Here is a 72,089-nt window from a genome sequence, read left to right on the forward strand (position 1 = left end):
CCGTGTTATTAAACACAAACGTCCCTCGCGGAGTACGTACAGGCGAGGCCAATAAAGTGCTGATAGAAACAAATATAACACATAAAAAATATGAAAAATATACATTAAACAAGGGATTCCATCCTTAACAGGGGGACACCCAGATTTTCCATTCAGGGCATCCTCAAATCCTTGAGATGTTCACATGGACATGTAGAATTTTTCAAAAATGTCCATACTGTTACTATACACGGTGATTATTGTTATAATTATTGTCACAAGACTTGATCCGGAACATAACCGCAGGAGGTAAAGAGGTCAGGGGTAGATCTTCTTTTAAGTAGAAATAGGAACAGGAGTTGCCAAAATCTCACAAAGATGATATTAATGCTAATAAAACATATGAAAAAGAAGAAAATTAAAAACACACAGAAACACACATTCTAAAAAACAGGGATTACAGAAATGGTACAAAACTGATTTTTTCGTTTAATCCATCTGGAGACATGGTTCCCAACTCAACAATCCACTTGGATTCCATTTGGGCTAAGGTTTGTTTGGTGTTGCCTCCCCTAATGCCACAATGAAGCCTATCAATACCAATGACTTTGAAACCTCTTGGATCAGAGTTATGAAAAACTCTGAAGTGTTTCGGTATGGTCTTCAAAACTGAAAGGTCATCCACCTCTCCTGCCGCAACAATATCTCTCACATGCTCTCTGGTCCGGATACGCAGCTCTCTTGATGTTAATCCGATATAGACCTTATGGCAAGGGCGGATTGCGTGATATATGACATAGGTCGTACTACATGATATATAGCTGGTGACCGCAAAGGATCGAGTCCCATCAAACGAAGAGAAGGAATTCCCTCTCACTATATTGCCCCTGTTGCATGCAAGGCAATCGCCACATGGAAAACATCCCCATCTTTGTTTCCCTGCCCCAAATGGATTTTTAGGTTTAACGGTGTAATGGCTCCTAACCAAATGGTCTTTTAAATATTTGCTCCGTCTAGCTGTCATCAGAGGAGCTGGTGAGATCTCTTTTTGTAACACTGGGTCGGTCATCAGAACTGGCCAATGCTTGGTGAGAATTTTTCGGACAGAATGCCAACGACAATTGAAGGCTGAGATGAATCTGGTCTTAAAATCCTCCTCTTTCACCTTCCTAGCTGTAACTAGAAGTTTCTCCCTAGAGGTATTTTTGGCTCTGTGATATCCGTGCTTAATCATCCTGTGACTATAACCTCTGTCTAAGAATCTTTCCTTTAGGGGAAGAGCATGTGCTTCAAATTTACCTTCAGTAGAGCACGTGCGTTTTGCCCTTAAGTACTGACCGATAGGGATTGCTTTTTTCGTTGCCTGTGTATGAGAAGATGATGCATGTAAGGCTACGTTCACATTAGCGTCATGCGACGCAGCGTCGCCGACGCACGGCAACGCATGCGTCATGCGCCCCTATCTTTATCATTGGGGACGCATGCGTTGCGTTGTCGTGCGTTTTTGGTAAAACGCACGACGCATGCGTCGTTTCACCGCACCTGGGTGGCGTCGGAGACGCTACATGTAGCATTTTTGAAGCGTCGAAAAAACGCGCGCGTCGCACTTGCGTCGCTCGTGCGTCGTCAATGCGTTACAATTTCCCATTGAAACGTATTGACGACGCACTTGCGTCGCGGGTGTGCGTTTGGCGTGCGTTGTGCGACGCATGCGTCGTTAGATAAAAAAAAACAAAAAAGTGTCTAGACAGTGCAAACAGTGAGAAAAACATCCCCCATATATAAAGAAAATGTTGGATTGTTTGTCACTTCTGCTGCAGGCTACACTACAGAGTACATCTACTCCTACTACAGTCTTTTCATCCGCTGTCCTGAGATGTAAGTATAGAATGATTCTCTGCATTTTCAACATGTTTTTTAAAATTATTTTTGCAAGTTGTGTTTTATATTCTGCATTGTGGTTAAAGATATTGTGGTATTTTTAGTCTGGTTGTGATGTATGGCGTTGTATAGGATGGCGTTTCATTGTCTGCGGCCTTGATTATTGTTCTTTCCAGGATAGATTTTTCGTTTCCATTTTTTGGTTTGGTGGTGTTTTTTGAATTCAGTTGTGATGTTTTCTTGCGTTATATGATGGCGTTTAATAGTCTCCGGCCCTGTCGGTTTTATATTAAAGTATGGTAGTATAGAATGCGCCCTTTTATTACATTTATTAATTTTTTATTGCAAGATGTGTATTATGTTCAGCACTGTGGTTGTGTAAAGACATCGTTGTATGTTTATGGTTGTGATGTATGGCGTTGTATGCCCTTTTATTGTCTCCGGCCCTGTCTGTTTTATTGTAAAGTACGGTGTGTTATTAATGTTTATGCCCTTAATTTTTGGGTGTTGTTACTTCCAAAAAAAATATTGTGTTTTTTGTGTTGCTCCGTGCATTCTGTACTTTTTAAAAAAAAACAAAAAAAACCTTTTTTTGTGATTACTACATTGGGTCTGTTTTCTTATCTTTAGGCTTTTGTACTCTGCCATTGGGTTGTCTCTGCCATTGTTTCTTTAATCTAATCAATGTGGCAGTGTTGTTTGCTCAGCGTTAGTTCAGTTGGAGTGCAATGTTCATTGTGGTTTAAATGACTTTTTTTTTTTTTTAAATTTATTGCTGGAGTGTGCATAGGAGGATAGTATCAATGTTATTTTGTTCTTTATTTCAGATTTGCATTATTAGTCATGGCCAGCGGCAGTGATTCCAGCAATACCCCACCGCTGAGGAGTCCGGTGAGTCCATGATCTACTATTGCTTACTATATTCGCTGTCATTTGTAGATGGGTCACTCAACTTTTTGGTAAACTATTTTGCAGGCTTCTTCAAGTGAGGAGGAGGACCAGGAGGAAGAGAGGGAGCAGCAGCAGGGACCACGGGGCCAAGCTGTGGTTGCAGGACGGAGCGTAAGTATTTCTTTCAAACCTATTATTTTTTTATTTTTTGCGGGTATGGGGGGTGGTGGGAGGTTGTGGTGTTGTGTGTAGTAGGTGGCGGTGGAGGAGGTAGGGACAATTTTTTTTACCTTTCAAACATTAATATTTTCTATTTTTTTTTAGGTTTCACAACGGGCCCTGGATGAGCCACTTAATATCGACCTTATGGTGGCATCAATAGAAGCACGGGGCCCGTTGTGGGACAGCCGTGACCCCCAGCACGCGGACCAGGGCATATTGCGGCGTCTGTGGTTGGAGGTGGCACAAACGCTGTGGGATGGCTTCGACAACGCTTCCTCCAAGGCTAAAGCTAGTTTCCGTAAGTATTTCCAAAATGCTGCTGTGACCCATCATGCCAGGATTACACAACCGTCTGTGATGTCTTCTATTGGGATTGCACACAGTTGCGTAATCGTTTTCAATATATTATCTAAAACCTTTTTTATTTTTTATTTTTAATACACAGTTAAACAATTGAAGACCAGATGGCGCTCCATGAAGGACCGCTTCCGGAGGGGCCTGAAAAAGGAGGGACAGACTCGTAGTGGTGCTGCCGCTTCAAGGACCTCGGTGTACAAGTATAACCGTATACTGCAGTTCTTGCGACCGGTCCTTGAAAGCAGAGAGTAAGTATAGTACCTATGCACACACCTAGTTTTTACAACATGCATATTCACATACTACATTCCAGCCACGTTGCTTATTGCCCAGCCATTTATTTTGGCAAGTCCCAAGTATAGAAATGAAGAAAAAAAGGCAAGTTCACCGAGGTGTGAAAAGTCAAAAATACATACTTTTATCCACTTCAATCATAAGCAGAGGATGAAACATCAGCACAATACAATAGACACTATCTACGCGTTTCAGGTGACAGGGAACATCAGACCTGAAACGCGTAGATAGTGTTTTTATTGTATTGTGCAGATGTTTCATCCTCTGCTTTTGATTAAAGTGAATTTTGTTTTTACTTTTCACACCTCGTTGACCTTGAATTTGTAATTCATTTCTGGTCTTCTCACACTTGACACAGCGGCTCCCTTCTGGGATTACAACAATGGTGAGCTTGACTTTTAGCAATTTCACTAAAATCTGAAGTATACATAAAAATAGTAGATTGGCCAAGCCCAGCCAATATTTAATAGTGGAGTAGTATAATGGCTATACATGTGTATCCACGATTTTTTATACACAAAAAAGTAAAATATAATAGATACGGCATACCTTCTACTGCAAAGCAGGTTCCCATGGTTGCTCAGCTCGCAGGACCTGTGATGACGTCTCGGTCACATGACCGCGACGTCATGGCAGTTCCAACGTAAGCATAATTGTCTGGCGTTGCAAACCACAACCATGGGTGACTATTTAGAAATAAATAAATACCTTTTTTTTAATATTGATGGTGCATATGCAGTGTCAATATTAAAATTAGTTTAATATTCATGGCGGCAATGGATACCTGGCGGTAAAGTTTAATGACGCATGTGAAATGTGATATTTTGTATACTAATGGTTTCCTTATGTTTTCACAGAACACACAGCAGCACCCGCGAGACTGTCCGACCCTCAAGAGCGGTCCTTTGTGAAGCGCCATCTGAACAGTCGCAGCCATCCCACAGCGAGAGCAGGTCTGCACCAACACAATCTGGCGAACCGGCAGCCGGTCCATCAGATGTTCCCCTGGCCAAGGCCTCTGTCGCTCCTTCCTTCGGGTCTTCCCGACAGCGTCAGCGGGCCTCGGACAGGGCGCCCATGTCCGAATTTTTACATCTGAGCACCGTATTTCAGAATAGTTTCAAGGCGCTGTGCGATAAAATGTGCAATATCGAACGGCGTCTTGAAAACATCGAAACGGATCTCTCGAGGCCGGCCAAACATTTTTTTACTGCCATTCACAACGGCATGGTTGAACATCTTACGCCGGAACTCCAGATTTCGTTCATGCAGGGCTGCAACAATTTATATGTCAGTGCTCTGCAGCAGGCTCGGGTCATGCAGTCAGCGACAAATATGCCCGCAGTACCATCGCTGGCTGCCATGACTCCGACTCCTGCTGCAGAGCACCACCACAGAGCTCCGCGTGCCGAGGGCCACCACCACCGCCACCGCCACCACAGAACAGAGCCCCAAAGTTCTGAGCCTGACAGGCCTTCAAGGGGACACAGACGGGAAGCCGACCCCCACCCAGAGGGAGAGAGGAGGAAAAAGAAGAAGAAGACGACGACGACGACAACAAGCACTACGTCCTTGGCTATGGCTGCTCCCAAAAGTACCACCCGAAAACACCCCGGGTCGACCCGGAGCACACCAAGTACCCAGGCTGGGTCTACACGGAGTACACCCAGTACCCAGCCTGGGTCAACGAGGAGTACACCATCAACACAGCCTGGGTCGACCCGGAGCCGGAGTAGCCAGCCAAGGACACTGGTCGTCCCTCCTCCTCCCTCACCTGCTACTTTCCACGTCTCGCCACCATCCACTGACTGGATTGATGTCGGCATCCCGTCTAGTGTCATAGAGTATGCTGCTTCCTCCCCCTCGTCCTCCTCCTCGGTCTCCTTTACACCCCAAAAAACTGTGGGATATGAATCCCCTTTTGTTGCGAATATTGGTACCCCATAAAAACATTTTCCCCAATTTTATTTTTGGACCTTAAATAAATTTGTTATATTTTTTCAAAAAAAATTTGGTTTTTATTGTCTCAAATAAAGTTTGCACCAAATCACACCTTGCGCCGTACACACAAATCTTGTCTTTGTAACACCTGATGTGCAATGTGTGACAATATTGTATCAATTTTTTTTTTCCTTTTTTTATAGGGCTGTCGCTCATTGTACTCAGATGTTACAAACACAAACAGCATTGCTCAATATGTCAAGTTTACAATGTACCATCACACAACGATTTCAGTATAGATAAAGTTGTTTTTTTATGTGTAACCAACGTTATCTTTTCTGAAATCGTAAAACGATTGAGCCCCTGCTGTGAGTTTTTTGGTGTCAGCGAATGATTTGGAATTTTTTTTGGGTAACTGATCAGACGCTGTCATTGTTGGATCGGCGAGTTAGACACCGATCCAGCGATGTCTTTGTTTTAAACAAGGGAATATTGGGTTTACTAGTGCACTGTTTTAAACACTCAAATAAAAAGTTAACAATACCCCACAAATATTAAAAGGTGTCTACCACGTCCCTCGCCGTCATCTTTCCGCACTGACACTGTGATTACTGCCCGTAAAGCTGAGCACACCGTTGACTTAATAATAAACGCTGTGCTGTGCTTTAGGGCTGCCACAGTACGGGAAGTTGACGGCGATGGACGTTTCACACACCGGAGTGTAAGGTTTTTTTGTAATTTTTAAAATAACATTTACAATGGTAAACATCGTGAGTGTGGCAAAGCGCTTTTACCCAGATTACACGGGACTTGCTCTTTTTTGGTCGCTGGAGAGCTGTCTGTGTGACAGCTCTCCAGCAACCACGCGACAACTAAACAACGATCTCGATCCAGTCGTATCACTGGTCGGTATCGTTGTATAATACTTTTATTAATGTACCTTAAGATTATTGGTCAGGTGAGGTGGAAGCAATGTTCACAGTGTCGCCACTATTTTACTCTGGACAAATTCTAGCATCCTGAGTACAATAGTGTTAACTCTGTAGAGTTTTGCAAACATGATCGTCTCCCTCCTTGTCAAGCCAGGTTCCATATGCAAATAGTCTGCAGGATTAAAAATGGTTGACAAGGTGGGAGCCGATTATGTTATTATACGTCAAAACTATGGAACACACAAATTTTGTGTGACACACATTACTTTCAATATTGGATTTTACAATTCTATTACTATGAAAAAACGTATGGGAGATTTGTTTGGTGAAAACGGAAAGGCACAAGAACTTTATTTCAAAAAACAACGCATTAGAAAATCAGGGGACATTATAACAATAACCAAACATAGGATGGTTAAATGACATGGACTACACGGTGTTTACATGACATCATAACACGAAGAATTAAACCATTTGATCTTGCCATGAAACACGGCCAACATCAGAAACAAAGTATGCAGCAAATTGGTCCCTCATATGAGCAATCTCCAAAGTTGTCCGCAGAGGATGAGCTTGGTAATCAGGCAATGGATTTGGTATGGGTTCATCAAGTTCCACGTTGACTCTCTCTTTATCAATAATAAAATTGTGGAGAACCACACACGCCTTCACCACCTCATCCACTGTCTCAATTTTCAAATTTATGGCGGATCCTAAGATACGCCATTTGGAGACCAGGATGCCAAAGGCGCACTCCACAGTTCTTCTGGCCCTGGACAGTCTGTAATTAAATATAGTTTTGGTGCGGTCCAACCCACGACTTGAGTAAGGTTTAAGTAGGTTGCCACTCATTTGAAAAGCCTCATCACCAACAACAACAAATGGCGGGGCCGGGCCGTCGGTGTTGGGAAGAGGTCGTGGCTGGGGGAAATTAAAATTGTTATTGTACAATCTTCGGCCCATATCAGACTCCTTAAATGTCCGTGAATCATTTGCACGACCAAAAGCTCCAATGTCCACAGCGAGAAACCTGCAGTCCGCACCTGCAATTGCCATCAGCACGGTGGAAAAGTATTTTTTATAATTATAAAAAAGAGATCCACTTCTTGAAGGCTTGGTAATCCTAATGTGCTTCCCATCCACGGCTCCAATACAGTTAGGGAAAGAACACACTTGTTCAAATTTTTGGGCGTTGGCAAGCCATATTTCTCTTGTAGGGATGGGTAAAAATTCCTCCCGGAGGTTGTCCCACAATGCGCGGCAAGTGTCGGCAATAATACCCGACAGTGTTGAGACTCCAATCCGAAACTGGAAATGCAGTGATCTCAATGTCTCTCCGGTAGCCAGGAAACTGACAAGAAGATAAATAAATAAATATAATTAATTAAATTGGTATGAAAGAATTTTTCATTTTTAATTACAATCCCCCACCCCACAAAAACAAAACACGTTACTTTAAAAAATGGCAAGAACATATAAATCCTTCACATTCCATTACGTACCGTAGAGTCACCAGCAGACGTTCCTCGGGGGAAATCGATTTACGGAGCTGCGTGTCCTGCCTGGAAATGGTTCCTTCCACCAGACGCAGCAGATATCGGAAGCTGTCTTTTGACATCCTGGTGTATTCGAAGTATTTGTCCTGGTTCTCATTTAATTCGCCAAACAGACAATGGTAGGCTCCACGACTCTCTCGGACTTCCACTATAGGGTGTAGCCAAAAACACCGACGACTCCTTCTCCGTAGTTTGTCTCTTCTCCTCTGTTCATGACAGGCAAAAGCATAAGCTATAGCAAGGGCTAATTCCAGCTGAAAAGTGAGGTAGATACTCTCCATGGGACGATCCATCTTGATGCTCTATGGTTGGAAATAATGTATGCCGGGGTATATATACCACTATTACATTAATACCCACCCCCATCTACCCATTGGTGGCATTATCGATTGTCTAGACACTAAACCCACCCTCTTCTATTCATTGGTGGTGTTATCTAGTGTCTAGACACTAAATTGTGTGTAAAGATCTAATCAGTGTTTGACAACGCATGCGTCGTAAAAAAATGCGTTTTTTGTAAAAACGCAACAAAAGCGCACCAAAAACGCTGCGTTTTACGACGCATCCGTCCGACGCTTGCGTCAAAAAAGGTGCGTTTTTGCGTGCGTTTCCAATGCGTCGTGCGTTGCGTCGGCGACGCTGTGTCGCATGACGCTAATGTGAACGTAGCCTAACACCGAGTTCACCGATGTCTTTTTGCGGAAAATATCCGTTTGGATGGTCCCATCATGGTCTACGGATATTAAGATGTCCAAAAAATCTATAACGCTTTTTTCGATTTTGTATGTTAATTTGATATTATATGGATTCTGATTTAATTCAACGAAGAAATTTTCTAGTTCAGTTTTGGGCCCATTCCAAAAAATTAAAAGATCGTCAATATAACGGAGCCAGCACTGCACATGGTCAGCTGCACACGCGCCGTCACAATGCACAACCTCCCTCTCCCAATATCCGAGAAAGAGGTTGGCATACGACGGCGCGCATGCCACACCCATGGCAGTGCCGCGCTCCTGCAAATAAAAACGATCCTTAAAAGTAAAAAAAATATGTTTTAAAACAAAATCCAATAAATCCAAAATCAACTCAATTAATAACCTATCCAGGTTGCTCAATTCGAGGAAAAAGCGGACAGCTCTTATTCCGTCCTCATGTCCAATAGAGGTATATAGGGACTCGACGTCTGCGGTCACCAGCCATACATCAGGTTCCAGGGTGATTCCATCCAGTCTCACCAGGACGTCCGAAGAGTCCCTGACATAAGAGGGCAGGGTCTCAACCAACGGTTTTAGGTAATAATCAATAAATTTACAGGCCCACCACGCAGTTTAAAAATACCACCCAGGATAGATCCTACATACTACACCACACAGGAGAGCTGACAGATCCTCTATATACTACACCACACAGGAGAGCTGACAGATCCTATATATACTACACCACACAGGAGAGCTGACAGATCCTCTATATACTACACCACACAGGAGAGCTGACAGATCCTCTATATACTACACCACACAGGGGAGCTGACAGATCTTCTATATACACCACACAAGAGAGCTGACAGATCCTCTATATACTACACCACACAGGAGAGCTGACAGATCCTCTATATACTACACCACACAGGAGAGCTGACAGATCCTCTATATACTACACCACACAGGAGAGCTGACAGATCCTCTATATACTACACCACACGGGAGAGCTGACAGATCCTCTATATACTACACTACACAGGAGAGCTGACAGATCCTCTATATACTACACCACACAGGAGAGATGACAGATCCTCTATATACTACACCACACAGGAGAGCTGACAGATCCTCTATATAATACACCACACAGGAGAGCTGACAGATCCTCTATATACTACACCACACAGGAGAGCTGACAGATCCTCTATATACTACACCACACGGGAGAGCTGACAGATCCTCTATACACCACACCACACAAGAGAGCTGACAGATCCTCTATATACACCACACAGGAGAGCTGACAAATCCTCTATATACTACACCACAGAGGAGAGCTGACAGATCCTCTATATACTACACCACACAGGAGAGCTGACAGATCCTCTATATACTACACCACACAGGAGAGCTGACAGATCCTCTATATACTACACCTCACAGGAGAGCTGACAGATCCTCCATATACTAAACCACACACGAGAGCTGACAGATCCTCTATATACTACACCACACAGGAGAGCTGACAGATCCTCTATATACTACACCACACAGGAGAGCTGACAGATCCTCTATATACTACACCACACAGGAGAGCTGACAGATCCTCTATATACTACACCATACAAGAGAGCTGACAGATCCTCTATATACTACACCACACAGGAGAGCTGACAGATCCTCTATATACTACACCATACAGGAGAGCTGAGAGATCCCCTATATACTACACCACACGGGAGAGCTGACAGATCCTCTATATACTACACTACACAGGAGAGCTGACAGATCCTCTATATACTACACCACACAAGAGAGCTGACAGATCCTCTATATACTACACCACACGGGAGAGCTGACAGATCCTCTACATACTACAACACACGGGAGAGCCGACAGATCCTCTATATGCTACACCACACAGGAGAGCTGACAGATCCTCTATATACTACAACACACAGGAGAGCTGACAGATCCTCTATATACTACACCACACAGGAGAACTGACAGATCCTCTATATACTACACCACACAGGAGAGCCGACAGATCCTCTATATACTACACCACACGGGAGAGCCGACAGATCCTCTATACACTATACCACACGGGAGAGCCGACAGATCCTCTATATACTACACCACACGGGAGAGCTGACAGATCCTCTATATACTACACCACACAGGAGAGCTGACAGATCCTCTATATACTACACCACACGAGAGAGCTGACAGATCTTCTATATACTACACCACACGGGAGAGCTGACAGATTCTCTATATACTACACCACACAGGAGAGCTGACAGATCCTCTATATACTACACCACACAGGAGAGCTGACAGATCCTCTATATACTACACCACACAGGAGAGCTGACAGATCCTTTATATACTACACCACACCACACGGGAGAGCCGACAGATCCTCTATATACTACACCACAACACGGGAGAGCCGACAGATCCTCTATATACTACACCACACAGGAGAGCTGACAGATCCCCTATATACTACACCACACAGGAGAACTGACAGATCCTATATATACTACACCACACCACACAGGAGAGCTGACAGATCCCCTATATACTACACCACACAGGAGAGCTGACAGATCCCCTATATACTACACCACACGGGAGAGCTGACATCCTCTATATACTACACCACACAGGAGAGCTGACAGATACTCTATATACTACACCACACAGGAGAGCTGACAGATCCTCTATATACTACACCACACGGGAGAGCTGACAGATCCTCTATATACTACACTACACAGGAGAGCTGACAGATCCTCTATATACTACACCACACAGGAGAGCAGAGAGATCCTCTATATACTACACCTCACAGGAGAGCTGACAGATCCTCTATGTACTACACCACACAGGAGAGCTGTCAGATCCTCTATATATACCACACAAGAGAGCTGACAGATCCTCTATATACTACACCACACAGGAGAGCAGACAGATCCTCTATATACTACACCTCACAGGAGAGCTGACAGATCCTCTATATACTACACCACACGGGAGAGCTGACAGATCCTCTATATACTACACCACACGGGAGAGCTGACAGATTCTCTATATACTACACCACACAGGAGAGCTGACAGATCCTCTATATACTACACCACACAGGAGAGCTGACAGATCCTCTATATACTACACCACACAGGAGAGCTGACAGATCCTTTATATACTACACCACACCACACGGGAGAGCCGACAGATCCTCTATATACTACACCACAACACGGGAGAGCCGACAGATCCTCTATATACTACACCACACAGGAGAGCTGACAGATCCCCTATATACTACACCACACAGGAGAACTGACAGATCCTATATATACTACACCACACCACACAGGAGAGCTGACAGATCCCCTATATACTACACCACACAGGAGAGCTGACAGATCCCCTATATACTACACCACACGGGAGAGCTGACATCCTCTATATACTACACCACACAGGAGAGCTGACAGATACTCTATATACTACACCACACAGGAGAGCTGACAGATCCTCTATATACTACACCACACGGGAGAGCTGACAGATCCTCTATATACTACACTACAAAGGAGAGCTGACAGATCCTCTATATACTACACCACACAGGAGAGCAGAGAGATCCTCTATATACTACACCTCACAGGAGAGCTGACAGATCCTCTATGTACTACACCACACAGGAGAGCTGTCAGATCCTCTATATATACCACACAAGAGAGCTGACAGATCCTCTATATACTACACCACACAGGAGAGCAGACAGATCCTCTATATACTACACCTCACAGGAGAGCTGACAGATCCTCTATATACTACACCACACGGGAGAGCTGACAGATCCTCTATATACTACACCACACGGGAGAGCTGACAGATCCTGTATATACTACACCACACAGGAGAGCTGACAGATCCTCTATATACTACACCACATAGGAGAGCTGACAGATCCTCTATATACACCACACAGGAGAGCTGACAGATCCTCTATATACTACACCACACAGGAGAGCAGACAGATCCTCTATATACTACACCACACAGGAGAGCTGACAGATCCTCTATATACTACACCTCACAGGAGAGCTGACAGATCCTCTATATACTACACCACACAGGCGAGCTGACAGATCCTCTATATACTACACCACACAGGAGAGCTGACAGATCCTCTATATACTACACCACACAGGAGAGCTGACAGATCCTCTATATACTACAAAACACAGGAGAGCTGACAGATCCTCTATATACTACACCACACAGGAGAGCTGACAGATCCTCTATATACTACACCACACGGGAGAGCTGACAGATCCTCTATATACTACACCACACGAGAGAGCTGAGAGATCCTCTATATACTACACCACACAGGAGAGCTGACAGATCCTCTATATACTACACCACACGGGAGAGCTGACAGATCCTCTATATACTACACCACACAGGAGAGCTGACAGATCCTCTATATACTACACCACACGGGAGAGCTGACAGATCCTCTATATACTACACCACACGGGAGAGCTGACAGATCCTCTATATACTACACCACACAGGAGAGCTGACAGATCCTCTATATACTACACCACACGGGAGAGCTGACAGATCCTCTATATACTACACCACACGGGAGAGCTGACAGATCCTCTATATACTACACCTCACAGGAGAGCTGACAGATCCTCTATATACTACACCACACGGGAGAGCTGACAGATCCTCTATATACTACACCACACAGGAGAGCTGACAGATCCTCTGTATACACCACACAAGAGAGCAGACAGATCCTCTATATACTACACCACACGGGAGAGCTGACAGATTCTCTATATACTATACCACACAGGAGAGCTGACAGATCCTCTATATACTACACCTCACAGGAGAGCTGACAGATCCTCTATGTACTACACCACACAGGAGAGCTGTCAGATCCTCTATATATACCACACAAGAGAGCTGACAGATCCTCTATATACTACACCACACAGGAGAGCAGACAGATCCTCTATATATTACACCACACAGGAGAGCTGACAGATCCTCTATATACTACACCACACGGGAGAGCTGACAGATCCTCTATATACTACACCACACGGGAGAGCTGACAGATCCTGTATATACTACACCACACAGGAGAGATGACAGATCCTCTATATACTACACCACACGGGAGAGCTGATAGATACTCTATATACTACACCACACAGGAGAGCTGACAGATCCTCTATATACTACACTACACAGGAGAGCTGACAGATCCTCTATATACTACACCACACAAGAGAGCTGACAGATCCTCTATATACTACACCACACGGGAGAGCTGACAGATCCTCTACATACTACACCACACGGGAGAGCCGACAGATCCTCTATATGCTACACCACACAGGAGAGCTGACAGATCCTCTATATACTACACCACACAGGAGAGCTGACAGATCCTCTATATACTACACCACACAGGAGAACTGACAGATTCTCTATATACTACACCACACAGGAGAGCCGACAGATCCTCTATATACTACACCACACGGGAGAGCCGACAGATCCTCTATATACTATACCACACGGGAGAGCCGACAGATCCTCTATATACTACACCACACGGGAGAGCTGACAGATCCTCTATATACTACACCACACAGGAGAGCTGACAGATCCTCTATATACTACACCACACGAGAGAGCTGATAGATCTTCTATATACTACACCACACGGGAGAGCTGACAGATTCTCTATATACTACACCACACAGGAGAGCTGACAGATCCTCTATATACTACACCACACAGGAGAGCTGACAGACCCTCTATATACTACACCACACAGGAGAGCTGACAGATCCTTTATATACTACACCACACCACACGGGAGAGCCGACAGATCCTCTATATACTACACCACAACACGGGAGAGCCGACAGATCCTCTATATACTACACCACACAGGAGAGCTGACAGATCCCCTATATACTACACCACACAGGAGAACTGACAGATCCTATATATACTACACCACACCACACAGGAGAGCTGACAGATCCCCTATATACTACACCACACAGGAGAGCTGACAGATCCCCTATATACTACACCACACGGGAGAGCTGACATCCTCTATATACTACACCACACAGGAGAGCTGACAGATACTCTATATACTACACCACACAGGAGAGCTGACAGATCCTCTATATACTACACCACACGGGAGAGCTGACAGATCCTCTATATACTACACTACACAGGAGAGCTGACAGATCCTCTATATACTACACCACACAGGAGAGCAGAGAGATCCTCTATATACTACACCTCACAGGAGAGCTGACAGATCCTCTATGTACTACACCACACAGGAGAGCTGTCAGATCCTCTATATATACCACACAAGAGAGCTGACAGATCCTCTATATACTACACCACACAGGAGAGCAGACAGATCCTCTATATACTACACCACACGGGAGAGCTGACAGATCCTCTATATACTACACCACACGGGAGAGCTGACAGATCCTGTATATACTACACCACACAGGAGAGCTGACAGATCCTCTATATACTACACCACATAGGAGAGCTGACAGATCCTCTATATACACCACACAGGAGAGCTGACAGATCCTCTATATACTACACCACACAGGAGAGCTGACAGATCCTCTATATACTACACCACACAGGAGAGCTGACAGATCCTCTATATACTACACCTCACAGGAGAGCTGACAGATCCTCTACATACTACACCACACAGGCGAGCTGACAGATCCTCTATATACTACACCACACAGGAGAGCTGACAGATCCTCTATATACTACACCACACAGGAGAGCTGACAGATCCTCTATATACTACAAAACACAGGAGAGCTGACAGATCCTCTATATACTACACCACACAGGAGAGCTGACAGATCCTCTATATACTACACCACACGGGAGAGCTGAAAGATCCTCTATATACTACACCACACGAGAGAGCTGAGGGATCCTCTATATACTACACCACACAGGAGAGCTGACAGATCCTCTATATACTACACCACACGGGAGAGCTGACAGATCCTCTATATACTACACCACACAGGAGAGCTGACAGATCCTCTATATACTACACCACACAGGAGAGCTGACAGATCCTCTATATACTACACCACACGGGAGAGCTGACAGATCCTCTATATACTACACCACACAGGAGAGCTGACAGATCCTCTATATACTACACCACACGGGAGAGCTGACAGATCCTCTATATACTACACCACACGGGAGAGCTGACAGATCCTCTATATACTACACCTCACAGGAGAGCTGACAGATCCTCTATATACTACACCACACGGGAGAGCTGACAGATCCTCTATATACTACACCACACAGGAGAGCTGACAGATCCTCTGTATACTACACCACACAGGAGAGCTGACAGATCCTCTATATACACCACACAAGAGAGCTGACAGATCCTCTATATACTACACCACACGGGAGAGCTGACAGAATCTCTATATACTATACCACACAGGAGAGCTGATAGATCCTCTATATACTACACCTCACAGGAGAGCTGACAGATCCTCTATGTACTACACCACACAGGAGAGCTGTCAGATCCTCTATATATACCACACAAGAGAGCTGACAGATCCTCTATATACTACACCACACAGGAGAGCAGACAGATCCTCTATATATTACACCACACAGGAGAGCTGACAGATCCTCTATATACTACACCACACGGGAGAGCTGACAGATCCTCTATTTACTACACCACACGGGAGAGCTGACAGATCCTGTATATACTACACCACACAGGAGAGATGACAGATCCTCTATATACTACACCACACGGGAGAGCTGATAGATACTCTATATACTACACCACACAGGAGAGCTGACAGATCCTCTATATACTACACCTCACAGGAGAGCTGACAGATCCTCTATATACTACACCACACAGGAGAGCTGACAGATCCTCTACATACTACACCACACAGGAGAGCTGACAGATCCTCTATATACTACACCTCACAGGAGAGCTGACAGATCCTCTATATACTACACCACACACGAGAGCTGACAGATCCTCTATATACTACACCACACAGGAGAGCTGACAGATCCTCTATATACTACACCACACAGGAGAGCTGACAGATCCTCTATATACTACACCACACAGGAGAGCTGACAGATCCTCTATATAATACACCACACAGGAGAGCTGACAGATCCTCTATATACTACACTACACAGGAGAGCTGACAGATCCTCTATATACTACACCACACAAGAGAGCTGACAGATCCTCTATATACTACACCACACGGGAGAGCTGACAGATCCTCTACATACTACACCACACGGGAGAGCCGACAGATCCTCTATATGCTACACCACACAGGAGAGCTGACAGATCCTCTATATACTACACCACACAGGAGAGCTGACAGATCCTCTATATACTACACCACACAGGAGAGCAGACAGATGCTCTATATACTACACCACACAGGAGAGCTGACAGATCCTCTTTATACTACACCACACGAGAGAGCTGACAGATCTTCCATATATTACACCACACAGGAGAGCTGACAGATCCTCTATATACTACACCTCACAGGAGAGCTGACAGATCCTCTATATACTACACCACACTGGAGAGCTGACAGATCCTCTATATACTACACCACACGGGAGAGCTGACAGATCCTCTATATACTACACCACACAGGAGAGCTGACAGATCCTCTATATACTACACCACACAGGAGAGCTGACAGATCCTCTATATACTACACCTCACAGGAGAGCTGACAGATCCTCTATATACTACACCACACACGAGAGCTGACAGATCCTCTATATACTACACCACACAGGAGAGCTGACAGATCCTCTATATACTACACCACACAGGAGAGCTGACAGATCCTCTATATAATACACCACACAGGAGAGCTGACAGATCCTCTATATACTACACTACACAGGAGAGCTGACAGATCCTCTATATACTACACCACACAAGAGAGCTGACAGATCCTCTATATACTACACCACACGGGAGAGCTGACAGATCCTCTACATACTACACCACACGGGAGAGCCGACAGATCCTCTATATACTACACCACACAGGAGAGCTGACAGATCCTCTATATTCTACACCACATGGGAGAGCTGACAGATCCTCTATATACTACACTACACAGGAGAGCTGACAGATCCTCTATATACTAGACCACACAGGAGAGCTGACATCCTCTATATAGTACACCACACAGGAGAACTGACAGATCCTCTGTACACTACGCCACACAGGAGAGCTGACAGATCCTCTATATACTACACCACACAGGAGAACTGACAGATCCTCTATATACTACACCACACAGGAGAGCTGACAGATCCTCTATATACTACACCACACGGGAGAGCCGACAGATCCTCTATATACACCACACAAGAGAGCTGACAAATCCTCTATATACTACACAACATGGGAGAGCTGACAGATCCTCTATATACTACACCTCACAGGAGAGCTGACAGATCCTCTATGTACTATACCACACAGGAGAGCTGTCAGATCCTCTATATATACCACACAAGACAGCTGACAGATCCTCTATATACTACACCACACAGGAGAGCAGACAGACCCTCTATATACTACACCACACAGGAGAGCTGACAGATCCTCTATATACTACACCACACGGGAGAGCTGACAGATCCTCTATATACTACACCACACAGGAGAGCAGACAGATCCTCTATATACTACACCACACAGGAGAGCTGACAGATCCTCTATATACTACACCACATGGGAAAGCTGACAGATCCTCTATATACTACACCACACAGGAGAGCTGACAGATCCTCTATATACTACACCACATGGGAAAGCTGACAGATCCTCTATATACTACACCACACAGGAGAGCTGACAGATCCTGTATATACTACACCACACAGGAGAGCTGACAGATCCTGTATATACTACACCACACAGGAGAGCTGACAGATCCTCTATATACTACACCACACAGGAGAGCTGACAGATCCTCTATATACTACACCTCACAGGAGAGCTGACAGATCCTCGATATACGACACCACACAGGAGAGCTGACAGATCCTCTATATACTACACCACACAGGAGAGCTGACAGATCCTCTATATAATACACCACACGGGAGAGCTGACAGATCCTCTATATACTACACCACACGGGAGAGCTGACAGATCCTCTATATACTACACCACACAGGAGAGCTGACAGATCCTCCATATACTACACCACACCACACGGGAGAGCAGACAGATCCTCTATATACTACACCACACGGGAGAGCCGACAGATCCTCTATATACTACACCACACAGGAGAGCTGACAGATCCTCCATATACTACACCACACGGGAGAGCCGACAGATCCTCTATATACTACACCACACAGGAGAGCTGACAGATCCTCTATATACTACACCACACAGGAGAGCTGAAAGATCCTCTATATACTACACCACACGGGAGAGCTGACAGATCCTCTATATACTGCACCACACAGGAGAGTCGACAGATCCTCTATATACTACACCACACAGGAGAGCTGACAGATCCTCTATATACTACACCACACAGGAGAACTGACAGATCCTCTGTATACTACACCACACAGGAGAGCTGACAGATCCTCTATATACTACACCACACAGGAGAGCTGACAGATCCTCTATATACTACACCACACAGGAGAGCTGAAAGATCCTCTATATACTACACCACACAGGATAGATCCTCTATATACTACACCACACAGGAGAGCTGACAGATACTCTATATACTACACCACACAGGAGAGCTGACAGATCATCTATATACTACACCACACAGGAGAGCTGACAGATCCTCTATATACTACACCACACAGGAGAGCTGACAGATCCTCTATATAATATACCACACAGGAGAGCTGACAGATCCTCTATATACTACACCACACAGGAGAGCTGACAGATCCTCTATATACTACACCACACAGGATAGATCCTCTATATACTACACCACACAGGAGAGCTGACAGATCCTCTATATACTACACCACACAGGAGAGCTGACAGATCCTCTATATACTACACCACACAGGATAGATCCTCTATATACTACACCACACAGGAGAGCTGACAGATCCTCTATATACTACACCACACAGGAGAGCAGACAGATCCTCTATATACTACATCACACAGGAGAGCTGACAGATCCTCTATATACTACACCACACGAGAGAGCTGACAGATCTTCCATATACTACACCACACAGGAGAGCTGACAGATCCTCTATATACTACACCTCACAGGAGAGCTGACAGATCCTCTATATACTACACCACACTGGAGAGCTGACAGATCCTCTATATACTACACCACACGGGAGAGCTGACAGATCCTCTATATACTACACCACACAGGAGAGCTGACAGATCCTCTATATACTACACCACACAGGAGAGCTGACAGATCCTCTATATACTACACCTCACAGGAGAGCTGACAGATCCTCTATATACTACACCACACACGAGAGCTGACAGATCCTCTATATACTACACCACACAGGAGAGCTGACAGATCCTCTATATACTACACCACACAGGAGAGCTGACAGATCCTCTATATAATACACCACACAGGTGAGCTGACAGATTCTCTATATACTACACTACACAGGAGAGCTGACAGATCCTCTATATACTACACCACACAAGAGAGCTGACAGATCCTCTATATACTACACCACACGGGAGAGCTGACAGATCCTCTACATACTACACCACACGGGAGAGCCGACAGATCCTCTATATACTACACCACACAGGAGAGCTGACAGATCCTCTATATTCTACACCACACGGGAGAGCTGACAGATCCTCTATATACTACACTACACAGGAGAGCTGACAGATCCTCTATATACTAGACCACACAGGAGAGCTGACATCCTCTATATAGTACACCACACAGGAGAACTGACAGATCCTCTGTATACTACGCCACACAGGAGAGCTGACAGATCCTCTATATACTACACCACACAGGAGAACTGATAGATCCTCTATATAGTACACCACACAGGAGAGCTGACAGATCCTCTATATACTACACCACACGGGAGTGCCGACAGATCCTCTATATACACCACACAAGAGAGCTGACAGATCCTCTATATACTACACAACATGGGAGAGCTGACAGATCCTCTATATACTACACCTCACAGGAGAGCTGACAGATCCTCTATGTACTACACCACACAGGAGAGCCGACAGATCCTCTATATACTACACCACACGGGAGAGCCGACAGATCCTCTATATACTATACCACACGGGAGAGCCGACAGATCCTCTATATACTACACCACACGGGAGAGCTGACAGATCCTCTATATACTACACCACACAGGAGAGCTGACAGATCCTCTATATACTACACCACACGAGAGAGCTGACAGATCTTCTATATACTACACCACACGGGAGAGCTGACAGATTCTCTATATACTACACCACACAGGAGAGCTGACAGATCCTCTATATACTACACCACACAGGAGAGCTGACAGACCCTCTATATACTACACCACACAGGAGAGCTGACAGATCCTTTATATACTACACCACACCACACGGGAGAGCCGACAGATCCTCTATATACTACACCACAACACGGGAGAGCCGACAGATCCTCTATATACTACACCACACAGGAGAGCTGACAGATCCCCTATATACTACACCACACAGGAGAACTGACAGATCCTATATATACTACACCACACCACACAGGAGAGCTGACAGATCCCCTATATACTACACCACACAGGAGAGCTGACAGATCCCCTATATACTACACCACACGGGAGAGCTGACATCCTCTATATACTACACCACACAGGAGAGCTGACAGATACTCTATATACTACACCACACAGGAGAGCTGACAGATCCTCTATATACTACACCACACGGGAGAGCTGACAGATCCTCTATATACTACACTACACAGGAGAGCTGACAGATCCTCTATATACTACACCACACAGGAGAGCAGAGAGATCCTCTATATACTACACCTCACAGGAGAGCTGACAGATCCTCTATGTACTACACCATACAGGAGAGCTGTCAGATCCTCTATATATACCACACAAGAGAGCTGACAGATCCTCTATATACTACACCACACAGGAGAGCAGACAGATCCTCTATATACTACACCACACGGGAGAGCTGACAGATCCTCTATATACTACACCACACGGGAGAGCTGACAGATCCTGTATATACTACACCACACAGGAGAGCTGACAGATCCTCTATATACTACACCACATAGGAGAGCTGACAGATCCTCTATATACACCACACAGGAGAGCTGACAGATCCTCTATATACTACACCACACAGGAGAGCTGACAGATCCTCTATATACTACACCACACAGGAGAGCTGACAGATCCTCTATATACTACACCTCACAGGAGAGCTGACAGATCCTCTATATACTACACCACACAGGCGAGCTGACAGATCCTCTATATACTACACCACACAGGAGAGCTGACAGATCCTCTATATACTACACCACACAGGAGAGCTGACAGATCCTCTATATACTACAAAACACAGGAGAGCTGACAGATCCTCTATATACTACACCACACAGGAGAGCTGACAGATCCTCTATATACTACACCACACGGGAGAGCTGACAGATCCTCTATATACTACACCACACGAGAGAGCTGAGAGATCCTCTATATACTACACCACACAGGAGAGCTGACAGATCCTCTATATACTACACCACACGGGAGAGCTGACAGATCCTCTATATACTACCCCACACAGGAGAGCTGACAGATCCTCTATATACTACACCACACAGGAGAGCTGACAGATCCTCTATATACTACACCACACGGGAGAGCTGACAGATCCTCTATATACTACACCACACAGGAGAGCTGACAGATCCTCTATATACTACACCACACGGGAGAGCTGACAGATCCTCTATATACTACACCACACGGGAGAGCTGACAGATCCTCTATATACTACACCTCACAGGAGAGCTGACAGATCCTCTATATACTACACCACACGGGAGAGCTGACAGATCCTCTATATACTACACCACACAGGAGAGCTGACAGATCCTCTGTATACTACACCACACAGGAGAGCTGACAGATCCTCTATATACACCACACAAGAGAGCTGACAGATCCTCTATATACTACACCACACGGGAGAGCTGACAGATTCTCTATATACTATACCACACAGGAGAGCTGACAGATCCTCTATATACTACACCTTACAGGAGAGCTGACAGATCCTCTATGTACTACACCACACAGGAGAGCTGTCAGATCCTCTATATATACCACACAAGAGAGCTGACAGATCCTCTATATACTACACCACACAGGAGAGCAGACAGATCCTCTATATATTACACCACACAGGAGAGCTGACAGATCCTCTATATACTACACCACACGGGAGAGCTGACAGATCCTCTATTTACTACACCACACGGGAGAGCTGACAGATCCTGTATATACTACACCACACAGGAGAGATGACAGATCCTCTATATACTACACCACACGGGAGAGCTGATAGATACTCTATATACTACACCACACAGGAGAGCTGACAGATCCTCTATATACTACACCTCACAGGAGAGCTGACAGATCCTCTATATACTACACCACACAGGAGAGCTGACAGATCCTCTACATACTACACCACACAGGAGAGCTGACAGATCCTCTATATACTACACCTCACAGGAGAGCTGACAGATCCTCTATATACTACACCACACAGAGAGCTGACAGATCCTCTATATACTACACCACACAGGAGAGCTGACAGATCCTCTATATACTACACCACACAGGAGAGCTGACAGATCCTCTATATAATACACCACACAGGAGAGCTGACAGATCCTCTATATACTACACTACACAGGAGAGCTGACAGATCCTCTATATACTACACCACACAAGAGAGCTGACAGATCCTCTATATACTACACCACACGGGAGAGCTGACAGATCCTCTACATACTACACCACACGGGAGAGCCGACAGATCCTCTATATGCTACACCACACAGGAGAGCTGACAGATCCTCTATATACTACACCACACAGGAGAGCTGACAGATCCTCTATATACTACACCACACAGGAGAGCAGACAGATGCTCTATATACTACACCACACAGGAGAGCTGACAGATCCTCTATATACTACACCACACGAGAGAGCTGACAGATCCTCTATATACTACACCTCACAGGAGAGCTGACAGATCCTCTATATACTACACCACACTGGAGAGCTGACAGATCCTCTATATACTACACCACACGGGAGAGCTGACAGATCCTCTATATACTACACCACACAGGAGAGCTGACAGATCCTCTATATACTACACCACACAGGAGAGCTGACAGATCCTCTATATACTACACCACACAGGAGAGCTGACAGATCCTCTATATACTACACCACACACGAGAGCTGACAGATCCTCTATATACTACACCACACAGGAGAGCTGACAGATCCTCTATATACTACACCACACAGGAGAGCTGACAGATCCTCTATATAATACACCACACAGGAGAGCTGACAGATCCTCTATATACTACACTACACAGGAGAGCTGACAGATCCTCTATATACTACACCACACAAGAGAGCTGACAGATCCTCTATATACTACACCACACGGGAGAGCTGACAGATCCTCTACATACTACACCACACGGGAGAGCCGACAGATCCTCTATATACTACACCACACAGGAGAGCAGACAGATGCTCTATATACTACACCACACAGGAGAGCTGACAGATCTTCCATATATTACACCACACAGGAGAGCTGACAGATCCTCTATATACTACACCTCACAGGAGAGCTGACAGATCCTCTATATACTACACCACACTGGAGAGCTGACAGATCCTCTATATACTACACCACACGGGAGAGCTGACAGATCCTCTATATACTACACCACACAGGAGAGCTGACAGATCCTCTATATACTACACCACACAGGAGAGCTGACAGATCCTCTATATACTACACCACACAGGAGAGCTGACAGATCCTCTATATACTACACCACACACGAGAGCTGACAGATCCTCTATATACTACACCACACAGGAGAGCTGACAGATCCTCTATATACTACACCACACAGGAGAGCTGACAGATCCTCTATATAATACACCACACAGGAGAGCTGACAGATCCTCTATATACTACACTACACAGGAGAGCTGACAGATCCTCTATATACTACACCACACAAGAGAGCTGACAGATCCTCTATATACTACACCACACGGGAGAGCTGACAGATCCTCTACATACTACACCACACGGGAGAGCCGACAGATCCTCTATATACTACACCACACAGGAGAGCTGACAGATCCTCTATATTCTACACCACACGGGAGAGCTGACAGATCCTCTATATACTACACTACACAGGAGAGCTGACAGATCCTCTATATACTAGACCACACAGGAGAGCTGACATCCTCTATATAGTACACCACACAGGAGAACTGACAGATCCTCTGTACACTACGCCACACAGGAGAGCTGACAGATCCTCTATATACTACACCACACAGGAGAACTGACAGATCCTCTATATACTACACCACACAGGAGAGCTGACAGATCCTCTATATACTACACCACACGGGAGAGCCGACAGATCCTCTATATACACCACACAAGAGAGCTGACAGATCCTCTATATACTACACAACATGGGAGAGCTGACAGATCCTCTATATACTACACCTCACAGGAGAGCTGACAGATCCTCTATGTACTATACCACACAGGAGAGCTGTCAGATCCTCTATATATACCACACAAGACAGCTGACAGATCCTCTATATACTACACCACACAGGAGAGCAGACAGACCCTCTATATACTACACCACACAGGAGAGCTGACAGATCCTCTATATACTACACCACACGGGAGAGCTGACAGATCCTCTATATACTACACCACACAGGAGAGCAGACAGATCCTCTATATACTACACCACACAGGAGAGCTGACAGATCCTCTATATACTACACCACATGGGAAAGCTGACAGATCCTCTATATACTACACCACACAGGAGAGCTGACAGATCCTCTATATACTACACCACATGGGAAAGCTGACAGATCCTCTATATACTACACCACACAGGAGAGCTGACAGATCCTGTATATACTACACCACACAGGAGAGCTGACAGATCCTGTATATACTACACCACACAGGAGAGCTGACAGATCCTCTATATACTACACCACACAGGAGAGCTGACAGATCCTCTATATACTACACCACACGGGAGAGCTGACAGATCCTCTATATACTGCACCACACAGGAGAGTCGACAGATCCTCTATATACTACACCACACAGGAGAGCTGACAGATCCTCTATATACTACACCACACAGGAGAACTGACAGATCCTCTGTATACTACACCACACAGGAGAGCTGACAGATCCTCTATATACTACACCACACAGGAGAGCTGACAGATCCTCTATATACTACACCACACAGGAGAGCTGAAAGATCCTCTATATACTACACCACACAGGATAGATCCTCTATATACTACACCACACAGGAGAGCTGACAGATACTCTATATACTACACCACACAGGAGAGCTGACAGATCATCTATATACTACACCACACAGGAGAGCTGACAGATCCTCTATATACTACACCACACAGGAGAGCTGACAGATCCTCTATATAATATACCACACAGGAGAGCTGACAGATCCTCTATATACTACACCACACAGGAGAGCTGACAGATCCTCTATATACTACACCACACAGGATAGATCCTCTATATACTACACCACACAGGAGAGCTGACAGATCCTCTATATACTACACCACACAGGAGAGCTGACAGATCCTCTATATACTACACCACACAGGATAGATCCTCTATATACTACACCACACAGGAGAGCTGACAGATCCTCTATATACTACACCACACAGGAGAGCAGACAGATCCTCTATATACTACACCACACAGGAGAGCTGACAGATCCTCTATATACTACACCACACGAGAGAGCTGACAGATCTTCCATATACTACACCACACAGGAGAGCTGACAGATCCTCTATATACTACACCTCACAGGAGAGCTGACAGATCCTCTATATACTACACCACACTGGAGAGCTGACAGATCCTCGATATACTACACCACACGGGAGAGCTGACAGATCCTCTATATACTACACCACACAGGAGAGCTGACAGATCCTCTATATACTACACCACACAGGAGAGCTGACAGATCCTCTATATACTACACCTCACAGGAGAGCTGACAGATCCTCTATATACTACACCACACACGAGAGCTGACAGATCCTCTATATACTACACCACACAGGAGAGCTGACAGATCCTCTATATACTACACCACACAGGAGAGCTGACAGATCTTCTATATAATACACCACACAGGTGAGCTGACAGATCCTCTATATACTACACTACACAGGAGAGCTGACAGATCCTCTATATACTACACCACACAGGAGAGCTGACAGATCCTCTATATACTACACCACACAGGAGAGCAGACAGATGCTCTATATACTACACCACACAGGAGAGCTGACAGATCCTCTATATACTACACCACACGAGAGAGCTGACAGATCTTCCATATATTACACCACACAGGAGAGCTGACAGATCCTCTATATACTACACCTCACAGGAGAGCTGACAGATCCTCTATATACTACACCACACTGGAGAGCTGACAGATCCTCTATATACTACACCACACGGGAGAGCTGACAGATCCTCTATATACTACACCACACAGGAGAGCTGACAGATCCTCTATATACTACACCACACAGGAGAGCTGACAGATCCTCTATATACTACACCACACAGGAGAGCTGACAGATCCTCTATATACTACACCACACACGAGAGCTGACAGATCCTCTATATACTACACCACACAGGAGAGCTGACAGATCCTCTATATACTACACCACACAGGAGAGCTGACAGATCCTCTATATAATACACCACACAGGAGAGCTGACAGATCCTCTATATACTACACTACACAGGAGAGCTGACAGATCCTCTATATACTACACCACACAAGAGAGCTGACAGATCCTCTATATACTACACCACACGGGAGAGCTGACAGATCCTCTACATACTACACCACACGGGAGAGCCGACAGATCCTCTATATACTACACCACACAGGAGAGCTGACAGATCCTCTATATTCTACACCACACGGGAGAGCTGACAGATCCTCTATATACTACACTACACAGGAGAGCTGACAGATCCTCTATATACTAGACCACACAGGAGAGCTGACATCCTCTATATAGTACACCACACAGGAGAACTGACAGATCCTCTGTACACTACGCCACACAGGAGAGCTGACAGATCCTCTATATACTACACCACACAGGAGAACTGACAGATCCTCTATATACTACACCACACAGGAGAGCTGACAGATCCTCTATATACTACACCACACGGGAGAGCCGACAGATCCTCTATATACACCACACAAGAGAGCTGACAGATCCTCTATATACTACACAACATGGGAGAGCTGACAGATCCTCTATATACTACACCTCACAGGAGAGCTGACAGATCCTCTATGTACTATACCACACAGGAGAGCTGTCAGATCCTCTATATACTACACCACACGGGAGAGCTGACAGATCCTCTATATACTGCACCACACAGGAGAGTCGACAGATCCTCTATATACTACACCACACAGGAGAGCTGACAGATCCTCTATATACTACACCACACAGGAGAACTGACAGATCCTCTGTATACTACACCACACAGGAGAGCTGACAGATCCTCTATATACTACACCACACGGGAGAGCTGACAGATCCTCTATATACTACACCACACAGGAGAGCAGACAGATCCTCTATATACTACACCACACAGGAGAGCTGACAGATCCTCTATATACTACACCACATGGGAAAGCTGACAGATCCTCTATATACTACACCACACAGGAGAGCTGACAGATCCTCTATATACTACACCACATGGGAAAGCTGACAGATCCTCTATATACTACACCACACAGGAGAGCTGACAGATCCTGTATATACTACACCACACAGGAGAGCTGACAGATCCTGTATATACTACACCACACAGGAGAGCTGACAGATCCTCTATATACTACACCACACAGGAGAGCTGACAGATCCTCTATATACTACACCTCACAGGAGAGCTGACAGATCCTCGATATACGACACCACACAGGAGAGCTGACAGATCCTCTATATACTACACCACACAGGAGAGCTGACAGATCCTCTATATAATACACCACACGGGAGAGCTGACAGATCCTCTATATACTACACCACACGGGAGAGCTGACAGATCCTCTATATACTACACCACACAGGAGAGCTGACAGATCCTCCATATACTACACCACACCACACGGGAGAGCAGACAGATCCTCTATATACTACACCACACGGGAGAGCCGACAGATCCTCTATATACTACACCACACAGGAGAGCTGACAGATCCTCCATATACTACACCACACGGGAGAGCCGACAGATCCTCTATATACTACACCACACAGGAGAGCTGACAGATCCTCTATATACTACACCACACAGGAGAGCTGAAAGATCCTCTATATACTACACCACACGGGAGAGCTGACAGATCCTCTATATACTGCACCACACAGGAGAGTCGACAGATCCTCTATATACTACACCACACAGGAGAGCTGACAGATCCTCTATATACTACACCACACAGGAGAACTGTCAGATCCTCTGTATACTACACCACACAGGAGAGCTGACAGATCCTCTATATACTACACCACACAGGAGAGCTGACAGATCCTCTATATACTACACCACACAGGAGAGCTGAAAGATCCTCTATATACTACACCACACAGGATAGATCCTCTATATACTACACCACACAGGAGAGCTGACAGATACTCTATATACTACACCACACAGGAGAGCTGACAGATCATCTATATACTACACCACACAGGAGAGCTGACAGATCCTCTATATACTACACCACACAGGAGAGCTGACAGATCCTCTATATAATATACCACACAGGAGAGCTGACAGATCCTCTATATACTACACCACACAGGAGAGCTGACAGATCCTCTATATACTACACCACACAGGATAGATCCTCTATATACTACACCACACAGGAGAGCTGACAGATCCTCTATATACTACACCACACAGGAGAGCTGACAGATCCTCTATATACTACACCACACAGGATAGATCCTCTATATACTACACCACACAGGAGAGCTGACAGATCCTCTATATACTACACCACACAGGAGAGCAGACAGATCCTCTATATACTACACCACACAGGAGAGCTGACAGATCCTCTATATACTACACCACACGAGAGAGCTGACAGATCTTCCATATACTACACCACACAGGAGAGCTGACAGATCCTCTATATACTACACCTCACAGGAGAGCTGACAGATCCTCTATATACTACACCACACTGGAGAGCTGACAGATCCTCTATATACTACACCACACGGGAGAGCTGACAGATCCTCTATATACTACACCACACAGGAGAGCTGACAGATCCTCTATATACTACACCACACAGGAGAGCTGACAGATCCTCTATATACTACACCTCACAGGAGAGCTGACAGATCCTCTATATACTACACCACACACGAGAGCTGACAGATCCTCTATATACTACACCACACAGGAGAGCTGACAGATCCTCTATATACTACACCACACAGGAGAGCTGACAGATCTTCTATATAATACACCACACAGGTGAGCTGACAGATCCTCTATATACTACACTACACAGGAGAGCTGACAGATCCTCTATATACTACACCACACAAGAGAGCTGACAGATCCTCTATATACTACACCACACGGGAGAGCTGACAGATCCTCTACATACTACACCACACGGGAGAGCCGACAGATCCTCTATATACTACACCACACAGGAGAGCTGACAGATCCTCTATATTCTACACCACACGGGAGAGCTGACAGATCCTCTATATACTACACTACACAGGAGAGCTGACAGATCCTCTATATACTAGACCACACAGGAGAGCTGACATCCTCTATATAGTACACCACACAGGAAAACTGACAGATCCTCTGTATACTACGCCACACAGGAGAGCTGACAGATCCTCTATATACTACACCACACAGGAGAACTGATAGATCCTCTATATACTACACCACACAGGAGAGCTGACAGATCCTCTATATACTACACCACACGGGAGTGCCGACAGATCCTCTATATACACCACACAAGAGAGCTGACAGATCCTCTATATACTACACAACATGGGAGAGCTGACAGATCCTCTATATACTACACCTCACAGGAGAGCTGACAGATCCTCTATGTACTATACCACACAGGAGAGCTGTCAGATCCTCTATATATACCACACAAGACAGCTGACAGATCCTCTATATACTACACCACACAGGAGAGCAGACAGACCCTCTATATACTACACCACACAGGAGAGCTGACAGATCCTCTATATACTACACCACACGGGAGAGCTGACGGATCCTCTATATACTACACCACACAGGAGAGCTGACAGATCCTCTATATACTACACCACATGGGAAAGCTGACAGATCCTCTATATACTACACCACACAGGAGAGCTGACAGATCCTCTATATACTACACCACATGGGAAAGCTGACAGATCCTCTATATACTACACCACACAGGAGAGCTGACAGATCCTGTATATACTACACCACACAGGAGAGCTGACAGATCCTGTATATACTACACCACACAGGAGAGCTGACAGATCCTCTATATACTACACCACACAGGAGAGCTGACAGATCCTCTATATACTACACCACATGGGAAAGCTGACAGATCCTCTATATACTACACCACACAGGAGAGCTGACAGATCCTGTATATACTACACCACACAGGAGAGCTGACAGATCCTGTATATACTACACCACACAGGAGAGCTGACAGATCCTCTATATACTACACCACACAGGAGAGCTGACACATCCTCTATATACTACACCTCACAGGAGAGCTGACAGATCCTCGATATACGACACCACACAGGAGAGCTGACAGATCCTCTATATACTACACCACACAGGAGAGCTGACAGATCCTCTATATAATACACCACACGGGAGAGCTGACAGATCCTCTATATACTACACCACACGGGAGAGCTGACAGATCCTCTATATACTGCACCACACAGGAGAGCTGACAGATCCTCCATATACTACACCACACCACACGGGAGAGCAGACAGATCCTCTATATACTACACCACACGGGAGAGCCGACAGATCCTCTATATACTACACCACACAGGAGAGCTGACAGATCCTCCATATACTACACCACACGGGAGAGCCGACAGATCCTCTATATACTACACCACACGGGAGAGCTGACAGATCCTCTATATACTACACCACACAGGAGAGCTGAAAGATCCTCTATATACTACACCACACGGGAGAGCTGACAGATCCTCTATATACTGCACCACACAGGAGAGTCGACAGATCCTCTATATACTACACCACACAGGAGAGCTGACAGATCCTCTATATACTACACCACACAGGAGAACTGACAGATCCTCTGTATACTACACCACACAGGAGAGCTGACAGATCCTCTATATACTACACCACACAGGAGAGCTGACAGATCCTCTATATACTACACCACACAGGAGAGCTGAAAGATCCTCTATATACTACACCACACAGGATAGATCCTCTATATACTACACCACACAGGAGAGCTGACAGATACTCTATATACTACACCACACAGGAGAGCTGACAGATCATCTATGTACTATACCACACAGGAGAGCTGTCAGATCCTCTATATATACCACACAAGACAGCTGACAGATCCTCTATATACTACACCACACAGGAGAGCAGACAGATCCTCTATATACTACACCACACAGGAGAGCTGACAGATCCTCTATATATACCACACAAGAGAGCTGACATCCTCTATATACTACACCACACAGGAGAGCTGACAGATACTCTATATACTACACCACACAGGAGAGCTGACAGATCCTCTATATACTACACCACACGGGAGAGCTGACAGATCCTCTATATACTACACTATACAGGAGAGCTGACAGATCCTCTATATACTACACCACACAGGAGAGCAGAGAGATCCTCTATATACTACACCACACAGGAGAGCTGACAGATCCTCTATATACTACACCACACAGGAGAGCTGACAGATCCTCTATATAATATACCACACAGGAGAGCTGACAGATCCTCTATATACTACACCACACAGGAGAGCTGACAGATCCTCTATATACTACACCACACAGGATAGATCCTCTATATACTACACCACACAGGAGAGCTGACAGATACTCTATATACTACACCACACAGGAGAGCTAACAGATCCTCTATATACTACACCACACAGGATAGATCCTCTATATACTACACCACACAGGAGAGCTGACAGATCCTCTATATACTACACCACACAGGAGAGCTGACAGATACTCTATAAACTACACCACACAGGAGAACTGACAGATCCTCTATATACTACACCACACAGGAGAGCTGACAGATCCTCTATATACTACACCACACAGGAGAGCTGACAGATCCTCTATATACTACACCACACAGGAGAGCTGACAGATCCTTTATATACTACACTACACAGTAGAGATGACAGATCCTCTATATACTACATCTCACAGGAGAGCTGTCAGATCCTCTATAAACTACACCACACAGGAGAGCAGACAGATCCCCTATATACTACACCACACAGGAGAGCTGACAGATCCCCTATATACTACACCACACGGGAGAGCTGACATCCTCTATATACTACACCACACAGGAGAGCTGACAGATCCTCTATATACTACACCACACAGGAGAGCTGACAGATCCTCTATATACTACACCACACGGGAGAGCTGACAGATCCTCTATATACTACACTACACAGGAGAGCTGACAGATCCCCTATATACTACACCACACGGGAGAGCTGACATCCTCTATATACTACACCACACAGGAGAGCTGACAGATCCTCTATATACTACACCACACAGGAGAGCTGACAGATCCTCTATATACTACACCACACGGGAGAGCTGACAGATCCTCTATATACTACACTACACAGGAGAGCTGACAGATCCTCTATATACTACACCACACAGGAGAGCAGAGAGATCCTCTATATACTACACCACACAGGAGAGCTGACAGATCCTCTATATACTACACCACACAGGAAAGCTGACAGATCCTCTATATACTACACTACACAGGAGAGCTGACAGATCCTCAATATACTACACCACACACGAGAGCTGACAGATCCTCTATATACTACACCACACAGGAGAGCAGAGAGATCCTCTATATACTACACCACACAGGAGAGCTGACAGATCCTCTATATACTACACCACACAGGAAAGCTGACAGATCCTCTATATACTACACTACACAGGAGAGCTGACAGATCCTCAATATACTACACCACACACGAGAGCTGACAGATCCTCTATATACTACACCACACAGGAGAGCTGACAGATCCTCTATATACTACACCACACAGGAGAGATGACAGATCCTCTATATACTACATCACACAGGAGAGCTGACAGATCCTCTATATTCTACACCACACAGGAGAGCTGACAGATCCTCTATATACTACACTACACAGGAGAGCTGACAGATCCTCAATATACTACACCACACAGGAGAGCTGACAGATCCTCTATATACTACACCACACAGGAGAGCTGACAGATCCTCTATATATATATACTACACCACACAGGAGAGCTGACAGATCCTCAATATACTACACCACACAGGAGAGCTGACAGATCCTCTATATACTACACCACACAGGAGAGCTGACAGATCCTCTATATACTACACTACACAGGAGAGCTGACAGATCCTCTATATACTACACCACACAGGAGAGCTGACAGATCCTCTATATACTACACTACACAGGAGAGCTGACAGATCCTCTATATACTACACCACACAGGAGAGCTGAGAGATCCCCTATATACTACACCACACGGGAGAGCTGACAGATCCTCTATAAACTACACCACACAAGAGAGCAGACAGATCCTCTATATACTACACCACACAGGAGAGCTGACAGATCCTCTATACACTACACTACACAGGAGAGCTGACATATCCTCTATATACTACACCTCACAGGAGAGCTGACAGATCCTCTATATACTACACCATACATGAGAGCCGACAGATCCTCTATATACTACACTACACAGGAGAGCTGAAAGATCCTCTATATACTACACCACACGGGAGAGCTGACAGATCCTCTATATACTGCACCACACAGGAGAGTCGACAGATCCTCTATATACTACACCACACAGGAGAGCTGACAGATACTCTATATACTACGCCACACAGGAGAACTGACAGATCCTCTGTATACTACACCACACAGGAGAGCTGACAGATCCTCTATATACTACACCACACAGGAGAGCTGAAAGATCCTCTATATACTACACCACACAGGATAGATCCTCTATATACTACACCACACAGGAGAGCTGACAGATCCTCTATATACACCACACAAGAGAGCTGACAGATCCTCTATAAACTACACCACACAAGAGAACAGACAGATCCTCTATATACTACACCACACAGGAGAGCTGACAGATCCTCTATGTACTACACCACACAGGAGAGCTGAGAGATCCTCTATATACTACACCACACAGGAGAGGAGACAGATCCTCTATATACTACACCACACGGGAGAGCTGACAGATCCTCTATATACTACACTACACAGGAGAGCTGACATATCCTCTATATACTACACCTCACAGGAGAGCTGACAGATCCTCTATATACTACACCACACATGAGAGCTGACAGATCCTCTATATACTACACCTCACAGGAGAGCTGACAGATCCTCTATATACTACACCACACGGGAGAGCTGACAGATCCTCTATATACTACACCACACAGGAGAGCTGACAGATCCTCTATATACTACACCACACAGGAGAGCTGACAGATCCTCTATATACACCACACAAGAGAGCTAACAGATCCTCAATATACTACACCACACAGGAGAGCTGACAGATCCTCTATATACTACACCACACAGGAGAGCTGACAGATCCTCTATATACTACACCACACAGGAGAGCTAACAGATCCTCTATATACTACACCACACAGGAGAGCTGACAGATCCTCTATGTACTACACCACACAGGAGAGCTGTCAGATCCTCTATATATACCACACAAGAGAGGTGACAGATCCTCAATATACTACACCTCACAGGAGAGCTGACAGATTCTATATATACTACACCACACGGGAGAGCTGACAGATCCTCTATATACTACACCACACGGGAGAGCTGACAGATCCTGTATATACTACACCACACAGGAGAGCTGACAGTTCCTCTATATACTACACCACACAGGAGAGCTGACAGATCCTCTATATACTACACCTCACAGGAGAGCTGACAGATCCTCTATATACTACACCACACGGGAGAGCTGACAGATCCTCTATATACTACACCACACGAGAGAGCTGACAGATCCTCTATATACTACACCACACGGGAGAGCTGACAGATCCTCTATATACTATACTACACAGGAGAGCTGACAGATCCTCTATATACTACACCTCACAGGAGAGCTGACAGATCCTCTATGTACTACACCACACAGGAGAGCTGTCAGATCCTCTATATATACCACACAAGAGAGCTGACAGATCCTCTACATACTACACCACACGGGAGAGCCGACATATCCTCTATATGCTACACCACACAGGAGAGCTGACAGATCCTCTATATACTACACCACACAGGAGAGCTGACAGATCCTCTATATACTACACCACACAGGAGAGCTGACAGATCCTCTATATACTACACCACACAGGAGAGCTGACAGATCCTCTATATACTACACCACACGGGAGAGCCGACAGATCCTCTATATACTATACCACACGGGAGAGCCGACAGATCCTCTATATACTACACCACACGGGAGAGCAGACAGATCCTCTATATACTACACCACACAGGAGAGCTGACAGATCCTCTATATACTACACCACACGAGAGAGCTGACAGATCTTCTATATACTACACCACACAGGAGAGCTGACAGATCCTCTATATACTACACCACACAGGAGAGCTGACAGATCCTCTATATACTACACCACACAGGAGAGCTGACAGATCCTCTATATACTACACCACACAGGAGAGCTGACAGATCCTCTATATACTACACCACACAGGAGAGCTGACATCCTCTATATACTACACCACACGGGAGAGCCGACAGATCCTCCATATACTACACCACACTGGAGAGCTGACAGATCCTCTATATACTACACCACACAGGAGAGCTGACAGATCCTCCATATACTACACCACACTGGAGAGCTGATAGATCCTCTATATACTACACCACACAGGAGAGCTGACAGATCCTCTATATACTACACCACACAGGAGAGCTGACAGATCCTCTATATACTACACCACACAGGAGAGCTGACAGATCCTCTATATTCTACACCACACGGGAGAGCTGACAGATCCTCTATATACTACACTACACAGGAGAGCTGACAGATCCTCTATATACTAGACCACACAGGAGAGCTGACATCCTCTATATAGTACACCACACAGGAGAACTGACAGATCCTCTGTATACTACACCACACAGGAGAGCTGACAGATCCTCTATATACTACACCACACAGGAGAACTGACAGATCCTCTATATACTACACCACACAGGAGAGCTGACAGATCCTCTATATACTACACCACACGGGAGAGCCGACAGATCCTCTATATACACCACACAAGAGAGCTGACAGATCCTCTATACACTACACAACACGGGAGAGCAGACAGATCCTCTATATACTACACCACACAGGAGAGCTGACAGATCCTCTATACACTACACAACACGGGAGAGCAGACAGATCCTCTATATACTACACCACACAGGAGAGCTGACAGATCCTCTATATACTACACCTCACAGGAGAGCTGACAGATCCTCTATGTACTATACCACACAGGAGAGCTGTCAGATCCTCTATATATACCACACAAGACAGCTGACAGATCCTCTATATACTACATCACACAGGAGAGCAGACAGATCCTCTATATACTACACCACACAGGAGAGCTGACAGATCCTCTATATACTACACCACACGGGAGAGCTGACAGATCCTCTATATACTACACCACACAGGAGAGCAGAGAGATCCTCTATATACTACACCACACAGGAGAGCTGACAGATCCTCTATATACTACACCACACAGGAGAGCTGACAGATCCTCTATATACTACACCACACAGGAGAGATGACAGATCCTCTATATACTACATCACACAGGAGAGCTGACAGATCCTCTATATTCTACACCACACAGGAGAGCTGACAGATCCTCTATATACTACACTACACAGGAGAGCTGACAGATCCTCAATATACTACACCACACAGGAGAGCTGACAGATCCTCTATATACTACACCACACAGGAGAGCTGACAGATCCTCTATATATATATACTACACCACACAGGAGAGCTGACAGATCCTCAATATACTACACCACACAGGAGAGCTGACAGATCCTCTATATACTACACCACACAGGAGAGCTGACAGATCCTCTATATACTACACTACACAGGAGAGCTGACAGATCCTCTATATACTACACCACACAGGAGAGCTGACAGATCCTCTATATACTACACTACACAGGAGAGCTGACAGATCCTCTATATACTACACCACACAGGAGAGCTGAGAGATCCCCTATATACTACACCACACGGGAGAGCTGACAGATCCTCTATAAACTACACCACACAAGAGAGCAGACAGATCCTCTATATACTACACCACACAGGAGAGCTGACAGATCCTCTATACACTACACTACACAGGAGAGCTGACATATCCTCTATATACTACACCTCACAGGAGAGCTGACAGATCCTCTATATACTACACCATACATGAGAGCCGACAGATCCTCTATATACTACACCACACGGGAGAGCTAACAGATCCTCTATATACTACACTACACAGGAGAGCTGAAAGATCCTCTATATACTACACCACACGGGAGAGCTGACAGATCCTCTATATACTGCACCACACAGGAGAGTCGACAGATCCTCTATATACTACACCACACAGGAGAGCTGACAGATCCTCTATATACTACACCACACAGGAGAACTGACAGATCCTCTGTATACTACACCACACAGGAGAGCTGACAGATCCTCTATATACTACACCACACAGGAGAGCTGAAAGATCCTCTATATACTACACCACACAGGATAGATCCTCTATATACTACACCACACAGGAGAGCTGACAGATCCTCTATATACACCACACAAGAGAGCTGACAGATCCTCTATAAACTACACCACACAAGAGAGCAGACAGATCCTCTATATACTACACCACACAGGAGAGCTGACAGATCCTCTATGTACTACACCACACAGGAGAGCTGAGAGATCCTCTATATACTACACCACACAGGAGAGGAGACAGATCCTCTATATACTACACCACACGGGAGAGCTGACAGATCCTCTATATACTACACTACACAGGAGAGCTGACATATCCTCTATATACTACACCTCACAGGAGAGCTGACAGATCCTCTATATACTACACCACACATGAGAGCTGACAGATCCTCTATATACTACACCATACATGAGAGCCGACAGATCCTCTATATACTACACCACACGGGAGAGCTAACAGATCCTCTATATACTACACTACACAGGAGAGCTGAAAGATCCTCTATATACTACACCACACGGGAGAGCTGACAGATCCTCTATATACTGCACCACACAGGAGAGTCGACAGATCCTCTATATACTACACCACACAGGAGAGCTGACAGATCCTCTATATACTACACCACACAGGAGAACTGACAGATCCTCTGTATACTACACCACACAGGAGAGCTGACAGATCCTCTATATACTACACCACACAGGAGAGCTGAAAGATCCTCTATATACTACACCACACAGGATAGATCCTCTATATACTACACCACACAGGAGAGCTGACAGATCCTCTATATACACCACACAAGAGAGCTGACAGATCCTCTATAAACTACACCACACAAGAGAGCAGACAGATCCTCTATATACTACACCACACAGGAGAGCTGACAGATCCTCTATGTACTACACCACACAGGAGAGCTGAGAGATCCTCTATATACTACACCACACAGGAGAGGAGACAGATCCTCTATATACTACACCACACGGGAGAGCTGACAGATCCTCTATATACTACACTACACAGGAGAGCTGACATATCCTCTATATACTACACCTCACAGGAGAGCTGACAGATCCTCTATATACTACACCACACATGAGAGCTGACAGATCCTCTATATACTACACCTCACAGGAGAGCTGACAGATCCTCTATATACTACACCACACGGGAGAGCTGACAGATCCTCTATATACTACACCACACAGGAGAGCTGACAGATCCTCTATATACTACACCACACAGGAGAGCTGACAGATCCTCTATATACACCACACAAGAGAGCTGACAGATCCTCAATATACTACACCACACAGGAGAGCTGACAGATCCTCTATATACTACACCACACAGGAGAGCTGACAGATCCTCTATATACTACACCACACAGGAGAGCTAACAGATCCTCTATATACTACACCACACAGGAGAGCTGACAGATCCTCTATGTACTACACCACACAGGAGAGCTGTCAGATCCTCTATATATACCACACAAGAGAGGTGACAGATCCTCTATATACTACACCTCACAGGAGAGCAGACAGATCCTCTATATACTACACCACACAGGAGAGCTGACAGATTCTATATATACTACACCACACGGGAGAGCTGACAGATCCTCTATATACTACACCACACGGGAGAGCTGACAGATCCTGTATATACTACACCACACAGGAGAGCTGACAGTTCCTCTATATACTACACCACACAGGAGAGCTGACAGATCCTCTATATACTACACCTCACAGGAGAGCTGACAGATCCTCTATATACTACACCACACGGGAGAGCTGACAGATCCTCTATATACTACACCACACGAGAGAGCTGACAGGTCCTCTATATACTACACCACACGGGAGAGCTGACAGATCCTCTATATACTATACTACACAGGAGAGCTGACAGATCCTCTATATACTACACCTCACAGGAGAGCTGACAGATCCTCTATGTACTACACCACACAGGAGAGCTGTCAGATCCTCTATATATACCACACAAGAGAGCTGACAGATCCTCTATATACTACACCACACAGGAGAGCAGACAGATCCTCTATATATTACACCACACAGGAGAGCTGACAGATCCTCTATATACTACACCACACGGGAGAGCTGACAGATCCTCTATATACTACACCACACGGGAGAGCTGACAGATCCTGTATATACTACACCACACAGGAGAGCTGACAGATCCTCTATATACTACACCACACAGGAGAGCTGACAGATCCTCTATATACTACACCTCACAGGAGAGCTGACAGATCCTCTATATATTACACCACACAGGAGAGCTGACAGATCCTCTACATACTACACCACACAGGAGAGCTGACAGATCCTCTATATACTACACCTCACAAGAGAGCTGACAGATCCTCTATATACTACACCACACACGAGAGCTGACAGATCCTCTATATACTACACCACACAGGAGAGCTGACAGATCCTCTATATACTACACCACACAGGAGAGCTGACAGATCCTCTATATACTACACCACACAGGAGAGCTGACAGATCCTCTATATACTACACTACACAGGAGAGCTGACAGATCCTCTATATACTACACCACACAATAGAGCTGACAGATCCTCTATATACTACACCACACGGGAGAGCTGACAGATCCTCTACATACTACACCACACGGGAGAGCCGACAGATCCTCTATATGCTACACCACACAGGAGAGCTGACAGATCCTCTATATACTACACCACACAGGAGAGCTGACAGATCCTCTATATACTACACCACACAGGAGAGCTGACAGATCCTCTATATACTACACCACACAGGAGAGCTGACAGATCCTCTATATACTACACCACACGGGAGAGCCGACAGATCCTCTATATACTATACCACACGGGAGAGCCGACAGATCCTCTATATACTACACCACACGGGAGAGCAGACAGATCCTCTATATACTACACCACACAGGAGAGCTGACAGATCCTCTATATACTACACCACACGAGAGAGCTGACAGATCTTCTATATACTACACCACACAGGAGAGCTGACAGATCCTCTATATACTACACCACACAGGAGAGCTGACAGATCCTCTATATACTACACCACACAGGAGAGCTGACAGATCCTCTATATACTACACCACACAGGAGAGCTGACAGATCCTCTATATACTACACCACACAGGAGAGCTGACATCCTCTATATACTACACCACACGGGAGAGCCGACAGATCCTCCATATACTACACCACACTGGAGAGCTGACAGATCCTCTATATACTACACCACACAGGAGAGCTGACAGATCCTCCATATACTACACCACACTGGAGAGCTGACAGATCCTCTATATACTACACCACACAGGAGAGCTGACAGATCCTCTATATACTACACCACACAGGAGAGCTGACAGATCCTCTATATACTACACCACACAGGAGAGCTGACAGATCCTCTATATTCTACACCACACGGGAGAGCTGACAGATCCTCTATATACTACACTACACAGGAGAGCTGACATCCTCTATATAGTACACCACACAGGAGAACTGACAGATCCTCTGTATACTACACCACACAGGAGAGCTGACAGATCCTCTATATACTACACCACACAGGAGAACTGACAGATCCTCTATATACTACACCACACAGGAGAGCTGACAGATCCTCTATATACTACACCACACGGGAGAGCCGACAGATCCTCTATATACACCACACAAGAGAGCTGACAGATCCTCTATACACTACACAACACGGGAGAGCAGACAGATCCTCTATATACTACACCACACAGGAGAGCTGACAGATCCTCTATACACTACACAACACGGGAGAGCAGACAGATCCTCTATATACTACACCACACAGGAGAGCTGACAGATCCTCTATATACTACACCTCACAGGAGAGCTGACAGATCCTCTATGTACTATACCACACAGGAGAGCTGTCAGATCCTCTATATATACCACACAAGACAGCTGACAGATCCTCTATATACTACATCACACAGGAGAGCAGACAGATCCTCTATATACTACACCACACAGGAGAGCTGACAGATCCTCTATATACTACACCACACGGGAGAGCTGACAGATCCTCTATATACTACACCACACAGGAGAGCAGAGAGATCCTCTATATACTACACCACACAGGAGAGCTGACAGATCCTCTATATACTACACCACACAGGAGAGCCGACAGATCCTCTATATACTACACCTCACAGGAGAGCTGACAGATCCTCTATATACTACACCACATAATAGAGCTGACAGATCCTGTATACACTACACGACACAGGAGAGCTGACAGATCCTCTATATACTACACCACACAGGAGAGCTGACAGATCCTCTATATACTACACCACACAGGAGAGCTGACAGATCCCCTATATACTACACCACATAATAGATCTGACAGATCCTGTATATACTACACCACACAGGAGAGCTGACAGATCCTCTATATACTACACCACACAGGAGACCTGACAGATCCTCTATATACTACACCTCACAGGAGAGCTGACAGATCCTCTATATACGACACCACACAGGAGAGCTGACAGATCCTCTATATACTACACCACACAGGAGAGCTGACAGATCCTCTATATACTACACCACACTGGAGAGCTGACAGATCCTCTATATACTACACCACACGGGAGAGCTGACAGATCCTCTATATACTACACCACACAGGAGAGCTGACAGATCCTTTATATACTACACCACACCACACGGGAGAGCTGACAGATCCTCTATATACTACACCACACGGGAGAGCCGACAGATCCTCTATATACTACACCACACAGGAGAGCTGACAGATCCTCCATATACTACACCACACGGGAGAGCCGACAGATCCTCTATATACTACACCAAACGGGAGAGCTAACAGATCCTCTATATACTACACCACACAGGAGAGCTGAAAGATCCTCTATATACTACACCACACGGGAGAGCTGACAGATCCTCTATATACTGCACCACACAGGAGAGTCGACAGATCCTCTATATACTACACCACACAGGAGAGCTGACAGATCCTCTATATACTACACCACACAGGAGAACTGACAGATCCTCTGTATACTACACCACACAGGAGAGCTGACAGATCCTCTATATACTACACAACACAGGAGAGCTGAAAGATCCTCTATATACTACACCACACAGGATAGATCCTCTATATACTACACCACACAGGAGAGCTGATAGATCCTCTATATACTACACCACACAGGAGAGCTGACAGATCATCTATATACTACACCACACAGGAGAGCTGACAGATCCTCTATATACTACACCACACAGGAGAGCTGATAGATCCTCTATATAATATACCACACAGGAGAGCTGACAGATCCTCTATATACTACACCACACAGGAGAGCTGACAGATCCTCTATATACTACACCGCACAGGATAGATCATCTATATACTACACCACACAGGAGAGCTGACAGATCCTCTATATACTACACCACACAGGAGAGCTGACAGATCCTCTATATACTACACCACACAGGAGAGCTGACAGATCCTCTATATACTACACCACACAGGAGAGCTGACAGATCCTCTATATACTACACCACACAGGAGAGCTGACAGATCCTCTATATACTACACCACACAGGAGAGCTGACAGATCCTCTATATACTACACCACACAGGAGAACTGACAGATCCTCTGTATACTACACCACACAGGAGAGCTGACAGATCCTCTATATACTACACCACACAGGAGAGCTGACAGATCCTCTATATACTACACCACACGGGAGAGCTGACAGATCCTCTATATAATATACCACACGGGAGAGCCGACAGATCCTCTATATACTACACCACACAGGAGAGCTGAAAGATCCTCTATATACTACACCACACGGGAGAGCTGACAGATCCTCTATATACTACACCACACAGGAGAGCTGAGAGATCCTCTATATACTACACCACACGGGAGAGCTGACAGATCCTCTATATACTGCACCAAACAGGAGAGCTGACAGATCCTCTATATACTACACCACACAGGAGAGCTGACAGATCCTTTATATACTACACCACACAGGAGAACTGACAGATCCTCTGTATACTACACCACACAGGAGAGCTGACAGATCCTCTATATACTACACCACACAGGAGAGCTGACAGATCCTCTATATACTACACCACACGGGAGAGCTGACAGATCCTCTATATAATATACCACACGGGAGAGCCGACAGATCCTCTATATACTACACCAAACGGGAGAGCTAACAGATCCTCTATATACTACACCACACAGGAGAGCTGAAAGATCCTCTATATACTACACCACACGGGAGAGCTGACAGATCCTCTATATATTGCACCACACAGGAGAGTCGACAGATCCTCTATATACTACACCACACAGGAGAGCTGACAGATCCTCTATATACTACACCACACAGGAGAGCTGACAGATCCTTTATATACTACACCACACCACACCACACGGGAGAGCTGACAGATCCTCTATATACTACACCACACGGGAGAGCCGACAGATCCTCTATATACTACACCACACAGGAGAGCTGACAGATCCTCCATATACTACACCACACGGGAGAGCCGACAGATCCTCTATATACTACACCAAACGGGAGAGCTAACAGATCCTCTATATACTACACCACACAGGAGAGCTGAAAGATCCTCTATATACTACACCACACGGGAGAGCTGACAGATCCTCTATATACTGCACCACACAGGAGAGTCGACAGATCCTCTATATACTACACCACACAGGAGAGCTGACAGATCCTCTATATACTACACCACACAGGAGAACTGACAGATCCTCTGTATACTACACCACACAGGAGAGCTGACAGATCCTCTATATACTACACAACACAGGAGAGCTGAAAGATCCTCTATATACTACACCACACAGGATAGATCCTCTATATACTACACCACACAGGAGAGCTGATAGATCCTCTATATACTACACCACACAGGAGAGCTGACAGATCATCTATATACTACACCACACAGGAGAGCTGACAGATCCTCTATATACTACACCACACAGGAGAGCTGATAGATCCTCTATATAATATACCACACAGGAGAGCTGACAGATCCTCTATATACTACACCACACAGGAGAGCTGACAGATCCTCTATATACTACACCGCACAGGATAGATCATCTATATACTACACCACACAGGAGAGCTGACAGATCCTCTATATACTACACCACACAGGAGAGCTGACAGATCCTCTATATACTACACCACACAGGAGAGCTGACAGATCCTCTATATACTACACCACACAGGAGAGCTGACAGATCCTCTATATACTACACCACACAGGAGAGCTGACAGATCCTCTATATACTACACCACACAGGAGAGCTGACAGATCCTCTATATACTACACCACACAGGAGAACTGACAGATCCTCTGTATACTACACCACACAGGAGAGCTGACAGATCCTCTATATACTACACCACACAGGAGAGCTGACAGATCCTCTATATACTACACCACACGGGAGAGCTGACAGATCCTCTATATAATATACCACACGGGAGAGCCGACAGATCCTCTATATACTACACCACACAGGAGAGCTGAAAGATCCTCTATATACTACACCACACGGGAGAGCTGACAGATCCTCTATATACTACACCACACAGGAGAGCTGAGAGATCCTCTATATACTACACCACACGGGAGAGCTGACAGATCCTCTATATACTGCACCAAACTGGAGAGCTGACAGATCCTCTATATACTACACCACACAGGAGAGCTGACAGATCCTTTATATACTACACCACACAGGAGAACTGACAGATCCTCTGTATACTACACCACACAGGAGAGCTGACAGATCCTCTATATACTACACCACACAGGAGAGCTGACAGATCCTCTATATACTACACCACACGGGAGAGCTGACAGATCCTCTATATAATATACCACACGGGAGAGCCGACAGATCCTCTATATACTACACCACACAGGAGAGCTGAAAGATCCTCTATATACTACACCACACAGGATAGATCCTCTATATACTACACCACACAGGAGAGCTGACAGATCCTCTATATACTACACCACACAGGAGAGCTGACAGATCCTCTATATACTACACCACACGGGAGAGCTGACAGATCCTCTATATACTACACCACACGGGAGAGCTGACAGATCCTCTATATACTGCACCACACAGGAGAGCTGACAGATCCTCTATATACTACACCACACGGGAGAGCTGACAGATCCTCTATATACTGCACCACACAGGAGAGCTGACAGATCCTCTATATACTACACCACACAGGAGAGCTGACAGATCCTCTATATACTACACCACACAGGAGAGCTGACAGATCCTCTATATACTACACCACACAGGAGAGCTAACAGATCCTCTATATACTACACCACACAGGAGAACTGACAGATCCTCTATATACTACACCACACAGGAGAGCTGACAGATCCTCTATATACTACACCACACAGGAGAGCAGACAGATCCTCTATATACTACACCACACAGGAGAGCTGACAGATCCTCTATATACTACACCACATGGGAGAGCTGACAGATCCTCTATATAATATACCACACGGGAGAGCCGACAGATCCTCTATATACTACACCACACAGGATAGATCCTCTATATACTACACCACACAGGAGAGCTGACAGATCCTCTATATACTACACCACACAGGAGAGCTGACAGATCCTCTATATACTACACCACACGGGAGAGCTGACAGATCCTCTATATACTACACCACACGGGAGAGCTGACAGATCCTCTATATACTGCACCACACAGGAGAGCTGACAGATCCTCTATATACTACACCACACGGGAGAGCTGACAGATCCTCTATATACTGCACCACACAGGAGAGCTGACAGATCCTCTATATACTACACCACACAGGAGAGCTGACAGATCCTCTATATACTACACCACACAGGAGAGCTGACAGATCCTCTATATACTACACCACACAGGAGAGCTGACAGATCCTCTATATACTACACCACACAGGAGAACTGACAGATCCTCTATATACTACACCACACAGGAGAGCTGACAGATCCTCTATATACTACACCACACAGGAGAGCTGACAGATCCTCTATATACTACACCACACAGGAGAGCTGACAGATCCTCTATATACTACACTACACAGGAGAGCTGACAGATCCTCTATATACTACACCACACGGGAGAGCTGACAGATCCTCTATATACTATACCACACGGGAGAGCAGACAGATCCTCTATATACTACACCACACAGGAGAGCTGACAGATCCTCTATATACTACACCACACAGGAGAGCTGACAGATCCTCTATATACTACACCACACAGGAGAGCTGATAGATCCTCTATATACTACACCACACAGGAGAGCTGATAGATCCTCTATATACTACACCACACAGGAGAGCTGACAGATCCTCTATATACTACACCACACAGGAGAACTGACAGATCCTCTATATACTACACCACACAGGAGAGCAGACAGATCCTCTATATACTACACCACACAGGAGAGCTGATAGATCCTCTATATACTACACCACACAGGAGAGCTGATAGATCCTCTATATACTACACCACACAGGAGAGCTGATAGATCCTCTATATACTACACCACACAGGAGAGCAGACAGATCCTCTATATACTACACCACACAGGAGAACTGACAGATCCTCTATATACTACACCACACAGGAGAGCTGACAGATCCTCTATATACTACACTACACAGGAGAGCTGACATCCTCTATATACTACACCACACAGGAGAGCAGACAGATCCTCTATATACTACACCACACAGGAGAGCTGATAGATCCTCTATATACTACACCACACAGGAGAGCAGACAGATCCTCTATATACTACACCACACAGGAGAGCAGACAGATCCTCTATATACTACACCACACAGGAGAGCTGACAGATCCTCTATATACTACACCACACAGGAGAGCAGTAATGTAAGTCCAGTGTGTGTAGTAAAATACTTACCGGTGGCCATATTCCACTGCAATGAAGACAGAAGCAACGACACAGCGGCAGAAGACGGTGACTGCTGCGTATTTTATTGCACACAGGGAAGCTTTCTGTTGGGGGCGACACATTGTTTTTATTAGTACGATTTTGGGATAGAGGTAATGTTTTCATCATTTGTTATAGCTTTTTTTGTGGAATTGTGGCGAACAGAAAAAAGGACATTTGGCATTTGTTTCTTTTTACGGTGTTTTCTGATCAAGTTAATTGTTTTTATAGTTTGATCGATCGGACTTTTCTGAACCTAGCAATACCAAATATTTGTTGTTTTTTATTTTTAAAATATATTTATTTTCAATGGGATAAAAAGGTTGATTTGAACTTTTAGGAATTTTTTTATTTTCTTTTTACCTTTCACTGGTACAGTTAGCCCCCTTAGGCTATGTGCACACGTTGCGGATTCTTTGCGGATCCGCAGCATTTTATGCAGTGCAGAAACGCTGCAGATCCGCAATTGATTTATAGTACAATGTAAATCAATGAGAAAAAAAAAAGGCTGTGCACACTTTGCGGAAAATCCGCTGCAGAAACGCTGCGGTTTAAAAGAAGTAGCATGTCACTTCTTTTTTGTGAAACTTCAGCGTTTTTGTACCCATTCCATTATAGAAAACCGCAGGGGTAAAAACCGAAGCAAATCCGCAAGAAAACTACAGCAAAAACGCACAAAAAACGCTGCGGAACCGCACAAAAAAATGCGACAAATCCGCAGGTGTGTTTTCTGCCAGGAGAGGCAGAATCCGTACCAGAAATTCCTAAGCCTAATCCGTAACATGTGCACATAGCCTTAGAGGACATGAAGATGCAATCTTGCGATCGCATGTGCTATTATATATAGTGATGCCACAGCATCCCTGCATATAGAAGAAATTATGGTCTCTTTTAAAGGGAACCTGTCACCCCATTTTTCAGTATGAGATAAAAATACTGTTAAATAGGGCCTGAGCTGTGCGTTACAATAGTGTATTTTGTGTACCCTGATTCCCCACCTATGGTGCCGAAATACCTTACCAAAGTCGCCGTTTTCGCCTGTCAATCAGGCTGGTCTGGTCAGATGGGCATGGTGACATCGCTGTTTCTTCCCCCAGACCTTGCATATCTTTCCGTTGGTGGCGTAGTGGTTTGCGCATGCCCAACAGGCAAATCCACTGCGCAAGTGAAGAAAAAATGCGCGATCGGCGCTATTTCCCTGGTGATCGGTGGGGGCAGCCATCTTCATGAGGCCGCGCGTGCGCAGATGGAGTCCTCTGCTGCCCGGGGCTTCAGGAAAATGGCCGCGCGGCCTCATTAAGATGTCTGCCCCCACCAATCACCAGGGAAGTAGCGCCGATCGCGCATTTTTTCTTCACCTGCGCAGTGGATTCAGCAGTTGGGCAAGCGCAAACCACTACGCCACCAATGGAAAGATATGCAAGATCTGGGGGAAGAAACAGCAATGTCACCATGCCCATATGACCTGACCAGCCTGATTGACAGGCGAAAACGGCGACTTTGGTAAGGTATTTCGGCACCATAGGTGGGGAATCAGGGTACACAAAATACACTATTGTAACGCACAGCTCAGGCCCTATTTAACAGTATTTTTATCTCATACTGAAAAATGGGGTGACAGGTTCCCTTTAAAGCTCGGCTACAGGAAGAAGACCCCTGGCTGTCATTAAAACCCATCGGCGACCCACGATCACCTCATGGGCACCAATGGGTGAGAGAATGATACGCACGCATGCTGGCATGTGTTATATGCTGCAGTCAGAGATTGACACTGGCATTTAACACGCGCCATACATGTAAGGCAGATGTCGTAAAGGTTAATCACCTGAGGACCCCCTTCACCACTGTGTCACCCAATATCCTATGGGCCCCCTTCCCCACTGTGTCACCCAATATCCTATGGGCCCCCTTCCCCACTGTTTCACCTCTATTTTCCTGTGGCCCCCTCCCCCACTATTTCCCCTCTAATTTCCTATGGGCCCCCTCCCCCACTGTGTCACCCAATATCCTATGGGCCCCCTTCCCCACTGTTTCACCTCTATTTTCCTGTGGCCCCCTCCCCCACTATTTCCCCTCTAATTTCCTATGGGCCTGCTCAGAGAGTGAAAGGGGAGCCACAGTAAGGCTACGTGCGCACGATGCAGATTTTGCTGCAGATCCGCAGCATTTCCGCTGCAGATCCGCAGCGTTTCCGCAGCTGCAGGTCAGCAGGAGTTTCCCATGAGTTTACAGTACCATGTAAACCTATGGGAAACCAAAAACGCTGTGCCCATGCTGCGGAAAAAAACGTGCAGAAACGCAGCGGTTTACATTCCGCAGCATGTCACTTCTTTCTGCGTTTTCTGCAGTGGTTTTACAACTGCCCTTATGGAAAACCGCAGTGGAAAACGCAGAAAAAACGCAGTAAATCCACAATAAATCCGCAGCGGTTTTCCACTGCGGATTTATCAAATCCGCTGCAGAAAAATCCGCTGTGGACCCAGAATACGTGTGCACATACCCTAAAATAGAGGTAGGGGAGGGGGCCCACAAGAAAATTAGAATATCACTGTGGGCCCCCTCCCCTGTGTCACCTATAGGATGCATGGGCCCCCTCCCCTAACTGCCTCTGTGGCCGGAGATCTACTCAGGGTGCCGGCATCATAGAGTTATGTACTTACAGTCACACTGACTGCAGCCATCAGACTCTCTCTGCTCCACTGCCATGCTGTATGCTGCCTGCTTGGGTAGGACTGCTGACCAATCACAGCACAGCTCCTTGCCTGAGCTGTGCTGTGAGCTCACACAAAGAAAACTAACGCTGATTGGCTGAATTGCAACCAATCAGCGTTTACACTGCTGCGCAGGGCTTTGTAAAAGAGGAGCAGAGATCATACCCAGCACAGGAGACAGGTGACAGCGGGGTCAGCTGCTGTGTGCGGGTCTCCTCTCAGCCTCACAGTCAGCTGTTCCTCTGACTGTGGTGGCTGAAGTGAGCGTCAGCACTCTGCATACACAGCTCTCCTGGCAGAGGAATGGCAGCGGCAGCAGGTGATGTGAAGGAGCTGCTCCTGCACTTCCCATCACCTGTGCAGTCTGCCAGCCGGTGCCGGCTATATAATAAAGTGCGCACTGATGGTGCACCCTACGAGCATGCAGGGCAGGCACACATGAAGGAGGCAGGAGCTGGGGGCGGGGCCCACCGGAGGATTCTCCGGTGTCCCGGAGCCCCAGTCCGACCCTGTATACGGTATATTACAGACATGAACCACGCACAGCTTAGAGATACATCATGGCACAGGTGTAATGCTTTTTATGTAGTTTATCACAATCCTCCTTGAAATCAGCTAGTTTTTAATACAAATTGAAAAGTCAGGAGAAAGGGAAACTCTGCTGTATTTGTACAGAAATTCACACTCGGCCTCACTGCACATTTAATGTTGTTGATCATAAAAGTGAAGTTTGGCCAGAAAGACTGGACCTGGTCTTGTAGGGACCATATGATTACATTCAGCAGCACAGGAGGGGGAGAAGGTAGATTCATCCAATAAGATATCAGGGTTCTAGGAAGCCAACAGCATCATTACCCTCCGCTTTCTCTTACAGGCCCATCGTAATATCTTGTCAGCACATTCTACGTACGTTGTTATTTGGCTTTGAAGTCTACAGACCTGGGCAGGTAACGGTCAGCGTGTTCTAATCCCTAGGGGTAGGTGGATCCCGTGTAAGAAGGTGGCGGGGGCCCTCGTGTGCCTTCTCTCTCTTGGACTCTGTTCGCACGTTCACATGTGGCACCTCACTGTGTATTACTGTTCATATATTGTAATGTGATGTAATGTTTATATACCATAATGTGAATGTACTTAATGGGTACTGTTTATAGTATTGGGGCTAGAATAGGATATAGGATAGGCTAGAACTGTAGTGGGGCTAGAATACAGGGGGGCACAGTAGTGATAGATAACATAGAATAGAGCAGGAGGTAGGCAGCACAGGGATTAACTAATGGGGAGGTACAGCAAGGAGCAGGGAAGTATAATTAGGATACTCCGTGATTGGAGACAGACACCCGGGCAGCCTTGCCCAGGGCAGGGTGCATACCATGTATGAGACAGCTATAGGCCGAGGGGGTGGGGTGGGGGATAAAGCTGCGGATGGAAATAAGACGCCCCAGGCTGGAGAATAGTACAGTCGGGCATCAGCTCAATAGGATCATCCTCAGGGCGGTTCTGGGATCTACGACTGGGGCTGGAGTCAGTAAGATGGAACTCCCAGGCACCTTTGCAAGATGGAATCAGACAAGGGGCTGACAGGGAGCTGGTGATGCAGGAAGTACGGAAGGACACGGATTGTCCACAGAGATGGCATGGATTACCAGGAGAGAAGGAGAGGTTATAGAGGAAATGGAGTCTGCCCAGAAGGCAGGGAAAGTGCAAGAGATGATGCTTTGTGTGAAATGTGCTGCAAAAGTGATGGGTGCCCATGTTGTCAGTAAAGTTGAACTGTTTGAAAAGGACTGTGACGCTGCAGTGTTTTATGGAACCTGGAATCCTGGAGCTGGAGTGAAAGAGACCGAGGGAACTCCAGCAAATGAAATGAGTACTCTGCTGCACACATCACACACACAAACAGAAAGGACTCTGTATTTCATCTGCGGGGCGCCAGGGTGTGGAAACACTACAGCTCATTGCCACGACTATCACCCTGGCCGCCTTACACCTGCAGGTTGTAAGAGCTATACAAAAGGGTTTTCACAATTTCACAAAGCCATTTAAATATTTTCGGATGGAGGAGAATGTTATGCCCTATCGGCAAAATGGGGATCACATGATTGTGCCACATCCGAACTACACCATTGATAAAGCAGCCACAGCCAGTGACTGAGAAGAATCTGTGACTTCTTTGTAGTTAGTGGTCACTACTCACCTGGGTAGTCATATGTAGGAATCTCCTCTTTACACCGCTCATCACCCCTCACATATGTCTCTGTAATATTAATATAGGGCAGATCTTCACCCTGAAACAAATATTGTAAAAGTCACAGACAGATGGAGAAAGTCACATCAATAATCAGCTCTAATCCTGCCATCTCCACCGTTCTCATGACACCAGTATGAAACATATAATACTGGTGGATAACACAAGACTGAGCACAAGATCTTCACAGCTGTCTACACATCATGGGGGAGATCTCATGACACCTTCTCTCCATCTACCTGATGATCCTCAGGAACATTGGGATCTTCTTGTTTACAGTCCTGTGGAAGAAGAGGACGGGGACATCTCTCGGGTGTTGTCCTCTTACTGGATAAATCTGGAGGAAACACACACAGGGACTGAATTCATTCCTTACATACAGATAATACAGATAATTATAGGCCGTGTGTATTTAATCCTATTACCTGGTGATGTGAATGGTTGGGGAATGTCCATCATGACGTTCTTGTACACATCTTTGTGTCCTTCTAAATACTCCCACTCCTCCATGGAGAAATAGACGGCGACATCCTGACACCTTATAGGAACCTGACACATACAATGATACCGTCATCCCCCAGGGGTTCTCTGTCTTGGTGTTGCTTCTCTGATATTCCAAATGGATGATGTTTAAAATTCTCTTGATGATGTAAATATACTATATGTAGTTAATCTTTATATATTCATAATCATTATATGTATTTAATCCTTATATGTACTTATTAAGCTTTGTATGTTAAGTACATAAATGAAAGTGTACGCATTCATACTATTCAATTATACTATTCCTTGAATTTTGTAATTTTTGCAATAAAATTGCGTTGTATTGCAAGTATTAGCCTTCTTTAAAGCCGTATCTGAACATACCATTAAAAATACAAGTGGATTTTAATGGGCCCATCCAGTATGTGGGTTACAAGGCGTAATGGGGTGCATATGACTATGCAGTAGGGCTGGCCTTCCTGCCAATGTGTAAAGCAAAGGAGTACGGATGTACAAAATGAATATTGTGAAGTGGATTTTCATGGGCCCATCAAGTATGTGGGTTCCAAGGCGTAATGGGATGCATATGACTGACTATATAGAAGGGCTGGCCTTCCTGCCAATGTGTAAAACAAAGGAGTATGGATGTACAAAATGAATATTGTGAAGTGGACTTTCATGGGCCCATCCAGTATGTGGGTTCCAAGGCGTAATGGGGTGCATATGACTGACTATATAGAAGGGCTGGCCTTCCTGCCAATGTGTAAAACAAAGGAGTATGGATGTACAAAATGAATATTGTGAAGTGGACTTTCATGGGCCCATCCAGTATGTGGGTTCCAAGGCATAATGGGGTGCATATGACTATGCAGCAGGGCTGGCCTTCCTGCCAATGTGTAAAACAAAGGAGTACGGGAGTACACAATGAATATTGTGAAGTGGATTTTCATGGGCCCATCCAGTATGTGGGTTCCAAGGCGTAATTGGGTGCAGATGACTATGCAGCAGGGCTGGCCTTCCTGCCAATGTGTAAAACAAAGAAGTATGGAGTACAAAATGCATATTGCGAAGTGGTTTTCATGGGCCCATCCAGTATATGGGTTCCAAGGCGTAATGGGGTGCATATGACTATGCAGCAGGGCTGGCCTTCCTGACAATGTGAAAAACAAAGGAGTACGGACGTACAAAATGACTATTGTGAAGTGGATTTTCATGGGCCCATCCAGTATGTGGGTTCCAAGGCGTAATGGAGTGCATATGACTGACTTTGCAGCAGGGCTGGCTTTGCTGCCAATGTGTAAAAAAAAAGGAGTACGGGAGAACAAAATGAATATTGTGAAGTGAATTTTCATGGGCCCATCCAGTGTGTGGGTTCAAAGTCATATTGGGGTGCATATGAATTGATAGCAGGGCTGGCCTTGCAGTCAATGCAACATTTTTTCAGGAGGCCCTCCTGGACATCTTATGACAGGGGTATTGTGGAGCGTTGTAATTCTTGGCAGCCCATCCACTCACAGCATAGGCTACAACAGCTTAGGAGACCCACTGTTTAATAATGGCCCTTTAGGAAGATTAATGCTGCCTGATGCACCAGTAAAAATATGCTCTGTGACTTTAAGGCTAACCGCACACGTTGCAGTATTGCTGTGGAAATTTCCGCGGCATTTCCGCAACTCCTGCCGCGGGTATATCGCATGCAGAATTGGCATGCGCTTTCCCGATAAACACTAGCGTTTTGCAAGCGTAGTTAGCTTGCAGAATGCTAGCGTTTTCCAAGCGATCTGTAGCATCGCTTGAAAAAGTGACTGACAGGTTGGTCACACTTGTCAAACATAGTGTTTGACAAGTGTGACCAACTTTTTACTATTGATGCTGCCTATGCAGCATCAATAGTAAAAAGATCTAATGTTAAAAATAATAAAAAAAATAATAAATCGTGATATTCTCACCTTCTGGCGTCCCCGACAGCTGTTCCCTCTCTCTTTTTTAAACTAAAAAATAATGATATTCTCACCTTCCAGCATCCCCGGCATGACCCCAGATGACGTAGCGGTCTCGCGAGCCCGTACGTCATCACAGGTCATTTTTGCAATGCATTACAGGGACCGGAGCATCGCGAGGAGCAGGAAGCCTGCCGGGGGGATGCTGGAAGGTGAGAATATCATTATTTTTTATTTCAATTATTTTTTTTAACAATTATATGGTACCTAGGGCCTGGAGGAGAGTCTCCTGTCCTCCACCCTGGTTACCAACCGCACATGATCCGCTTACTTCCCACATGGTGTGCATAGCCACATGCGGAAATTAAGCTGATCAATGCATTCCTATGTACGTGCGGAATCCCTACGATTCCGCACAAGGAATGAACATGCTGCGTTTTTTTCCGGAATGTGATTCCGCTGCGGAATGCGGAATGCATTCTAATAATAGGATGCTTAATGTATGCGTTTTTCGCGGCTTTATCGCGTTTTTAATAGTGAAAAAACGCAAAAATTCCTAAACGTGTGCACACAGCCTAAGACTCCCTCCATAAATGAAACAAGATGGGTCTGCTTATGTGTCACATACGACATGGGCAGCTAGGGTTGTTAAATGTTACAATGACATTTTCTAGTGAATGTATTTGTAGTGGTTGAAAGCAATGTTAAAGTTGAAAAACGCTTCAAAAACGCTGCGTCTAAACTAAGCCCAAGTAGGGGAGGAAATTTGTGGTCTGGGGTTAATTATTTGGCCTTACAGGCAAGTCATTAACTTACAAAGGATGTGCCTTAACATATTTCCTAGCAAAATCCGTTTTGGTTTCGTTTTAGTGTGTTTTTTGTGTCACCAGGAAAAATGGCATGAATCTCAGAAAAAATTGTTTAAAGCTGTGAACTAGGAGTCAGGAATGCTGCCAGGGGGGATCCCCATGATGTCCATGTGTCATTTGAGCAGTGTTTCCATCATTTTCAGATGTTTTTAGACCTTAAAAGGACCCCTGGGGGGAATCGTGGTAAAAATACTCGGGTCTCCCATAGACTTACTTTGGGCTCGTTGCTCGGGTCGAATACCCAAGTATTCCAATTTGCTCAACCAGAGCAACGAGCACCCGAGCATTTTAGTGCTCGCTCATCACTAATAATGTGCTGTCAGTAAATAGAATGGCAAGGGAATGTATAATGGGTGCTGGGCCTAATATGTATGGAGATAAACATGAAAAAGGATGCATTATACATATAGAGGGGGGAGTGGTGAAGAATGTGTTTCCTCTATGAGCAACCTATTAATGTGTGTGAATATTAGCGGTGAGCTGTAAAGTGTTAAAGTGTGGATAAACACTTAAGGAAAATGAAAATATGGTGGGGTGTGGCTTGAGCTCTGGCAATGTAGGAGGCAGAAGGTCTGAGCTCCCACCCTGACATCTTAAAAGCGACTCACAAAGCCTACAAGAATATTATCTAACTGACTCTTCCTGATCCAGAACAGTTTCTCATCGTGCCTGGACCATTTTGATACCAAAATCGGGGGTTTTAGACAAAGAAATCAGAAGACACAGCGTTTTAAAATCTGAGGACAACAGCGGTGCAGGAGAGGCGGAGGCATCCTCTCTTTCATCATTTAATCTTTCTGGAGTGCTTCTGCGCCATAGTGCCAGCGTTACCCACACAGAGGACACACAAGACGGACTTCCCCGAATCAAGGGACCCACAGCAACCTCTTAAGGTGAGGCACAATGGGAATGGGATAACCGCGGCAGGTCTGCAACTCACTGGGCTGTGCTTACCTCGAGGTGCAGAAAGTAGATCCAGCCGCATCCAGGCGCCATCTTGCAACAGACCCAGGCTCAGACGTGACAGCAGCTCTTGGCGCTCCTCGCATCTAGTTGCAGCATGACACAGAAGAGACTGCAGAGTCTGCCAGTGAGCCTCTTGTGAGGAGCCCTGTGGTCAGTGACTGATCCAGTGTTGCCCACTGGGACCCATCAAGGAGCGGTGCAAAGAATCCAGCAGCGGCCTACCCTAAAGTACAAGGGAACCCTCCCAGCAGGACTAACCGAGGGACGGTGTAGGGAAGGCCCTAAGCATAACAGAATAAAGGGGGGCTTGGTGCTGCTCAGTGCTGACAGGGAGGATACGCCTATAAACCAATAGCCCTGCATTTCCTCCTATAATATTCACACAACATCCTGTTTGGGATGACAGTCAGATAATCACTGAAGCAATTTAACCTATATACCGGAGGCAACAGTACTGTATTGAGCGCCTAGGTTACATGGAGAAGTGGAGTAGTGTAAATCTGGATTTGGATTCAAAATTATTTCCAAAACTTTAAACATCCCAAGGAGCACTGTGCAAGCGATCATATTGAAATGGAAAGAGTATCATACCACTGCAAATCTACCAAGACCCGGCCGTCCCTCTAAGCTTTCATCTCAAACAAGGAGAAGACTAATCAGAGATGCAGCCAAGAGGCCCATGATCACTCTGGCCTTTATGGAAGAGTGGCAAGAAGAAAGCCATTTCTCAAAGATATCCATAAAAAGTGTCGTTTAAAGTTTGCAACAAGCCACGTGGGAGACACACCAAACATGTGGAAGAAGGTGCTCTGGTCAGATGAAACCAAAATTGAACTTTTTGCAAACAATGCCAAATGATATGTTTGGCATATAGGCAACACAGCTCATCCCCACTGTCAAACAAGGTGGTGGCAGCATCATGGTTTGGGCCTGCTTTTCTTCAGCAGGTACAGGGAAGATGGTTAAAATTGATGGGAAGATGGATGGAGCCAAATACAGGACCATTCTTCAAGAAAACCTGTTGGAGTCTGCAAAAGACCTGAGACTGGGACTGAGATTTGTCTTCCAACAAGACAATGATCCCAAATATAAAGCAAAATCTTCAATGGAATGGTTCACAAATAAACATATCCAGGTGTTAGAATGGCCAAGTCAAAGTCCAGACCTCAATCCAATCGAGAATCTGTGGAAAGAGCTGAAAACTGCTGTTCAAAAATGATCTCCATCAACCCTCACTAAGCTCGAGCTGTTTGCCAAGGAAGAATGGGCAAGAATTTCAGTCTCTCGATGTACAAAATTGATAGAGACATACCCCAATCGACTTGCAGCTGTAATCACAGCAAAAGGTGGCGCAACAAAGTATTAAGTTAAAGGGGCCGAATAATATTGCACGCCCCACTTTGTTTTTGAATTTCCACAAAAATTTAAAATAACCAATAAATTTCGTCCAACTTCACAATTGTGTTCCACTTGTTGTTGATTCTTCACCAAAAATTTGCATTTGGTATCTTTATGTTTGAAGCATGATATGTGAGAAAAGGTCGAAATGTTCCAGGGGGCCGAATACTTTTGGAAGGCACTGTACTTTATCAAGGACAATGTTAGCACTAAAAACGTATATGTGAAGAGGTGGGAGTCCGACCTTGGTACAGACTTGCGAACTGAACAATGGGACAGCGCTATAAAAAAACACATGCCAGTCAAACATATCAACAGCGATCCATGAGTCCTACTTTAAAATAATGACAAGATGATATCTGACAGCCATCAGATTGTCACATATAAACCAGGAACACTCTCCCTTATGTTGGAGAGACTGTGGACAACGGGGTAATCTCTTTCACTTATTTTGGGGTTGTCCAATAATAAAAAATCTCTGGTTCCAGGTATCGCACCATATTAATTCCTTTTCTGAAAACTTTGTGATCACCCCTCAAAGGGCGCTTCTTTCCCTCGACATGGAGCAATTTGACCCCTCGGTTAGAAATGTCATCATACAGATCCTTCTAGTTGTCAAAAATGCATTGGCACTCTGGTGGAAAAAACCCAAAAGATCCAAATTCTCAGATATTTTGGACAAAATTCACCAACATAGCGCTGTGGAATGGAGATTTGCGGCTAACAATAGCAGTGTTTACAAACATTTTAAGAAATGGAAGATCTGGAACAGCAAATTTAAGGTTTAAAATTGCCATTTTGTGCCTCTTTCCTCAAAATTGTATACTTTTAAGTATGACATCTACGTACAACATTCTTCAAATTGCAAATCAGTATTTGTTAGAGACTGTTATTAGGCTTCTCTAATTTTATTGATCCCTTCCTCTGTCTACTGTTAACCATTCCCCTGCCTCATTTCCCTAATCCCAGTTTTTAATACAAAACCAAAGAAAAATATTTTAAAAAGAAAACTGAAAATATGGGACTAGTGTATGCAATGTTACTGTGCAAAAAGGGAAATAATAAAAGTGCAGATGTGCTGCTAAGTATTAAACTGATAATTATCCCAATTGTAGAAGATGTTTTTTGCTGTTATTGTGAACAGTTAAGTAAGTTAAAGATTAAATGATGTCTTAGGGTATGTGCACACGATGCAGATTTAGTGCAGAACTGCTGCAGATTTTTCTGCAGCAGAAACGCTGCAGAACTGCACTGTGATCACAGTACAATGTAAATCAATGGGAAAAAAAAAAAGCTGTGCACATGGTGCAGAAAAATCTGTGCAGAAACGCTGCAGTTTTCAAAGAAGTGCCTGTCACTTCTTTTGTGCAGTTCTGCAGCGTTTCTGCACCCCTCCATAATAGAAATCTGCAGGTGCGTTTTTGATGCGTTTTTCATGCGTTTTTGATGCGTTTTTCATGCGTTTTTGATGCGTTTTTCATGTGTTTTTTGTGCAGATTTGTGCTCAAAAAACGCATCAAAAACGCATCAAAAACACATAAAAAACGCACCTGCAGATTCTGCCAGGAGATGCAGATTTAGTGCAGAACTGCAGCAGATTTTTCTGCACTAAATCTGCATCGTGTGCACATACCCTTAGGGTATGTGCACACATTGCGGATTCTCTGCGGATCCGCAGAGTTTTTTACAGTGCAGAAACACTGCAGATCCGCAATTGATTTACAGTACAATGTAAATCAATGTGAAAAAAAATGCTGTGTACACTTTGCAGAAAATCCGCTGCGGAAACGCTGCGGTTTAAAAGTAGTAGCATGTCACTTCTTTTTTTATGAATCTGCAGCGTTTTTGTACCCATTCCATTATAGAAAACTGCAGGGGTAAAAAACGCAGCAAATCCGCAAGAAAACCGCAGCCAAAACGCACAAAAAATGCTGTGGAACCGCACAAAAATTGCGACAAATCCGCAGGTGCGTTTTCTGCCAGGAGAGGCAGAATCCGCACCAGAAATTCCTAAGCCTAATCCACATCGTGTGCACATACCCTAAAAGGACTAAAGTTAAAGACGACAGATTTCCTTTGTATTTTAGAGATATATATATATTTGCATTTTTTACATTTTGAAAAGTACAAAAAGGAAAAGGCGGTGATGAAAAAGTTTGGGCAATGCTTGGAGATGTGTGCGCTCAGATAACTTTGACCCAGGTTTCACACCTTAATTAACCTGTTAGGGTTATGGCTTGTTCACTATCATTGTTAGGAAAGGTCAGGTGATGCAAATTTACCAACTTTGTAAAAACCCAGCCTCCTCCAACCTTGTGCCAAAAAACAGCAGCCATGGGCTCTAAGCAGCTGCCGAGCTCTGACAATGGTGGAGGCCACAAAGCAGGAGAAGGATAGAAGAAGATAACAAAGTGTTTACAAGTTGCCCTTTCCTCAGTCCTAAATGTAATTAAGAAATAGCAGTTACCAGGAACAGTGGAGGTCAAGATAAGGTCTGGAAGACCAAGCAATATATTTCTAATATTAATGCACCAGTAATGGGGAATCTCCACATACCTTCACCTGCAGAGCCGCACACAACATATATGGGTAAACCCACATATATGGCTGCTCTGTGCGCTGCGCACAGGACCTGTGATGAGGTCACAGGAGGGGAGGAGTCAGGGTCACATGATGAGGGGCCTCAGTGTATGCAGGACTCTGCTGTGCTGGTTGTCATGGTGCTGGATGAGGGGAAGTTTATGTGTGGGGTCAGGAGGGGTTTACAGTGTGGATGTATCTGACCTGTGTGTACGAGGTGTATGAAGCAGAGCCGTGTGTGCACGAGGTATACGGAGCGGAGCCGTGTGTGTACGGAGCGGAGCCATGTGTCATATATGGAGTAAAGCCGGCTGTGTACAGGGTGTGCTGACGAAGGCTGACGCCGAAACGCGCGTCGGGGATAGGCACATCCAGGAGACGATTTCTCACTCATTCAGGTATTTGCAGCTCTGGTCATTGTATTAGTATCCATATTACTGGAATATTTTTGAATGTATTTTCTTCCTATACTTACCGATACCTTAGCGCATTCACCTGGATCTGGTTACTTTTTGCTCTAGTGGCCGCCCATCTCTCTTTTGTACCACGCATATGCACATGTTTAAAACACGCATGCACTATATGCACTTTATTGTATAAAGTGGTCTCCTAAATATCTCTCAATATAGTATACATTACTCATGCACATGCACTTTTATTCATGAGACAACTTGTACATATATGATTTATATACATATAATTTTCATACTGCGTGTACACATTCGTTGTATGTATAGTTATTTATTTATTTTTACACACATGTAGCAATATTCCACTATTTTTTCTTTTTTTCTTTATTTTTTCTTTATTTTTTGGCCATGCTCATTTTGTGCTGCCATTTGAATACATTTTTTCGTCTCCTGGTTTTAGTGCTTTTCTTTTGGTCTCTTTCCCCCCCCTACTATATGGTGTACTCTACCCTTTAATAAACATCTATTAACTTGATTTGGGCTTGAGTTCGGTTTGTTTTCTTTTTTTCTTCTTGCTTATATATCTCCGAATTGTCCACAATTCTTGTCCATATGGGTTACAGATCAGGCACAAGTAGATAATGCATACAGTTGGATATTTTGATTTATTCTGATCTATGTTGTGATGTATACCCTGCCTTGAGATCTATATTTGACTTATTTACTGTGTTTTGCACAGGTTTCTCCTCTTTTGGCCATGGACCTTAAAGCCAAGGAACTTTCTTGGCTCGGTTGTGTTAACCAACTATTTGGTAGTGGTGGGTCTGATTCCAATGGCCCTGGTGGCCAAGGTTCTACTGATTTTAATATCACTATTAAAAAATTGTTACATAAGCGCACTCGCTTATGGTGGAACAAAGCTTTTTTACAAAACTATATTACCAAAGATCTCATCCCTAGGGGTCTTAGGGTCAAAGTGATACCTTCTTTTCCTATAGAAGACGATGAGTTTATAAAAAATTGGGAGGATGTGTGCAATAGTACATCCAAGAAATTTATGGAATTACTGATTAATCTCAACACTAAGAGCATTTTGATGATTGATCAACAATTGGAAACTACTTATACTTTGGCAAAAACCCAATTAACTGCGGACAATTTTCAATTGATTAACTTAGCCATGGAAAAAGATCTAGACATTTGGGTTAAGGACATTCAAGAAAGCCATGCCAATAAATTGTCACGTGACTTAAAGGACGTGCAAATGAACAGGATATATCGGTGGAAAAGAGCATCCACTACTGACCCCTCTCGTACCCGGACTGCATCCATTTCATCTATTCCATCTTTGAGTGAGTACTCGGACGCCTCTGCTTCCTCGTCCACATCATATAAGGATACATCTAAACGTAAACGACATCTACGCAACACGCCGTACAGACGCAATTTCGATTACCCTGATGATAATAGGTTAAAGGTAATTAATTTGAGTTCTCATTCTCTTTCTCAAAGTGACATTCAGGTCCTTCATAAGGGCCTTTCCTTTTGTCCTGACTCCAAATTTGACCCTTTCTCTGCCATCAAGGACTTGCATATTTTTGCAAGATCCCTGATGTTTAAGAAATATTTCCATGATGAAGCCACATTTGAATTGTTTCCTACAGACACGGAACAAACGGCACTACAAGCCTTAACTGAACTTGCTCAGGAGAACCTATTGCCAGAAGGAGGTAAGATTCCTCCCTGTATTGCACCACGTTCGAAAAAATTTCCTTCATTTGCCACCTGCTCTAATATTGATTTATTTGTTAAAATTGTCAGTGAAAATTTTAAAAAGATCCCTCGTCACATCGCCAATGGCAATCTAAATTTTGAGGAAAGAAAAAGCCTCCAGAGACTGAGGGATTTACCTGAGGTAGTAATAAAACCTGCTGATAAAGGGGGCAATATTGTCATCTGGCCATCCTCTATGTATGAGGCTGAAGCTTTTAGGCAATTAAAAAATAAAATATGCTATAAAAAGCTTACTTTTAATCCATTGTCATCCTTTACGTCTGCACTCAATGCCATTTTGAGTAGGGCCAATAGTGAAGGCACTATTTCAAAGGAACTCTGCCAGGCCTTGACAATGAAAGAACCATGTATACCAACTTTCTATTTATTGCCTAAGGTGCATAAGAACCCTGAGTCACCACCGGGTAGACCAATTGTCTCCGGTAATCATAATTTTGTGGAAAATATAGGGAAGTTCATAGACCATAAACTTCAACCTTTAGTGGAATGCCTTCCCTCTTACACTCGGGACACGGGTGACTTTCTTAAAAAAATCGACGGACTACACGTGGATGAGGATACTATCCTCGTCACGTGTGACGTCGAATCATTGTACACGAGCATCAAACACACGGATGGTATAAGCGCAACGAGATGGTTCCTTAATACATCCGATTACCCTGCCACAATGATCAATTTTATTATTGAAATATTAGAATTCAGTTTGACTCACAATTTTTTTACTTTTAAAGAGGCCCTCTACCTACAGCTCCAGGGTACTGCGATGGGCGCATCATATGCACCTGCATATGCAAATTTATTCCTGGGGCTGTGGGAGAGGGACCTCTTTATGTCTGACAGTCATCAATTCATGTGCCGTGTCCTATTTTGGACACGGTACATCGATGACATTTTTTTCATTTGGCAGGGTACCACGGAACTACTAGATTCATTCATCTCTAATCTCAATCAGAACAATCTGAACATTAGATTGACATATCATCACCATAGATCAAAGATTGAATTTTTGGATGTCATGGTCAAACGCGACGCAGACAATACTCTTCAAACTGACATATTCCGTAAACAAACTTCTACAAATTCATTGTTACACGCTTCATCCGCTCACCCTAAGTCTTTGATTAAATCAATCCCAGTAGGCCAATTTCTCAGACTTAGGCGCTTGTGTTCTACAGAGAGTGATTTTGAGATACAGGCACAAGAATTAAAATCGAGATTCATGGATCGAGGATATAGTCGCCGTAGCATAAAAAGAGCGTACAATAGAGCTAGACACTCGTCCAGACATGAATTATTGTATTCAGGCCCAAGACCATCTGATACTATGAATGTGCGCTTTATCACTGACTACAATTCAAAAAATCACCAAATGAGACAAGTCCTCGAGAAAGCATGGCCTATTTTACTTGCAGACGAGACACTTTCGAAATATCTTAACGAGTATCCCAATATTACATTTAGGCGACCAAGAAACATCCGTGACACTCTGGTAAAGAGCCACTACCAGAGTAGCCCAAAAACTTTCCTTGCTCAAACACAACAAAAGAAAGGCTCGTTCAAATGTGGCCATTGTATAGCATGCTCTAATATTGAGAGGATCAATACATTTGGTGATTCATCGGGGTCAAAACAATTTGAAATCAAACATTTTATCAATTGTGAAACCAAAGCCGTCATCTATTATGCCACTTGCCCTTGCCCGAAAATCTATGTCGGCCTCACCACCCGTCAATTTAAAGTGCGTGTACGTGAACACGTGAATGGCATTATTGCCGCACAGAATGAAAATGATATTTCCATCTTAAAGACCATCCCAAAACACTTTAAACAGTTTCACAATTGTGACCCAGCGTGTTTTAAGGCCAGAGGTATTGACAGAATCATTCCATCTATCAGAGGAGGCAATATTAGTCAAAAACTGGCACAAATGGAGTCTAGATGGATATGGTCACTAGATACAATACAACCTAGAGGTCTTAATGAAAATATTAGCTTTGTTCCATTTTTATGAGTACTTGTTCCATCAGTCATTCCAGTCTTATATTATGTGTTTCATGTTTTTATAGTATTTTAATTATTTATATTATTAAAATGTGTTTTTTATTCTGTTTTTAGCAAGCATTTTGTCCGTTTATGGTTTTAAAGTATGTTCTATCACTAAGGGGTTATGGTATAATACTTACACTATTTGTCTTCTTCCTCAGTTATTTCTTGGATCACAGTAGTCATTTTTTCCGAGCTGGAGATATACGTGCATCGGTGTTATGGCAGTAATTTTCCATTCCTCATTTGTTTTCTTCTTCCGGTGCATGAGAAGATACAGTGGGGCAAAAAAGTATTTAGTCAGTCAGCAATAGTGCAAGTTCCACCACTTAAAAAGATGAGAGGCGTCTGTAATTTACATCATAGGTAGACCTCAACTATGGGAGACAAACTGAGAAAAAAAAATCCAGAAAATCATATTGTCTGTTTTTTTAACATTTTATTTGCATATTATGGTGGAAAATAAGTATTTGGTCAGAAACAAACAATCAAGATTTCAGGCTCTCACAGACCTGTAACTTCTTCTTTAAGAGTCTCCTCTTTCCTCCACTCATTACCTGTAGTAATGGCACCTGTTTAAACTTGTTATCAGTATAAAAAGACACCTGTGCACACCCTCAAACAGTCTGACTCCAAACTCCACTATGGTGAAGACCAAAGAGCTGTCAAAGGACACCAGAAACAAAATTGTAGCCCTGCACCAGCCTGGGAAGACTGAATCTGCAATAGCCAACCAGCTTGGAATGAAAAAATCAACAGTGGGAGCAATAATTAGAAAATGGAAGACATACAAGACCACTGATAATCTCCCTCGATCTGGGGCTCCACGCAAAATCCCACCCCGTGGGGTCAAAATGATCACAAGAACGGTGAGCAAAAATCCCAGAACCACGCGGGGGGACCTAGTGAATGAACTGCAGAGAGCTGGGACCAATGTAACAAGGCCTACCATAAGTAACACACTACGCCACCATGGACTCAGATCCTGCAGTGCCAGACGTGTCCCACTGCTTAAGCCAGTACATGTCCGGGCCCATCTGAAGTTTGCTAGAGAGCATTTGGATGATCCAGAGGAGTTTTGGGAGAATGTCCTATGGTCTGATGAAACCAAACTGGAACTGTTTGGTAGAAACACAACTTGTCGTGTTTGGAGGAAAAAGAATACTGAGCTGCATCCATCAAACACCATACCTACTGTAAAGCATGGTGGTGGAAACATCATGCTTTGGGGCTGTTTTTCTGCAAAGGGGCCAGGACGACTGATCCGGGTACATGAAAGAATGAATGGGGCCATGTATCGTGAGATTTGGAGTGCAAACCTCCTTCCATCAGCAAGGGCATTGAAGATGAAACGTGGCTGGGTCTTTCAACATGACAATGATCCAAAGCACACCGCCAGGGCAACGAAGGAGTGGCTTCGTAAGAAGCATTTCAAGGTCCTGGAGTGGCCTAGCCAGTCTCCAGATCTCAACCCTATAGAAAACCTTTGGAGGGAGTTGAAAGTCCGTGTTGCCAAGCGAAAAGCCAAAAACATCACTGCTCTAGAGGAGATCTGCATGGAGGAATGGGCCAACATACCAACAACAGTGTGTGGCAACCTTGTGAAGACTTACAGAAAACGTTTGACCTCTGTCATTGCCAACAAAGGATATATTACAAAGTATTGATATGAAATTTTGTTTCTGACCAAATACTTATTTTCCACCATAATATGCAAATTAAATGTTAAAAAAACAGACAATGTGATTTTCTGGATTTTTTTTTCTCAGTTTGTCTCCCATAGTTGAGGTCTACCTATGATGTAAATTACAGACGCCTCTCATCTTTTTAAGTGGTGGAACCTGCACTATTGCTGACTGACTAAATACTTTTTTGCCCCACTGTACCTGATGATGTTCTTCTTCCTTTGAAGTATAAAAGAAATAATGATGGACTACATTAATATATTATTTATTATTTACCGTCTTTTTTATTGTTCTATTATTATGAGTCTTTGTATTGCATTTTTGTGAACATATATATTTTTTCTATATATTTTTTCTATGTTTTCACCTTTTTGTATGGATGTGTGCATGCATATATAATTATATGTATGCACATATTTATGAACACTTATTATTTAGTTTTATTTATTAGTTATGCACTGTTTTGTTGTATTATTATCCGTTAGTATTATACACAACCACACGTTTTCACTCATCACACAGTGCTTCCCCTCCATTATTCTATTTTTCCTGCTCATTTTTTTCATTTTTTTATTTTTTTCTCTTTCCTTCATTCTTCAGATTTTTATTTAGTAATTTCATTATTATTTTTATTTATTTATTCTACCCATTTATTTTCTTATTTTTTATTTTTAATGTTTGCCATCTCTTTCCTCTCTCTCCTCTGCCTCCCTTTGTGGTCTCTACATTAGTTATTATCTTCAGTCCATAATACATGCCGGTACATCCATCCATTCTTGCATAGTATTAGCACACCAGGACCTGCCTCTTTTGTGTTCATTTCCTTTGCTTTTTAGGACCTTTCGGTCACATGTCCTTTATCCACCAATGACGGCGGGCCGGGTGGTACGCACGCTTCCGTTGTTGTCCTGGTTACTCCGCCTGCCGGTTACATGTCCCCCGTGGCTGCGTCGTTTGTACGCGACGGCGGGGATCACATGGACTGGCGGCGGTTGTCGCCATGGTTACATTCAGCGGTTGCGCACGTCGCTCCACACTCGTTCCCCCTGTTCATTGGTTGCTTCTCCTTTAAATACTTCCTCTCTGCTGGATGTTGCCACCCCCTGAAGAAGGCTGACGCCGAAACGCGCGTCGGGGATAGGCACATCCAGGAGACGATTTCTCACTCATTCAGGTATTTGCAGCTCTGGTCATTGTATTAGTATCCATATTACTGGAATATTTTTGAATGTATTTTCTTCCTATACTTACCGATACCTTAGCGCATTCACCTGGATCTGGTTACTTTTTGCTCTAGTGGCCGCCCATCTCTCTTTTGTACCACGCATATGCACATGTTTAAAACACGCATGCACTATATGCACTTTATTGTATAAAGTGGTCTCCTAAATATCTCTCAATATAGTATACATTACTCATGCACATGCACTTTTATTCATGAGACAACTTGTACATATATGATTTATATACATATAATTTTCATACTGCGTGTACACATTCGTTGTATGTATAGTTATTTATTTATTTTTACACACATGTAGCAATATTCCACTATTTTTTCTTTTTTTCTTTATTTTTTGGCCATGCTCATTTTGTGCTGCCATTTGAATACATTTTTTCGTCTCCTGGTTTTAGTGCTTTTCTTTTGGTCTCTTTCCCCCCCCCTACTATATGGTGTACTCTACCCTTTAATAAACATCTATTAACTTGATTTGGGCTTGAGTTCGGTTTGTTTTCTTTTTTTCTTCTTGCTTATATATCTCCGAATTGTCCACAATTCTTGTCCATATGGGTTACAGATCAGGCACAAGTAGATAATGCATACAGTTGGATATTTTGATTTATTCTGATCTATGTTGTGATGTATACCCTGCCTTGAGATCTATATGTGTGTTGAGTGGAGCAGTGTGTGTACAGCGTGTACGGTGCGGAGCCGTGCGTGTACTGTATGTACAGAGCAGAGTTGTTTGTGTATGGACAGGAGCCATGTTTGTACAGAGCGAAGCTGTGTGTCTACGACATGTACTGAGCAGAGCTGTGTGTATGAGGTGTATGGAGCGGAGCCGTGTGTGTACGAGGTGTATGGAGCGGAGCCGTGTGTGTACGAGGTGTATGGAGCTGAGCTTTGTTCGTTTAATAAGTAGATTTTTTTTATAAAACAATGATTGGATCCATTAGAAAAATGAAGAAAAGTTCATAGCACACAAAAATATGTATGAGATTATAGAAGAGAAAACAAGCATTCATTGGTTCTTACATATGGTCTTGAGGTTGTTGTGGTCAGTGTTGGAGATTCTCAAGGTATGAGAGCTCTGTCTGAACAGGAGTTAGGTCGGCTTATGTACTATTTTGACCCATAGACTTACATTGGTTGCTCTTTTTCCTGTCTCTTAACCACATATGGCAATTTGCCGCTATATTCAAACCCTCTACCATATTAGAACAACACTAGTAACTTATGGAATATGATTTTTAATTATTTGTACATTACCTCATTTTGAAATACTTAAGCCTATAGCCTATGACCTTTAGGAACCATTTACTATCTCCAAATAGCCACATATTGACAGTTCTGACAAAAGCCCTATAGTTCTGACAGAGAACAGATGTATCTACCAAAGTCCTCAGAATAACTCAGTCGCCCACTAACCAGAGTTAGACTTAACTGCATGTTAAGTAATCTATATTTTTCATTATTGAAATAGATATTTTGCATTCCCCCTGATTATGATTTGAGAAGTATTATAATCAATCCTAAACTCATTCTCTCACCATTCATATCACATTCATTCTTTATTCTGAAAACTTTGTAACAACCCCAAAATCGAAGGTGAGCTAAGCCCACCGGCATCAGGGGCTTATCTACAGCATTCTGTAATGCTGTAGATGAGCCCCATTTGTATCCTGAAAGATGAGAAAAAGAGGTTAGATTATACACACCTGGGCGGGCGGTCCGATCTGATGGGCGTCGCGGTCCAGGGCCTCCCATCTTCTTACGATGACGCCATCTTCTTGTCTTCATGCTGCGGCTCCGGCGCAGGCGTACTTTGTCTTCCCTGTTGAGGGCAGAGCAAAGTACTGCAGCGACCAGGAGCTGGGCCTCTCTGACCTTTCCC

At 44.6% G+C, this 72,089-nt stretch overlaps 1 protein-coding gene and 1 long non-coding RNA gene across 2 annotated transcripts; both read right to left on the minus strand.

Annotated features, from left to right (window-relative positions):
* Window positions 1-288: 288 nt before the first annotated feature.
* LOC138663351 (uncharacterized) lies at window positions 289-55,577 on the minus strand. The gene is made up of 4 exons (XR_011318169.1): window positions 55,045-55,577; window positions 54,755-54,845; window positions 49,820-49,914; window positions 289-369 (listed from the first exon to the last, which is right to left on the minus strand). It is a non-coding gene; the product is annotated as an uncharacterized lncRNA (long non-coding RNA).
* LOC138667398 (uncharacterized) lies at window positions 6,886-8,466 on the minus strand. Its single transcript, XM_069755621.1, has 2 exons — window positions 8,000-8,466; window positions 6,886-7,848 (listed from the first exon to the last, which is right to left on the minus strand). Exons 1-2 carry the CDS (start codon window positions 8,344-8,346, stop codon window positions 6,963-6,965), a joined length of 1,233 nt encoding a protein of 410 aa, XP_069611722.1. The 5' UTR covers window positions 8,347-8,466; the 3' UTR covers window positions 6,886-6,962.
* Window positions 55,578-72,089: the final 16,512 nt, after the last annotated feature.

This window comes from Ranitomeya imitator, chromosome 2, assembly GCF_032444005.1.
Source record: "Ranitomeya imitator isolate aRanImi1 chromosome 2, aRanImi1.pri, whole genome shotgun sequence".
NCBI classification, from domain to species: Eukaryota; Metazoa; Chordata; class Amphibia; order Anura; family Dendrobatidae; genus Ranitomeya; species Ranitomeya imitator.

What these genes read in the sequence shown, in the direction of transcription:
- LOC138667398 (XM_069755621.1), bottom strand. Translation starts at nt 8,346, where the DNA reads ATGGATCGTCCCATGGAGAGTATCTACCTCACTTTTCAGCTGGAATTA. An exon ending in CGTCTGCTGGTGACTCTACG is followed by an intron (nt 7,849 to 7,999) that starts GTACGTAATGGA and finishes TCTTCTTGTCAG; the next exon opens with TTTCCTGGCTACCGGAGAGA.